The sequence below is a fragment of the Mustelus asterias genome, chromosome 23, assembly GCF_964213995.1.
Source record: "Mustelus asterias chromosome 23, sMusAst1.hap1.1, whole genome shotgun sequence".
In the NCBI taxonomy this organism is placed as follows: Eukaryota; Metazoa; Chordata; class Chondrichthyes; order Carcharhiniformes; family Triakidae; genus Mustelus; species Mustelus asterias.
In genome coordinates, this window is record NC_135823.1 from 9,840,823 (window position 1) to 9,912,911 (window position 72,089).

Sequence of the window (72,089 nt, forward strand, 5' to 3'; positions counted from 1 at the left end):
CCTATCCAATCCAATCGAATCCACTCCACTCCAATCCAATCCCATCCCATCCCATCCAATCCAAACCAATCCAATCCAATCCAGTCCAGTCCAGTCCAGTCCAGTCCAGTCCAGTCCAGTCCAATGCAAGGAACGGGATCCAATCCAATCCAATCCAATGCAATCCGATCCAATCCAATTCTATCCAATCCAATCAATTCCAATCCTAGGAACAGCATCCAATCTATTCCAATCCAATCAAATCCAAGGAACGGAATTCAATCCAATCCAATCCAATCCAGTCCAATGAAACCCAATGCAATCAAAGCAACGGCATCCAATCAATTCCAATCCAATCCAAACCAAACCAATCCAATCCAACCCAATACAATCCAATCCAATGAACGGCATCCAATCCAATCCAATCCAATCCAATCGGAGCCAATCCAATCCAAGGAACGGCATCCAATCCAATCCAATGCAATGCAATCCAGTCCAATCCAATCCGATCCAATCCAATCTAATCCAATCCAATCTAAGGCACGACATTCAATCCAATTCAATCCAATCCAGTCCAATCCAATCCAATCCAATCCAATCCAATCCAATGAACGGCATGCAATCCAATCCAATGCAATCCAAACCGATCCAATCCAATCCAAGGAACGCCGTCCAATCCAATCCAATCCAATCCGATCCAATCCAATCCAATCCATTCCACGAAACGGCATCCAATCCAATCCAATCAAATCCAATCCAAGGATCGGCATCCAAACCAATCCAATCCAATCCAATCCACTCCATCCAATCCCATCCAATCCAAACCAGTCCAATCCAATCCAGTCCAGTCCAATGCAATCCGATCCAATCCAATTCTATCCAATCCAATCAATTCCAATCCTAGGAACGGCATCCAATCCATTCCAATCCAATCCAATCCAAGGAACGGCATTCAATCCAATCCAATCCAATCCAGTCCAATGAAACTCAATGCAATCAAAGGAACGGCATCCAATCGAATCCAATCCAATCCAATCCAATCCGAACCAATCCAATCCAATCCAACCCAATACAATACAATCCAATGAACGACATCCAATCCAATCCAATGCAATGCAATCCAGTCCAATCCAATCCGATCCGATCCAATCCAATCTAATCGAATCCAATCTAAGGAACGACACTCAATTCAATCCAATCCAATCCAATCCAGTCCAATCCAATCCAGTCCAATCCAACGAACGGCATCCACCCCAATCCAATCCAATCCAATCCAGTCCAATCCAATCCAATCCAATCCAATGAACGGCATGCAATCCAATCCAATGCAATCCAAACCTATCCAATCCAATCCAAGGAACGCCGTCCAATCCAATCCAATCCAATCCGATCCAATCCATTCCAATCCATTCCAAGAAACGGCATCCAATCCAATCCAATCCAAGGATCGGCATCCAAACCAATCAAATCCAATCCACTCCATCCAATCCCATCCAATCCAAACCAGTCCAATCCAAACCAGTCCAGTCCAATGCAATCCGATCCAATACAATTCTATCCAATCCAATCAATTCCAATCCTAGGAACGGCATCCAATCCAATCCAATCCAATCCAATCCAAGGAACGGCATTCAGTCCAATCTAATCCAATCCAGTCCAATGAAACTCAATGCAACCAAAGGAACGGCATCCAATCGAATCCAATCCAATCCAATCCAATACGAACCAATCCAATCCAATCCAACCCAATACAATCCAATCCAATGAACGACATCCAATCCAATCCAATGCAATGCAATCCAGTCCAATCCAATCCGATCCAATCCAATCTAATCCAATCCAATCTAAGGAACGACATTCAATCCAATCCAATCCAATCCAATCTAGTCCAATCCAATCCAATCCAATCCAATCCAATCCAGTCCAATGAAACTCAATGCAATCAAAGGAACGGCATCCAATCGAATCCAATCCAATCCAATCCGAACCAATCCAATCCAACCCAATACAATACAATCCAATGAACGACATCCAATCCAATCCAATGCAATGCAATCCAGTCCAATCCAATCCGATCCAATCCAATCTAATCCAATCCAATCTAATGAACGACATTCAATCCAATCCAATCCAATCCAATCCAGTCCAATCCAATCCAATCCAATCCAATCCAACGAACGGCATCCACCCCAATCCAATCCAATCCAATCAAATCCTATCCAGTCCAATCCAATCCAATCCAATCCAATCCGATTTAATCCAATCCAATCCAATCCAAGAAACGGCATCCAATCCAATCCAATCCAATGCAATGCAATCCAATCCAATCCAATCTAATCCAAGAAACGGCATCCAATCCAATCCAATTCAATCCAAGTAGCGGCATCCAATCCAATCCAATCCAGGAAACGGCATTAAACCAATCCAATCCAATCCAACTAACGGCATCCAGTCCCAATCCAATCCAATCCAATCCAATCCAATCCAATCCAATCCAAGAAACGGCATCCAATCCAATCCAATCCAATGCAATGCAATCCAATCCAATCCAACTAATCCAAGAAACGGCATCCAATCCAATCCAATCCAATGCAATGCAATCCAATCCAATCCAATCCGATCCAATCCAATCCAATCCAATCCAATCCAATCTAAGGAACGGCATTCAATCCAATCCAATCCAATCCAATCCAAGGAACGGCATTAAATCCAATCCAATCCAATCCAATCCAATGAACGGCATGCAATCCAATCCAATGCAATCCAATCCTATCCAATCCAATCCAAGGATCGCCATCCAATCCAATCCAATGGAATCCAAACCGATCCAATCCAATCCAATCCAATCCAATGCAAGGAACGGCATCAAATCCACTCCAATCCAATCTAATTCAATACAATCCAATCCAATACAACCCAATTCAAGGAAAGGCATCCAATCCAATCCAATCCAATGCAATCCATTCCAATCCAATCCAATCCAATGCAATCTAAGGAACGGCTTCCAATCCAATCCAATCCAATCCAAGTCACGGCATCCAATCCAATCCAATCCAATCCAATTCAAGGAACGGCAGTAAACCAATCCATTCCAATCCAATCCAATCCAACGAACGGAATCAAGCCCAATCCAATCCAATCCAATCTAATCCTATCCAATCCAATCTAAGGAACGCCATCCAATCCAATCCAATCCAATCCAATCCAAGCCAATCCAATCCAAGGAACGGCATGAAACCAATCCAATCCAATCCAATCCAATCCAACGAACGGTATCCAGCCCAATCCAATCCAATCCAATCTAATACAAGGAACGGCATGAAACCAATCCAATCCAATCCAATCCAACAAACGGGATCCAGCCCAATCCAATCCAATCTAATCCTATCCAACCCAATCCAAGGAAAGCCATCCAATCCAATCCAATCGAACGTAATCCGATTCAATCCAATCCAATCCAATCCAATCCAATCCAAGAAACGGCATCCAATCCAATGCAATCCAATCCAATGCAATGCCATCCAATCCAATCCAATCCATTCCAATCCAAGGAACGGCATCCAATCCAATCCAATCCAATCCAATCCAAGGCAAGCCAAGCCAAGCCAAGCCAATCCAGTCCAATCTGAGGAACGGCATCCAATCGATTCCAATCCAATCCTATTCAATCCAATCCAAGGAACGGCATCCAATCCACTCCAATCCAATCCAATCCAATCCAAGAAACGGCATCCAATCCAATCCAATCCAATCCAATCCAAGGATCGGCATCCAATCCACTCCAATCCAATCCACTCCAATCCAAACCAATGCAAACCAATCCAATCCAATCCAAGGAACGGCATGAAATCCATTCCAATGCAATCCAATCCAATCCAATACAATACAATACAATACAAACCAGTCGAAGGAACGGCATTCAATCCAATCCAATCCAATCCAATCAAATCCAATCCATCCAATGAACGGCATGCCATCCAAAGCAATGCAACCCAATCCAATCCAATTCAATCCAAGTAACGGCATCCAATCGAATCCAATCCAAGGATCGGCATTAAACCAAACCAATCCAATCCAATCCAACGAACGGCATCCTCCCCAATCCAATCCAATCCAAGTCACGGCATCCAATCCAATCCAATCCAATCCAATTCAAGGAACGGCAGTAAACCAATCCATTCCAATCCAATCCAATCCAACGAACGGAATCAAGCCCAATCCAATCCAATCCAATCTAATCCTATCCAATCCAATCTAAGGAACGCCATCCAATCCAATCCAATCCAATCCAATCCAATCCAATCCAAGCCAATCCAATCCAAGGAACGGCATGAAACCAATCCAATCCAATCCAATCCAATCCAACGAACGGTATCCAGCCCAATCCAATCCAATCCAATCTAATCCAAGGAACGGCATGAAACCAATCCAATCCAATCCAACAAACGGCATCCAGCCCAATCCAATCCAATCCAATCTAATCCTATCCAACCCAATCCAAGGAACGCCATCCAATCCAATCCAATCGAACCCAATCCGATTCAATCCAATCCAATCCAACCAATCCAAGAAACAGCATCCAATCCAATGCAATCCAATCCAATGCAATGCCATCCAATCCAATCCAATCCATTCCAATCCAAGGAACGGCATCCAATCCAATCCAATCCAATCCAATCCAAGGCAAGCCAAGCCAAGCCAAGCCAAGCCAATCCTGTCCAATCTGAGGAACGGCATCCAATCGATTCCAATCCAATCCTATTCAATCCAATCCAAGGAACGGCATCCAATCCACTCCAATCCAATCCAATCCAATCCAAGAAACGGCATCCAATCCAATCCAATCCAATCCAATCCAATCCAAGGATCGGCATCCAATCCACTCCAATCCAATCCAATCCAATCCAAACCAATGCAAACCAATCCAATCCAATCCAAGGAACGGCATGAAATCCATTCCAATGCAATCCTCTCCAATCCAATACAATACAATACAATACAATACAAACCAGTCGAAGGAACGGCATTCAATCCAATCCAATCCAATCCAATCAAATCCAATCCATCCAATGAACGGCATGCCATCCAAACCAATGCAACCCAATCCAATCCAATTCAATCCAAGTAACGGCATCCAATCGAATCCAATCCAAGGATCGGCATTAAACCAAACCAATCCAATCCAATCCAACGAACGGCATCCTCCCCAATCCAATCCAATCCAATCTAATCCTATCCAATCCAATCCAAGGAACGCCATCCAATCCATTCCAATCCAATCCGATCCAATCCAATCCAATCCAATCCAAGAAACGGCATCCAATCCAATCCAATCCAAGGATCGGCATCCAATCCTATCCAATCCAATCGAATCCACTCCACTCCAATCCAATCCCATCCCATCCCATCCAATCCAAACCAATCCAATCCAATCCAGTCCAGTCCAGTCCAGTCCAGTCCAGTCCAATGCAAGGAACGGGATCCAATCCAATCCAATCCAATGCAATCCGATCCAATCCAATTCTATCCAATCCAATCAATTCCAATCCTAGGAACAGCATCCAATCTATTCCAATCCAATCAAATCCAAGGAACGGAATTCAATCCAATCCAATCCAATCCAGTCCAATGAAACCCAATGCAATCAAAGCAACGGCATCCAATCAATTCCAATCCAATCCAAACCAAACCAATCCAATCCAACCCAATACAATCCAATCCAATGAACGGCATCCAATCCAATCCAATCCAATCCAATCGGAGCCAATCCAATCCAAGGAACGGCATCCAATCCAATCCAATGCAATGCAATCCAGTCCAATCCAATCCGATCCAATCCAATCTAATCCAATCCAATCTAAGGCACGACATTCAATCCAATCCAATCCAATCCAGTCCAATCCAATCCAATCCAATCCAATCCAATCCAATGAACGGCATGCAATCCAATCCAATGCAATCCAAACCGATCCAATCCAATCCAAGGAACGCCGTCCAATCCAATCCAATCCAATCCGATCCAATCCAATCCAATCCATTCCACGAAACGGCATCCAATCCAATCCAATCAAATCCAATCCAAGGATCGGCATCCAAACCAATCCAATCCAATCCAATCCACTCCATCCAATCCCATCCAATCCAAACCAGTCCAATCCAATCCAGTCCAGTCCAATGCAATCCGATCCAATCCAATTCTATCCAATCCAATCAATTCCAATCCTAGGAACGGCATCCAATCCAATCCAATCCAATCCAAGGAACGGCAGTCAATCCAATCCAATCCAATCCAGTCCAATGAAACTCAATGCAATCAAAGGAACGGCATCCAATCGAATCCAATCCAATCCAATCCAATCCGAACCAATCCAATCCAATCCAACCCAATACAATACAATCCAATGAACGACATCCAATCCAATCCAATGCAATGCAATCCAGTCCAATCCAATCCGATCCGATCCAATCCAATCTAATCGAATCCAATCTAAGGAACGACACTCAATTCAATCCAATCCAATCCAATCCAGTCCAATCCAATCCAGTCCAATCCAACGAACGGCATCCACCCCAATCCAATCCAATCCAATCCAGTCCAATCCAATCCAATCCAATCCAATGAACGGCATGCAATCCAATCCAATGCAATCCAAACCCATCCAATCCAATCCAAGGAACGCCGTCCAATCCAATCCAATTCAATCCGATCCAATCCATTCCAATCCATTCCAAGAAACGGCATCCAATCCAATCCAATCCAAGGATCGGCATCCAAACCAATCAAATCCAATCCACTCCATCCAATCCCATCCAATCCAAACCAGTCCAATCCAAACCAGTCCAGTCCAATGCAATCCGATCCAATACAATTCTATCCAATCCAATCAATTCCAATCCTAGGAACGGCATCCAATCCAATCCAATCCAATCCAATCCAAGGAACGGCATTCAATCCAATCTAATCCAATCCAGTCCAATGAAACTCAATGCAACCAAAGGAACGGCATCCAATCGAATCCAATCCAATCCAATCCAATACGAACCAATCCAATCCAATCCAACCCAATACAATCCAATCCAATGAACGACATCCAATCCAATCCAATGCAATGCAATCCAGTCCAATCCAATCCGATCCAATCCAATCTAATCCAATTCAATCTAAGGAACGACATTCAATCCAATCCAATCCAATCCAATCTAGTCCAATCCAATCCAATCCAATCCAATCCAGTCCAATGAAACTCAATGCAATCAAAGGAACGGCATCCAATCGAATCCAATCCAATCCAATCCGAACCAATCCAATCCAACCCAATACAATACAATCCAATGAACGACATCCAATCCAATCCAATGCAATGCAATCCAGTCCAATCCAATCCGATCCAATCCAATCTAATCCAATCCAATCTAATGAACGACATTCAATCCAATCCAATCCAATCCAGTCCAATCCAATCCAATCCAATCCAATCCAACGAACGGCATCCACCCCAATCCAATCCAATCCAATCAAATCCTATCCAGTCCAATCCAATCCAATCCAATCCAATCCGATTTAATCCAATCCAATCCAATCCAAGAAACGGCATCCAATCCAATCCAATCCAATGCAATGCAATCCAATCCAATCCAATCTAATCCAAGAAACGGCATCCAATCCAATCCAATTCAATCCAAGTAGCGGCATCCAATCCAATCCAATCCAGGAAACGGCATTAAACCAATCCAATCCAATCCAACTAACGGCATCCAGTCCCAATCCAATCCAATCCAATCCAATCCAATCCAATCCAATCCAAGAAACGGCATCCAATCCAATCCAATCCAATGCAATGCAATCCAATCCAATCCAATCTAATCCAAGAAACGGCATCCAATCCAATCCAATCCAATGCAATGCAATCCAATCCAATCCAATCCGATCCAATCCAATCCAATCCAATCCAATCCAATCTAAGGAACGGCATTCAATCCAATCCAATCCAATCCAATCCAAGGAACGGCATTAAATCCAATCCAATCCAATCCAATCCAATGAACGGCATGCAATCCAATCCAATGCAATCCAATCCTATCCAATCCAATCCAAGGATCGCCATCCAATCCAATCCAATGGAATCCAAACCGATCCAATCCAATCCAATCCAATCCAATGCAAGGAACGGCATCAAATCCACTCCAATCCAATCTAATTCAATACAATCCAATCCAATACAACCCAATTCAAGGAAAGGCATCCAATCCAATCCAATCCAATGCAATCCATTCCAATCCAATCCAATCCAATGCAATCTAAGGAACGGCTTCCAATCCAATCCAATCCAATCCAAGTCACGGCATCCAATCCAATCCAATCCAATCCAATTCAAGGAACGGCAGTAAACCAATCCATTCCAATCCAATCCAATCCAACGAACGGAATCAAGCCCAATCCAATCCAATCCAATCTAATCCTATCCAATCCAATCTAAGGAACGCCATCCAATCCAATCCAATCCAATCCAAGCCAATCCAATCCAAGGAACGGCATGAAACCAATCCAATCCAATCCAATCCAATCCAACGAACGGTATCCAGCCCAATCCAATCCAATCCAATCTAATACAAGGAACGGCATGAAACCAATCCAATCCAATCCAATCCAACAAACGGCATCCAGCCCAATCCAATCCAATCTAATCCTATCCAACCCAATCCAAGGAAAGCCATCCAATCCAATCCAATCGAACGTAATCCGATTCAATCCAATCCAATCCAATCCAATCCAAGAAACGGCATCCAATCCAATGCAATCCAATCCAATGCAATGCCATCCAATCCAATCCAATCCATTCCAATCCAAGGAACGGCATCCAATCCAATCCAATCCAATCCAATCCAAGGCAAGCCAAGCCAAGCCAAGCCAAGCCAATCCAGTCCAATCTGAGGAACGGCATCCAATCGATTCCAATCCAATCCTATTCAATCCAATCCAAGGAAAGGCATCCAATCCACTCCAATCCAATCCAATCCAATCCAAGAAACGGCATCCAATCCAATCCAATCCAATCCAATCCAAGGATCGGCATCCAATCCACTCCAATCCAATCCACTCCAATCCAAACCAATGCAAACCAATCCAATCCAATCCAAGGAACGGCATGAAATCCATTCCAATGCAATCCAATCCAATCCAATACAATACAATACAATACAAACCAGTCGAAGGAACGGCATTCAATCCAATCCAATCCAATCCAATCAAATCCAATCCATCCAATGAACGGCATGCCATCCAAAGCAATGCAACCCAATCCAATCCAATTCAATCCAAGTAACGGCATCCAATCGAATCCAATCCAAGGATCGGCATTAAACCAAACCAATCCAATCCAATCCAACGAACGGCATCCTCCCCAATCCAATCCAATCCAATCTAATCCTATCCAATCCAATCCAAGGAACGCCATCCAATCCATTCCAATCCAATCCGATCCAATCCGATGCAATCCAATCCAAGAAACGGCATCCAATCCAATCCAATCCAAGTATCGTCATCCAATCCTATCCAATCCAATCGAATCCACTCCACTCCAATCCAATCCCATCCCATCCAATCCAAACCAATCCAATCCAATCCAGTCCAGTCCAGTCCAGTCCAGTCCAATGCAAGGAACGGGATCCAATCCAATCCAATCCAATGCAATCCGATCCAATCCAATTCTATCCAATCCAATCAATTCCAATCCTAGGAACAGCATCCAATCTATTCCAATCCAATCAAATCCAAGGAACGGAATTCAATCCAATCTAATCCAATCCAGTCCAATGAAACCCAATGCAATCAAAGCAACGGCATCCAATCAATTCCAATCCAATCCAAACCAAACCAATCCAATCCAACGCAATACAATCCAATCCAATGAACGGCATCCAATCCAATCCAATCCAATCCAATCGGAGCCAATCCAATCCAAGGAACGGCATCCAATCCAATCCAATGCAATGCAATCCAGTCCAATCCAATCCGATCCAATCCAATCTAATCCAATCCAATCTAAGGCACGACATTCAATCCAATCCAATCCAATCCAGTCCAATCCAATCCAATCCAATCCAATGAACGGCATGCAATCCAATCCAATGCAATCCAAACCTATCCAATCCAATCCAAGGAACGCCGTTCAATCCAATCCAATCCAATGCGATCCGATCCAATCCAATCCATTCCACGAAACGGCATCCAATCCAATCCAATCCAATCCAAGGATCGGCATCCAAACCAATCCAATCCAATCCAATCCACTCCATCCAATCCCATCCAATCCAAACCAGTCCAATCCAATCCAGTCCAGTCCAATGCAATCCGATCCAATCCAATTCTATCCAATCCAATCAATTCCAATCCTAGGAACGGCATCCAATCCAAACCAATCCAATCCAAGGAACGGCATTCAATCCAATCCAATCCAATCCAGTCCAATGAAACTCAGTGCAATCAAAGGAACGGCATCCAATCGAATCCAATCCAATCCAATCCAATCCGAACCAATCCAATCCAATCCAACCCAATACAATCCAATCCAATGAACGACATCCAATCCAATCCAATGCAATGCAATCCAGTCCAATCCAATCCGATCCAATCCAATCTAATCCAATCCAATCTAAGGAACGACACTCAATCCAATCCAATCCAATCCAGTCCAATCCAATCCAATCCAATCCAACGAACGGCATCCACCCCAATTCATTCCAATCCAATCAAATCCTATCCAGTCCAATCCAATCCAATCCAATCCGATTCAATCCAATCCAATCCAAGAAACGGCATCCAATCCAATCCAATCCAAAGCAATGCAATCCAATCCAATCCAATCCAATCCAAGAAACGGCATCCAATCCAATACAATGCAATGCAATCCAATCCAATCCAATCCGATCCAATCCAATCCAATCCAATCCAATCTAAGGAACGGCATTCAATCCAATCCAATCCAATCCAAGGAACGGCATCAAATCCAATCCAATCCAATCCAATCCAATCCAATGAACGGCATGCAATCCAATCCAATCCTATCCAATCCATGGATCGCCATCCAATCCAATCCAATGGAATCCAAACCGATCCAATCCAATCCAATCCAATCCAAGGAACGGCATCAAATCCACTCCAATCCAATCAAATTCAATACAATCCAATCCAATACAACCCAATTCAAGGAACGGCATCCACTCCAATCCAATCCAATGCAATCCATTCCAATCCAATCCAATCCAATGCAATCTAAGGAACGGCTTCCAATCCAATCCAATCCAATCCAAGTCACGGCATCCAATCCAATCCACTCCAATCCAATTCAAGGAACGGCAGTAAACCAATCCATTCCAATCCAATCCAATCCAACGAACGGAATCAAGCCCAATCGAATCCAATCCAATCTCATTCTATCCAGTCCAATCTAAGGAACGCCATCCAATCCAATCCAATCCAATGCAATCCGATCCAATCCAATCCAATCCAATCAATTCCAATCCTAGGAACGGCATCCAATCTCATCCAATCCAATCCAATCCAATCCAATTCAATCCAATCCAAGAAACGGCATCCAATCCAATCCAATGCAATGCCATCCAATACAATCCAATCCGATCCAATCCAATACAATACAATCCTATCGAAGGAACGTCATTCAATCCAATCCAATCCAATCCAAGGAACGGCATCCAAACCAATCCAATCCAATCCAATCCAATCCAATCCAAGCCAAGCCAAGCCAAGCCAAGCCAATCCAATCCAATCTGAGGAACGGAATCCAATCTAATCCAATCCTATCCAATCCAATCCAAGGAACGGCATCCAATCCACTCCAATCCAATTCAATCCAATCCAAACCAATCCAGGCCAATCCAATCCAATGCAAGGAACGGCATGAAATCCATTCCAATGCAATCCAATCCAATACAATACAATACAACACAATCCAGTCGAAGGAACGGCATTCAATCCAATCCAATCCAATCCAATCAAATCCAATCCATCCAATGAACGGCATGCCATCCAATCCAATGCAATCCAATCCAATCCAATTCAATCCAAGTAGCGGCATCCAATCCAATCCAATCCAGGAAACGGCATTAAACCAATCCAATCCAATCCAATCCAATCCAACTAACGGCATCCAGTCCCAATCCAATCCAATCCAATCCAATCCAATCAAATCCAATCCAATCCAAGAAACGGCATCCAATCCATAGAACATAGAACATAGAACATTACAGCGCAGAACAGGCCCTTCGGCCCACGATGTTGCACCGACCAGTTAAAAAAAAACTGTGACCCTCCAACCTAAACCAATTTCTTTTCGTCCATGAACCTATCTACGGATCTCTTAAACGCCCCCAAACTAGGCGCATTTACTACTGATGCTGGCAGGGCATTCCAATCCCTCACCACCCTCTGGGTAAAGAACCTACCCCTGACATCGGTTCTATAACTACCCCCCTCAATTTAAAGCCATGCCCCCTCGTGCTGGATTTCTCCATCAGAGGAAAAAGGCTATCACTATCCACCCTATCTAAACCTCTAATCATCTTATATGTTTCAATAAGATCCCCTCTTAGCCGCCGCCTTTCCAGCGAAAACAATCCCAAATCCCTCAGCCTCTCCTCATAGGATCTCCCCTCCATACCAGGCAACATCCTGGTAAACCTCCTCTGCACCCTCTCCAAAGCCTCCACATCCTTCCTGTAATGTGGGGACCAGAACTGCACACAGTACTCCAAGTGCGGCCGCACCAGAGTTGTGTACAGTTGCAACATAACGCTACGACTCCTAAATTCAATCCCCCTACCAATAAACGCCAAGACACCATATGCCTTCTTAACAACCTTATCTACTTGATTCCCAACTTTCAGGGATCTATGCACACATACACCTAGATCCCTCTGCTCCTCCACACTATTCAAAGTCCTCCCGTTAGCCCTATACTCAACACATCTGTTATTCCTACCAAAGTGAATTACCTCACACTTCTCCGCATTAAACTCCATCCGCCACCTCTCGGCCCAACTTTGCAACCTGTCTAAGCCTTCCTGCAAACTACGACACCCTTCCTCACTGTCTACCACACCACCGACTTTGGTGTCATCAGCAAATTTGCTAATCCACCCAACTATACCCTCATCCAGATCATTAATAAATATTACAAACAGCAGTGGCCCCAAAACAGATCCCTGAGGTACACCACTTGTAACCGCACTCCATGATGAATATTTACTATCAACCACCACCCTCTGTTTCCTATCCGCTAGCCAATTCCTGATCCAATTTCCTAGATCACCCCCAATCCCATACATCTGCATTTTCTGCAGAAGCCTACCATGGTGAACCTTATCAAACGCCTTACTAAAATCCATATATACCACGTCCACTGCCTTGCCCCCATCCACCTCCTTGGTCACTTTCTCAAAAAACTCAATAAGGTTAGTAAGGCACGACCTACCTGCCACAAAACCATGCTGACTATCACCTATCAATTCATTACTCTCCAAATAACTATAAATCCTATCCCTTATAATTTTTTCCAACATCTTGCCGACAACAGAAGTGAGACTCACCGGTCTATAATTCCCGGGGAAGTCTCTGTTCCCCTTCTTAAACAATGGGACAACATTCGCTAACCTCCAATCTTCTGGTACTATACCAGAGGCCAACGACGACCTGAAGATCAGAGCCAGAGGCTCTGCAATCACTTCTCTTGCCTCCCAGAGAATCCTTGGATAAATCCCATCCGGACCAGGGGATTTATCTATTTTCAGACCCTCCAGAATATCCTGCACATCCTCCTTATCAACTGTAATACTGTCTATTCTACTCCCTTGCAACCCAGTGTCCTCCTCAGCTATATTCATGTCCCCTTGCGTGAACACCGAAGAGAAATATTGGTTCAATGCTTCACCAATCTCCTCCGGTTCCACACATAACTTCCCTCTGCCATCTATAACTGGCCCTAAACTTGCCCTAACCAACCTTCTGTTCTTGACATACCTATAGAACGCCTTAGGATTCTCTTTAACCCTATCCGCCAAAGTCTTCTCATGTCCCCTTTTAGCCCTTCTAAGCTCGCTCTTCAACTCCCTCTTAGCCAATCTAAAGCTTTCTAGTGCACTACCCGAGTGCTCACGTCTCATCCGAACATAAGCCTCCGTTTTCTTTTTAACCAACAAAGAAACTTTTTTGGTGCACCACGGTTCCCTAGCCCTACCAATTCCTCCTTGCCTGACAGGGACATACCTATCACAGACTCGCAGTAGCTGCTCCTTGAAAAAACTCCACATGTCGGACGTTCCCAGTCCCTGTAATCTCCTAGTCCAACCTATGTTTCCTAATTCTCTCCTAATAGCCTCATAATTACCCTTCCCCCAGCTAAAACCATTGGCCCGAGGTTCATGCCTATCCCTATCCAATCCAATCCAATCCAATGATCGGCATCCAAACCAATCCAATCCAATCCAATCCACTCCACTCCAATCCAATCCCATCCAATCCAAACCAATCCAATCCAATCGAGTCCAGTCCAGTCCAGTCCAATCCAAGGAACGGGATCCAATCCAATCCAATCCAATGCAATCCGATCCAATCCAATTCTATCCAATCCAATCAATTCCAATCCTAGGAACGGCATCCAATCCAATCCAATCCAATCTAAGGAACGACATTCAATCCAATCCAATCCAATCAAATCCAGTCCAATCCAATCCAATCCAATCCAATGAACGGCATGCAATGCAATCCAATGCAATCCAATCCTATCCAATCCAATCCAAGTAACGCCATCCAATCCAATCCAATCCGATCCAATCCAACCCAATCCAATCCAATCCAATCCAAGAAACGGGATACAATCCAATCCAATCCAATCCAAGGATCGGCATCCAAACCAATGCAATCCAATCCAATCCACTCCATCCAATCCCATCCAATCCAAACCAGTCCAATCCAATCCAGTCCAGTCCAATCCAAGGAACGGGATCCAATCCAATCCAATCCAATACAATCCGATCCAATCCAATTCTATCCAATCCAATCAATTCCAGTCCTAGGAACGGCATCCAATCCAATGCAATCCAATCCAATCCAATCCAAGGAACGGCATTCAATCCAATCCAATCCAATCCAGTTCAATGAAACTCAATGCAATCAAAGGAACGGCATCCAATCGAATCCAATCCAACCCAATCCAAACCGAACCAATCCAATCCAATCCAACCCAATACAATCCAGTCCAATGAACGGCATCCAATCCAATCCAATGCAATCCAATCCAGTCCAGTCCAATTCAAGGAACGGCAGTAACCCAATCCATTCCAATCCAATCCAATCCAACGAACGGAATCAAGCCCAATCCAATCCAATCCAATCTAATCCTATCCAATCCAATCTAAGGAACGCCATCCAATCCAGTCCAGTCCAATGCAATCCGATCCAATCCAATTCTATCCAATCCAATCAATTCCAATCCTAGGAACGGCATCCAATCCAATCCAATCCAATCCAAGGAACGGCATTCAATCCAATCCAATCCAATCCAGTCCAATGAAACTCAGTGCAATCAAAGGAACGGCATCCAATCGAATCCAATCCAATCCAATCCAATCCGAACCAATCCAATCCAATCCAACCCAATACAATCCAATCCAATGAACGACATCCAATCCAATCCAATGCAATGCAATCCAGTCCAATCCAATCCGATCCAATCCAATCTAATCCAATCCAATCTAAGGAACGACACTCAATCCAATCCAATCCAATCCAGTCCAATCCAATCCAATCCAATCCAACGAACGGCATCCACCCCAATCCATTCCAATCCAATCAAATCCTATCCAGTCCAATGCAATCCAATCCAATCCGATTCCATCCAATCCAATCCAATCCAATCCAAGAAACGGCATCCAATCCAATCCAATCCAATGCAATGCAATCCAATCCAATCCAATCCAATCCAAGAAACGGCATCCAATCCAATCCAATGCAATGCAATCCAATCCAATCCAATCCAGTCCAATCCAATCCAATCCAATCCAACGAACGGCATCCACCCCAATCCAATCCAATCCAATCAAATCCTATCCAGTCCAATCCAATCCAATCCGATTCAATCCAATCCAATCCAATCCAAGAAACGGCATCCAATCCAATCCAATCCAATGCAATGCAATCCAATCCAATCCAATCTAATCCAAGAAACGGCATCCAATCCAATCCAATGCAATGCAATCCAATCCAATCCAATCCGATCCAATCCAATCCAATCCAATCCAATCTAAGGAACGGCATTCAATCCAATCCAATCCAATCCAATCCAAGGAACGGCATTAAATCCAATCCAATCCAATCCAATGAACGGCATGCAATCCAATCCAATGCAATCCAATCCTATCCAATCCAATCCAAGGATCGCCATCCAATCCAATCCAATGGAATCCAAACGGATCCAATCCAATCCAATCCAATCCAATGCAAGGAACGGCATCAAATCCACTCCAATCCAATCTAATTCAATACAATCCAATCCAATACAACCCAATTCAAGGAAAGGCATCCAATCCAATCCAATCCAATGCAATCCATTCCAATCCAATCCAATCCAATGCAATCTAAGGAACGGCTTCCAATCCAATCCAATCCAATCCAAGTCACGGCATCCAATCCAATCCAATCCAATCCAATTCAAGGAACGGCAGTAAACCAATCCATTCCAATCCAATCCAATCCAACGAACGGAATCAAGCCCAATCCAATCCAATCCAATCTAATCCTATCCAATCCAATCTAAGGAACGCCATCCAATCCAATCCAATCCAATCCAAGCCAATCCAATCCAAGGAACGGCATGAAACCAATCCAATCCAATCCAATCCAATCCAATCCAACGAACGGTATCCAGCCCAATCCAATCCAATCCAATCTAATCCAAGGAACGGCATGAAACCAATCCAATCCAATCCAATCCAACAAACGGCATCCAGCCCAATCCAATCCAATCCAATCTAATCCTATCCAACCCAATCCAAGGAACGCCATCCAATCCAATCAAATCGAACCCAATCCGATTCAATCCAATCCAATCCAATCCAATCCAAGAAACGGCATCCAATCCAATGCAATCCAATCCAATGCAATGCCATCCAATCCAATCCAATCCAATCCCTTCCAATCCAAGGAACGGCATCCAATCCAATCCAATCCAATCCAATCCAAGGCAAGCCAAGCCAAGCCAAGCCAAGCCAATCCTGTCCAATCTGAGGAACGGCATCCAATCGATTCCAATCCAATCCTATTCAATCCAATCCAAGGAACGGCATCCAATCCACTCCAATCCAATCCAATCCAATCCAAGAAACGGCATCCAATCCAATCCAATCCAATCCAATCCAAGGATCGGCATCCAATCCACTCCAATCCAATCCAATCCAATCCAAACCAATGCAAACCAATCCAATCCAATCCAAGGAACGGCATGAAATCCATTCCAATGCAATCCTATCCAATCCAATACAATACAATACAATACAATACAAACCAGTCGAAGGAACGGCATTCAATCCAATCCAATCCAATCCAATCAAATCCAATCCATCCAATGAACGGCATGCCATCCAAACCAATGCAACCCAATCCAATCCAATTCAATCCAAGTAACGGCATCCAATCGAATCCAATCCAAGGATCGGCATTAAACCAAACCAATCCAATCCAATCCAACGAACGGCATCCTCCCCAATCCAATCCAATCCAATCTAATCCTATCCAATCCAATCCAAGGAACGCCATCCAATCCATTCCAATCCAATCCGATCCAATCCAATCCAATCCAATCCAAGAAACGGCATCCAATCCAATCCAATCCAATCCAAGGATCGGCATCCAATCCTATCCAATCCAATCGAATCCACTCCACTCCAATCCAATCCCATCCCATCCAATCCAAACCAATCCAATCCAATCCAGTCCAGTCCAGTCCAGTCCAGTCCAATGCAAGGAACGGGATCCAATCCAATCCAATCCAATGCAATCCGATCCAATCCAATTCTATCCAATCCAATCAATTCCAATCCTAGGAACAGCATCCAATCTATTCCAATCCAATCAAATCCAAGGAACGGAATTCAATCCAATCCAATCCAGTCCAATGAAACCCAATGCAATCAAAGCAACGGCATCCAATCAATTCCAATCCAATCCAAACCAAACCAATCCAATCCAACCCAATACAATCCAATCCAATGAACGGCATCCAATCCAATCCAATCCAATCGGAGCCAATCCAATCCAAGGAACGGCATCCAATCCAATCCAATGCAATGCAATCCAGTCCAATCCAATCCGATCCAATCCAATCTAATCCAATCCAATCTAAGGCACGACATTCAATCCAATCCAATCCAATCCAGTCCAATCCAATCCAATCCAATCCAATGAACGGCATGCAATCCAATCCAATGCAATCCAAACTGATCCAATCCAATCCAAGGAACGCCGTCCAATCCAATCCAATCCAATCCGATCCAATCCAATCCAATCCATTCCACGAAACGGCATCCAATCCAATCCAATCCAAGGATCGGCATCCAAACCAATCCAATCCAATCCAATCCACTCCATCCAATCCCATCCAATCCAAACCAGTCCAATCCAATCCAGTCCAGTCCAATGCAATCCGATCCAATCCAATTCTATCCAATCCAATCAATTCCAATCCTAGGAACGGCATCCAATCCAATCCAATCCAATCCAATCCAAGGAACGGCATTCAATCCAATCCAATCCAATCCAGTCCAATGAAACTCAATGCAATCAAAGGAACGGCATCCAATCGAATCCAATCCAATCCAATCCAATCCGAACCAATCCAATCCAATCCAACCCAATACAATACAATCCAATGAACGACATCCAATCCAATCCAATGCAATGCAATCCAGTCCAATCCAATCCGATCCGATCCGATCCGATCCGATCCAATCCAATCTAATCGAATCCAATCTAAGGAACGACACTCAATTCAATCCAATCCAATCCAATCCAGTCCAATCCAATCCAGTCCAATCCAACGAACGGCATCCACCCCAATCCAATCCAATCCAATCCAGTCCAATCCAATCCAATCCAATCCAATGAACGGCATGCAATCCAATCCAATGCAATCCAAACCTATCCAATCCAATCCAAGGAACGCCGTCCAATCCAATCCAATCCAATCCGATCCAATCCGATCCAATCCATTCCAAGAAACGGCATCCAATCCAATCCAATCCAAGGATCGGCATCCAAACCAATCAAATCCAATCCACTCCATCCAGTCCCATCCAATCCAAACCAGTCCAATCCAAACCAGTCCAGTCCAATGCAATCCGATCCAATACAATTCTATCCAATCCAATCAATTCCAATCCTAGGAACGGCATCCAATCCAATCCAATCCAATCCAATCCAAGGAACGGCATTCAATCCAATCTAATCCAATCCAGTCCAATGAAACTCAATGCAATCAAAGGAACGGCATCCAATCGAATCCAATCCAATCCAATCCAATACGAACCAATCCAATCCAATCCAACCCAATACAATCCAATCCAATGAACGACATCCAATCCAATCCAATGCAATGCAATCCAGTCCAATCCAATCCGATCCAATCCAATCTAATCCAATCCAATCTAAGGAACGACATTCAATCCAATCCAATCCAATCCAATCCAGTCCAATCCAATCCAATCCAATCCAATCCAATCCAATCCAGTCCAATGAAACTCAATGCAATCAAAGGAACGGCATCCAATCGAATCCAATCCAATCCAATCCGAACCAATCCAATCCAACCCAATACAATACCATCCAATGAACGACATCCAATCCAATCCAATGCAATGCAATCCAGTCCAATCCAATCCGATCCAATCCAATCTAATCCAATCCAATCTAATGAACGACATTCAATCCAATCCAATCCAATCCAATCCAGTCCAATCCAATCCAATCCAATCCAATCCAACGAACGGCATCCACCCCAATCCAATCCAATCCAATCAAATCCTATCCAGTCCAATCCAATCCAATCCAATCCGATTCAATCCAATCCAATCCAATCCAAGAAACGGCATCCAATCCAATCCAATCCAATGCAATGCAATCCAATCCAATCCAATCTAATCCAAGAAACGGCATCCAATCCAATCCAATTCAATCCAAGTAGCGGCATCCAATCCAATCCAATCCAGGAAACGGCATTAAACCAATCCAATCCAATCCAATCCAACTAACGGCATTCAGTCCCAATCCAATCCAATCCAATCCAATCCAATCCAATCCAAGAAACGGCATCCAATCCAATCCAATCCAATGCAATGCAATCCAATCCAATCCAATCTAATCCAAGAAACGGCATCCAATCCAATCCAATGCAATGCAATCCAATCCAATCCAATCCGATCCAATCCAATCCAATCCAATCCAATCTAAGGAACGGCATTCAATCCAATCCAATCCAATCCAATCCAAGGAACGGCATTAAATCCAATCCAATCCAATCCAATCCAATCCAATGAACGGCATGCAATCCAATCCAATGCAATCCAATCCTATCCAATCCAATCCAAGGATCGCCATCCAATCCAATCCAATGGAATCCAAACCGATCCAATCCAATCCAATCCAATCCAATGCAAGGAACGGCATCAAATCCACTCCAATCCAATCTAATTCAATACAATCCAATCCAATACAACCCAATTCAAGGAAAGGCTTCCAATCCAATCCAATCCAATCCAAGTCACGGCATCCAATCCAATCCAATCCAATCCAATTCAAGGAACGGCAGTAAACCAATCCATTCCAATCCAATCCAATCCAACGAACGGAATCAAGCCCAATCCAATCCAATCCAATCTAATCCTATCCAATCCAATCTAAGGAACGCCATCCAATCCAATCCAATCCAATCCAATCCAAGCCAATCCAATCCAAGGAACGGCATGAAACCAATCCAATCCAATCCAATCCAATCCAACGAACGGTATCCAGCCCAATCCAATCCAATCCAATCTAATCCAAGGAACGGCATGAAACCAATCCAATCCAATCCAATCCAACAAACGGCATCCAGCCCAATCCAATCCAATCCAATCTAATCCTATCCAACCCAATCCAAGGAAAGCCATCCAATCCAATCCAATCGAACGTAATCCGATTCAATCCAATCCAATCCAATCCAATCCAAGAAACGGCATCCAATCCAATGCAATCCAATCCAATGCAATGCCATCCAATCCAATCCAATCCATTCCAATCCAAGGAACGGCATCCAATCCAATCCAATCCAATCCAATCCAAGGCAAGCCAAGCCAAGCCAATCCAGTCCAATCTGAGGAACGGCATCCAATCGATTCCAATCCAATCCTATTCAATCCAATCCAAGGAACGGCATCCAATCCACTCCAATCCAATCCAATCCAATCCAAGGAACGGCATCCAATCCACTCCAATCCAATCCAATCCAATCCAAGGATCGGCATCCAAACCAATGCAATCCAATCCAATCCACTCCATCCAATCCCATCCAATCCAAACCAGTCCAATCCAATCCAGTCCAGTCCAATCCAAGGAACGGGATCCAATCCAATCCAATCCAATACAATCCGATCCAATCCAATTCTATCCAATCCAATCAATTCCAGTCCTAGGAACGGCATCCAATCCAATGCAATCCAATCCAATCCAATCCAAGGAACGGCATTCAATCCAATCCAATCCAATCCAGTTCAATGAAACTCAATGCAATCAAAGGATTGCAAAGGATCAATCCAATCGAATCCAATCCAACCCAATCCAAACCGAACCAATCCAATCCAATCCAACCCAATACAATCCAGTCCAATGAACGGCATCCAATCCAATCCAATGCAATGCAATCCAGTCCAATCCAATTCAAGGAACGGCAGTAACCCAATCCATTCCAATCCAATCCAATCCAACGAACGGAATCAAGCCCAATCCAATCCAATCCAATCTAATCCTATCCAATCCAATCTAAGGAACGCCATCCAATCCAGTCCAGTCCAATGCAATCCGATCCAATCCAATTCTATCCAATCCAATCAATTCCAATCCTAGGAATGGCATCCAATCCAATCCAATCCAATCCAAGGAACGGCATTCAATCCAATCCAATCCAATCCAGTCCAGTCCAATGCAATCCGATCCAATCCAATTCTATCCAATCCAATCAATTCCAATCCTAGGAACGGCATCCAATCCAATCCAATCCAATCCAAGGAACGGCATTCAATCCAATCCAATCCAATCCAGTCCAATGAAACTCAGTGCAATCAAAGGAACGGCATCCAATCGAATCCAATCCAATCCAATCCAATCCGAACCAATCCAATCCAATCCAACCCAATACAATCCAATCCAATGAACGACATCCAATCCAATCCAATGCAATGCAATCCAGTCCAATCCAATCCGATCCAATCCAATCTAATCCAATCCAATCTAAGGAACGACACTCAATCCAATCCAATCCAATCCAGTCCAATCCAATCCAATCCAATCCAACGAACGGCATCCACCCCAATCCATTCCAATCCAATCAAATCCTATCCAGTCAATTCCAATCCAATCCAATCCGATTCCATCCAATCCAATCCAATCCAATCCAAGAAACGGCATCCAATCCAATCCAATCCAATGCAATGCAATCCAATCCAATCCAATCCAATCCAAGAAACGGCATCCAATCCAATCCAATGCAATGCAATCCAATCCAATCCAATCCGATCCAATCCAATCCAATCCAATCCAATCCAATCAATTCCAATCCTAGGAACGGCATCCAATCCAATCCAATCCAATCCAATCCAATCCAATCCAAGGAACGGCATTCAATCCAATCTAATCCAATCCAGTCCAATGAAACTCAATGCAATCAAAGGAACGGCATCCAATCGAATCCAATCCAATCCAATCCAATCCGAACCAATCCAATCCAATCCAACCCAATACAATCCAATCCAATGAACGACATCCAATCCAATCCAATGCAATGCATTCCAGTCCAATCCAATCAGATCCAATCCAATCGAATCCAATCCAATCTAAGGAACGACATTCAATCCAATCCAATCCAATCCAGTCCAATCCAATCCAATCCAATCCAATCCAATCCAGTCCAATGAAACTCAATGCAATCAAAGGAACGGCATCCAATCGAATCCAATCCAATCCAATTCAATCCGAACCAATCCAATCCAACCCAATACAATACAATCCAATGAACGACATCCAATCCAATCCAATGCAATGCAATCCAGTCCAATCCAATCCGATCCAATCCAATCTAATCCAATCCAATCTAATGAACGACATTCAATCCAATCCAATCCAATCCAGTCCAATCCAATCCAATCCAATCCAACGAACGGCATCCACCCCAATCCAATCCAATCCAATCAAATCCTATCCAGTCCAATCCAATCCAATCCGATTCAATCCAATCCAATCCAATCCAAGAAACGGCATCCAATCCAATCCAATCCAATGCAATGCAATCCAATCCAATCCAATCTAATCCAAGAAACGGCATCCAATCCAATCCAATGCAATGCAATCCAATCCAATCCAATCCGATCCAATCCAATCCAATCCAATCCAATCTAAGGAACGGCATTCAATCCAATCCAATCCAATCCAATCCAAGGAACGGCATTAAATCCAATCCAATCCAATCCAATCCAATGAACGGCATGCAATCCAATCCAATGCAATCCAATCCTATCCAATCCAATCCAAGGATCGCCATCCAATCCAATCCAATGGAATCCAAACCGATCCAATCCAATCCAATCCAATCCAATGCAAGGAACGGCATCAAATCCACTCCAATCCAATCTAATTCAATACAATCCAATTCAATACAACCCAATTCAAGGAAAGGCATCCAATCCAATCCAATCCAATGCAATCCATTCCAATCCAATCCAATCCAATGCAATCTAAGGAACGGCTTCCAATCCAATCCAATCCAATCCAAGTCACGGCATCCAATCCAATCCAATCCAATCCAATTCAAGGAACGGCAGTAAACCAATCCATTCCAATCCAATCCAATCCAACGAACGGAATCAAGCCCAATCCAATCCAATCCAATCTAATCCTATCCAATCCAATCTAAGGAACGCCATCCAATCCAATCCAATCCAAGCCAATCCAATCCAAGGAACGGCATGAAACCAATCCAATCCAATCCAATCCAATCCAATCCAACGAACGGTATCCAGCCCAATCCAATCCAATCTAATCCAAGGAACGGCATGAAACCAATCCAATCCAATCCAATCCAACAAACGGCATCCAGCCCAATCCAATCCAATCCAATCTAATCCTATCCAACCCAATCCAAGGAACGCCATCCAATCCAATCCAATCGAACCCAATCCGATTCAATCCAATCCAATCCAATCCAATCCAAGAAACGGCATCCAATCCAATGCAATCCAATCCAATGCAATGCCATCCAATCCAATCCAATCCAATCCATTCCAATCCAAGGAACGGCATCCAATCCAATCCAATCCAATCCAATCCAAGGCAAGCCAAGCCAAGCCAAGCCAAGCCAATCCTGTCCAATCTGAGGAACGGCATCCAATCGATTCCAATCCAATCCTATTCAATCCAATCCAAGGAACGGCATCCAATCCACTCCAATCCAATCCAATCCAATCCAAGAAACGGCATCCAATCCAATCCAATCCAATCCAATCCAATCCAAGGATCGGCATCCAATCCACTCCAATCCAATCCAATCCAATCCAAACCAATGCAAACCAATCCAATCCAATCCAAGGAACGGCATGAAATCCATTCCAATGCAATCCTATCCAATCCAATACAATACAATACAATACAATACAAACCAGTCGAAGGAACGGCATTCAATCCAATCCAATCCAATCCAATCAAATCCAATCCATCCAATGAACGGCATGCCATCCAAACCAATGCAACCCAATCCAATCCAATTCAATCCAAGTAACGGCATCCAATCGAATCCAATCCAAGGATCGGCATTAAACCAAACCAATCCAATCCAATCCAACGAACGGCATCCTCCCCAATCCAATCCAATCCAATCTAATCCTATCCAATCCAATCCAAGGAACGCCATCCAATCCATTCCAATCCAATCCGATCCAATCCAATCCAATCCAATCCATGAAACGGCATCCAATCCAATCCAATCCAATCCAAGGATCGGCATCCAATCCTATCCAATCCAATCGAATCCACTCCACTCCAATCCAATCCCATCCCATCCAATCCAAACCAATCCAATCCAATCCAGTCCAGTCCAGTCCAGTCCAGTCCAATGCAAGGAACGGGATCCAATCCAATCCAATCCAATGCAATCCGATCCAATCCAATTCTATCCAATCCAATCAATTCCAATCCTAGGAACAGCATCCAATCTATTCCAATCCAATCAAATCCAAGGAACGGAATTCAATCCAATCCAATCCAGTCCAATGAAACCCAATGCAATCAAAGCAACGGCATCCAATCAATTCCAATCCAATCCAAACCAAACCAATCCAATCCAACCCAATACAATCCAATCCAATGAACGGCATCCAATCCAATCCAATCCAATCGGAGCCAATCCAATCCAAGGAACGGCATCCAATCCAATCCAATGCAATGCAATCCAGTCCAATCCAATCCGATCCAATCCAATCTAATCCAATCCAATCTAAGGCACGACATTCAATCCAATCCAATCCAATCCAGTCCAATCCAATCCAATCCAATCCAATGAACGGCATGCAATCCAATCCAATGCAATCCAAACTGATCCAATCCAATCCAAGGAACGCCGTCCAATCCAATCCAATCCAATCCGATCCAATCCAATCCAATCCATTCCACGAAACGGCATCCAATCCAATCCAATCCAAGGATCGGCATCCAAACCAATCCAATCCAATCCAATCCACTCCATCCAATCCAATCCAGTCCAGTCCAATGCAATCCGATCCAATCCAATTCTATCCAATCCAATCAATTCCAATCCTAGGAACGGCATCCAATCCAATCCAATCCAATCCAATCCAAGGAACGGCATTCAATCCAATCCAATCCAATCCAGTCCAATGAAACTCAATGCAATCAAAGGAACGGCATCCAATCGAATCCAATCCAATCCAATCCAATCCGAACCAATCCAATCCAATCCAACCCAATACAATACAATCCAATGAACGACATCCAATCCAATCCAATGCAATGCAATCCAGTCCAATCCAATCCGATCCGATCCGATCCGATCCGATCCAATCCAATCTAATCGAATCCAATCTAAGGAACGACACTCAATTCAATCCAATCCAATCCAATCCAGTCCAATCCAATCCAGTCCAATCCAACGAACGGCATCCACCCCAATCCAATCCAATCCAATCCAGTCCAATCCAATCCAATCCAATCCAATGAACGGCATGCAATCCAATCCAATGCAATCCAAACCTATCCAATCCAATCCAAGGAACGCCGTCCAATCCAATCCAATCCAATCCGATCCAATCCGATCCAATCCATTCCAAGAAACGGCATCCAATCCAATCCAATCCAAGGATCGGCATCCAAACCAATCAAATCCAATCCACTCCATCCAGTCCCATCCAATCCAAACCAGTCCAATCCAAACCAGTCCAGTCCAATGCAATCCGATCCAATACAATTCTATCCAATCCAATCAATTCCAATCCTAGGAACGGCATCCAATCCAATCCAATCCAATCCAATCCAATCCAATCCAAGGAACGGCATTCAATCCAATCTAATCCAATCCAGTCCAATGAAACTCAATGCAATCAAAGGAACGGCATCCAATCGAATCCAATCCAATCCAATCCAATACGAACCAATCCAATCCAATCCAACCCAATACAATCCAATCCAATGAACGACATCCAATCCAATCCAATGCAATGCAATCCAGTCCAATCCAATCCGATCCAATCCAATCTAATCCAATCCAATCTAAGGAACGACATTCAATCCAATCCAATCCAATCCAATCCAGTCCAATCCAATCCAATCCAATCCAATCCAATCCAGTCCAATGAAACTCAATGCAATCAAAGGAACGGCATCCAATCGAATCCAATCCAATCCAATCCGAGCCAATCCAATCCAACCCAATACAATACAATCCAATGAACGACATCCAATCCAATCCAATGCAATGCAATCCAGTCCAATCCAATCCGATCCAATCCAATCTAATCCAATCCAATCTAATGAACGACATTCAATCCAATCCAATCCAATCCAATCCAGTCCAATCCAATCCAATCCAATCCAATCCAACGAACGGCATCCACCCCAATCCAATCCAATCCAATCAAATCCTATCCAGTCCAATCCAATCCAATCCAATCCGATTCAATCCAATCCAATCCAATCCAAGAAACGGCATCCAATCCAATCCAATCCAATGCAATGCAATCCAATCCAATCCAATCTAATCCAAGAAACGGCATCCAATCCAATCCAATTCAATCCAAGTAGCGGCATCCAATCCAATTCAATCCAGGAAACGGCATTAAACCAATCCAATCCAATCCAATCCAACTAACGGCATCCAGTCCCAATCCAATCCAATCCAATCCAATCCAATCCAATCCAAGAAACGGCATCCAATCCAATCCAATCCAATGCAATGCAATCCAATCCAATCCAATCTAATCCAAGAAACGGCATCCAATCCAATCCAATCCAATGCAATGCAATCCAATCCAATCCAATCCGATCCAATCCAATCCAATCCAATCCAATCCAATCCAATCTAAGGAACGGCATTCAATCCAATCCAATCCAATCCAATCCAAGGAACGGCATTAAATCCAATCCAATCCAATCCAATCCAATCCAATGAACGGCATGCAATCCAATCCAATGCAATCCAATCCTATCCAATCCAATCCAAGGATCGCCATCCAATCCAATCCAATGGAATCCAAACCGATCCAATCCAATCCAATCCAATCCAATCCAATCGCCATCCAATCCAATCCAATGGAATCCAAACCGATCCAATCCAATCCAATCCAATCCAATGCAAGGAACGGCATCAAATCCACTCCAATCCAATCTAATTCAATACAATTCAATCCAATACAACCCAATTCAAGGAAAGGCTTCCAATCCAATCCAATCCAATCCAAGTCACGGCATCCAATCCAATCCAATCCAATCCAATTCAAGGAACGGCAGTAAACCAATCCATTCCAATCCAATCCAATCCAACGAACGGAATCAAGCCCAATCCAATCCAATCCAATCTAATCCTATCCAATCGAATCTAAGGAACGCCATCCAATCCAATCCAATCCAATCCAATCCAAGCCAATCCAATCCAAGGAACGGCATGAAACCAATCCAATCCAATCCAATCCAATCCAACGAACGGTATCCAGCCCAATCCAATCCAATCCAATGTAATCCAAGGAACGGCATGAAACCAATCCAATCCAATCCAATCCAACAAACGGCATCCAGCCCAATCCAATCCAATCCAATCTAATCCTATCCAACCCAATCCAAGGAAAGCCATCCAATCCAATCCAATCGAACGTAATCCGATTCAATCCAATCCAATCCAATCCAATCCAAGAAACGGCATCCAATCCAATGCAATCCAATCCAATGCAATGCCATCCAATCCAATCCAATCCATTCCAATCCAAGGAACGGCATCCAATCCAATCCAATCCAATCCAATCCAAGGCAAGCCAAGCCAAGCCAATCCAGTCCAATCTGAGGAACGGCATCCAATCGATTCCAATCCAATCCTATTCAATCCAATCCAAGGAACGGCATCCAATCCACTCCAATCCAATCCAATACAATCCAAGGAACGGCATCCAATCCACTCCAATCCAATCCAATCCAATCCAAGGATCGGCATCCAAACCAATGCAATCCAATCCAATCCACTCCATCCAATCCCATCCAATCCAAACCAGTCCAATCCAATCCAGTCCAGTCCAATCCAAGGAACGGGATCCAATCCAATCCAATCCAATACAATCCGATCCAATCCAATTCTATCCAATCCAATCAATTCCAGTCCTAGGAACGGCATCCAATCCAATGCAATCCAATCCAATCCAATCCAAGGAACGGCATTCAATCCAATCCAATCCAATCCAGTTCAATGAAACTCAATGCAATCAAAGGATTGCAAAGGATCAATCCAATCGAATCCAATCCAACCCAATCCAAACCGAACCAATCCAATCCAATCCAACCCAATACAATCCAGTCCAATGAACGGCATCCAATCCAATCCAATGCAATGCAATCCAGTCCAATCCAATTCAAGGAACGGCAGTAACCCAATCCATTCCAATCCAATCCAATCCAACGAACGGAATCAAGCCCAATCCAATCCAATCCAATCTAATCCTATCCAATCCAATCTAAGGAACGCCATCCAATCCAGTCCAGTCCAATGCAATCCGATCCAATCCAATTCTATCCAATCCAATCAATTCCAATCCTAGGAATGGCATCCAATCCAATCCAATCCAATCCAAGGAACGGCATTCAATCCAATCCAATCCAATCCAGTCCAGTCCAATGCAATCCGATCCAATCCAATTCTATCCAATCCAATCAATTCCAATCCTAGGAACGGCATCCAATCCAATCCAATCCAATCCAAGGAACGGCATTCAATCCAATCCAATCCAATCCAGTCCAATGAAACTCAGTGCAATCAAAGGAACGGCATCCAATCGAATCCAATCCAATCCAATCCAATCCGAACCAATCCAATCCAATCCAACCCAATACAATCCAATCCAATGAACGACATCCAATCCAATCCAATGCAATGCAATCCAGTCCAATCCAATCCGATCCAATCCAATCTAATCTAATCCAATCCAATCTAAGGAACGACACTCAATCCAATCCAATCCAATCCAGTCCAATCCAATCCAATCCAATCCAACGAACGGCATCCACCCCAATCCATTCCAATCCAATCAAATCCTATCCAGTCAATTCCAATCCAATCCAATCCGATTCCATCCAATCCAATCCAATCCAATCCAAGAAACGGCATCCAATCCAATCCAATCCAATGCAATGCAATCCAATCCAATCCAATCCAATCCAAGAAACGGCATCCAATCCAATCCAATGCAATGCAATCCAATCCAATCCAATCCGATCCAATCCAATCCAATCCAATCCAATCCAATCAATTCCAATCCTAGGAACGGCATCCAATCCAATCCAATCCAATCCAATCCAATCCAATCCAATCCAAGGAACGGCATTCAATCCAATCTAATCCAATCCAGTCCAATGAAACTCAATGCAATCAAAGGAACGGCATCCAATCGAATCCAATCCAATCCAATCCGAACCAATCCAATCCAATCCAACCCAATACAATCCAATCCAATGAACGACATCCAATCCAATCCAATGCAATGCAATCCAGTCCAATCCAATCAGATCCAATCCAATCGAATCCAATCCAATCTAAGGAACGACATTCAATCCAATCCAATCCAATCCAGTCCAATCCAATCCAATCCAATCCAATCCAGTCCAATGAAACTCAATGCAATCAAAGGAACGGCATCCAATCGAATCCAATCCAATCCAATTCAATCCGAACCAATCCAATCCAACCCAATACAATACAATCCAATGAACGACATCCAATCCAATCCAATGCAATGCAATCCAGTCCAATCCAATCCGATCCAATCCAATCTAATCCAATCCAATCTAATGAACGACATTCAATCCAATCCAATCCAATCCAATCCAGTCCAATCCAATCCAATCCAATCCAACGAACGGCATCCACCCCAATCCAATCCAATCCAATCAAATCCTATCCAGTCCAATCCAATCCAATCCGATTCAATCCAATCCAATCCAATCCAAGAAACGGCATCCAATCCAATCCAATCCAATGCAATGCAATCCAATCCAATCCAATCTAATCCAAGAAACGGCATCCAATCCAATCCAATGCAATGCAATCCAATCCAATCCAATCCGATCCAATCCAATCCAATCCAATCCAATCTAAGGAACGGCATTCAATCCAATCCAATCCAATCCAATCCAAGGAACGGCATTAAATCCAATCCAATCCAATGAACGGCATGCAATCCAATCCAATGCAATCCAATCCTATCCAATCCAATCCAAGGATCGCCATCCAATCCAATCCAATGGAATCCAAACCGATCCAATCCAATCCAATCCAATCCAATGCAAGGAAGGGCATCAAATCCACTCCAATCCAATCTAATTCAATACAATCCAATCCAATACAACCCAATTCAAGGAAAGGCATCCAATCCAATCCAATCCAAGGCAATCCATTCCAATCCAATCCAATCCAATGCAATCTAAGGAACGGCTTCCAATCCAATTCAATCCAATCCAAGTCACGGCATCCAATCCAATCCAATCCAATCCAATTCAAGGAACGGCAGTAAACCAATCCATTCCAATACAATCCAATCCAACGAACGGAATCAAGCCCAATCCAATCCAATCCAATCTAATCCTATCCAATCCAATCTAAGGAACGCCATCCAATCCAATCCAATCCAATCCAATCCAAGCCAATCCAATCCAAGGAACGGCATGAAACCAATCCAATCCAATCCAATCCAATCCAACGAACGGTATCCAGCCCAATCCAATCCAATCCAATCTAATCCAAGGAACGGCATGAAACCAATCCAATCCAATCCAACAAACGGCATCCAGCCCAATCCAATCCAATCCAATCTAATCCTATCCAGCCCAATCCAAGGAACGCCATCCAATCCAATCCAATCGAACCCAATCCGATTCAATCCAATCCAATCCAATCCAATCCAAGAAACGGCATCCAATCCAATGCAATCCAATCCAATGCAATGCCATCCAATCCAATCCAATCCATTCCAATCCAAGGAACGGCATCCAATCCAATCCAATCCAATCCAATCCAAGGCAAGCCAAGCCAAGCCAAGCCAAGCCAATCCTGTCCAATCTGAGGAACGGCATCCAATCGATTCCAATCCAATCCTATTCAATCCAATCCAAGGAACGGCATCCAATCCACTCCAATCCAATCCAATCCAATCCAAGAAACGGCATCCAATCCAATCCAATCCAATCCAATCCAATCCAAGGATCGGCATCCAATCCACTCCAATCCAATCCAATCCAATCCAAACCAATGCAAACCAATCCAATCCAATCCAAGGAACGGCATGAAATCCATTCCAATGCAATCCTATCCAATCCAATACAATACAATACAATACAATACAAACCAGTCGAAGGAACGGCATTCAATCCAATCCAATCCAATCCAATCAAATCCAATCCATCCAATGAACGGCATGCCATCCAAACCAATGCAACCCAATCCAATCCAATTCAATCCAAGTAACGGCATCCAATCGAATCCAATCCAAGGATCGGCATTAAACCAAACCAATCCAATCCAATCCAACGAACGGCATCCTCCCCAATCCAATCCAATCCAATCTAATCCTATCCAATCCAATCCAAGGAACGCCATCCAATCCATTCCAATCCAATCCGATCCAATCCAATCCAATCCAATCCAAGAAACGGCATCCAATCCAATCCAATCCAAGGATCGGCATCCAATCCTATCCAATCCAATCGAATCCACTCCACTCCAATCCAATCCCATCCCATCCCATCCAATCCAAACCAATCCAATCCAATCCAGTCCAGTCCAGTCCAGTCCAGTCCAGTCCAGTCCAATGCAAGGAACGGGATCCAATCCAATCCAATCCAATGCAATCCGATCCAATCCAATTCTATCCAATCCAATCAATTCCAATCCTAGGAACAGCATCCAATCTATTCCAATCCAATCAAATCCAAGGAACGGAATTCAATCCAATCCAATCCAATCCAGTCCAATGAAACCCAATGCAATCAAAGCAACGGCATCCAATCAATTCCAATCCAATCCAAACCAAACCAATCCAATCCAACCCAATACAATCCAATCCAATGAACGGCATCCAATCCAATCCAATCCAATCCAATCGGAGCCAATCCAATCCAAGGAACGGCATCCAATCCAATCCAATGCAATGCAATCCAGTCCAATCCAATCCGATCCAATCCAATCCAATCCAATCTAATCCTATCCAATCCAATCTAAGGAACGCCATCCAATCCAGTCCAGTCCAATGCAATCCGATCCAATCCAATTCTATCCAATCCAATCAATTCCAATCCTAGGAATGGCATCCAATCCAATCCAATCCAATCCAAGGAACGGCATTCAATCCAATCCAATCCAATCCAGTCCAGTCCAATGCAATCCGATCCAATCCAATTCTATCCAATCCAATCAATTCCAATCCTAGGAACGGCATCCAATCCAATCCAATCCAATCCAAGGAACGGCATTCAATCCAATCCAATCCAATCCAGTCCAATGAAACTCAGTGCAATCAAAGGAACGGCATCCAATCGAATCCAATCCAATCCAATCCAATCCGAACCAATCCAATCCAATCCAACCCAATACAATCCAATCCAATGAACGACATCCAATCCAATCCAATGCAATGCAATCCAGTCCAATCCAATCCGATCCAATCCAATCTAATCCAATCCAATCTAAGGAACGACACTCAATCCAATCCAATCCAATCCAGTCCAATCCAATCCAATCCAATCCAACGAACGGCATCCACCCCAATCCATTCCAATCCAATCAAATCCTATCCAGTCAATTCCAATCCAATCCAATCCGATTCCATCCAATCCAATCCAATCCAATCCAAGAAACGGCATCCAATCCAATCCAATCCAATGCAATGCAATCCAATCCAATCCAATCCAATCCAAGAAACGGCATCCAATCCAATCCAATGCAATGCAATCCAATCCAATCCAATCCGATCCAATCCAATCCAATCCAATCCAATCCAATCAATTCCAATCCTAGGAACGGCATCCAATCCAATCCAATCCAATCCAATCCAATCCAATCCAAGGAACGGCATTCAATCCAATCTAATCCAATCCAGTCCAATGAAACTCAATGCAATCAAAGGAACGGCATCCAATCGAATCCAATCCAATCCAATCCGAACCAATCCAATCCAATCCAACCCAATACAATCCAATCCAATGAACGACATCCAATCCAATCCAATGCAATGCAATCCAGTCCAATCCAATCAGATCCAATCCAATCGAATCCAATCCAATCTAAGGAACGACATTCAATCCAATCCAATCCAATCCAGTCCAATCCAATCCAATCCAATCCAATCCAGTCCAATGAAACTCAATGCAATCAAAGGAACGGCATCCAATCGAATCCAATCCAATCCAATTCAATCCGAACCAATCCAATCCAACCCAATACAATACAATCCAATGAACGACATCCAATCCAATCCAATGCAATGCAATCCAGTCCAATCCAATCCGATCCAATCCAATCTAATCCAATCCAATCTAATGAACGACATTCAATCCAATCCAATCCAATCCAATCCAGTCCAATCCAATCCAATCCAATCCAACGAACGGCATCCACCCCAATCCAATCCAATCCAATCAAATCCTATCCAGTCCAATCCAATCCAATCCGATTCAATCCAATCCAATCCAATCCAAGAAACGGCATCCAATCCAATCCAATCCAATGCAATGCAATCCAATCCAATCCAATCTAATCCAAGAAACGGCATCCAATCCAATCCAATGCAATGCAATCCAATCCAATCCAATCCGATCCAATCCAATCCAATCCAATCCAATCTAAGGAACGGCATTCAATCCAATCCAATCCAATCCAATCCAAGGAACGGCATTAAATCCAATCCAATCCAATGAACGGCATGCAATCCAATCCAATGCAATCCAATCCTATCCAATCCAATCCAAGGATCGCCATCCAATCCAATCCAATGGAATCCAAACCGATCCAATCCAATCCAATCCAATCCAATGCAAGGAAGGGCATCAAATCCACTCCAATCCAATCTAATTCAATACAATCCAATCCAATACAACCCAATTCAAGGAAAGGCATCCAATCCAATCCAATCCAAGGCAATCCATTCCAATCCAATCCAATCCAATGCAATCTAAGGAACGGCTTCCAATCCAATTCAATCCAATCCAAGTCACGGCATCCAATCCAATCCAATCCAATCCAATTCAAGGAACGGCAGTAAACCAATCCATTCCAATACAATCCAATCCAACGAACGGAATCAAGCCCAATCCAATCCAATCCAATCTAATCCTATCCAATCCAATCTAAGGAACGCCATCCAATCCAATCCAATCCAATCCAATCCAAGCCAATCCAATCCAAGGAACGGCATGAAACCAATCCAATCCAATCCAATCCAATCCAACGAACGGTATCCAGCCCAATCCAATCCAATCCAATCTAATCCAAGGAACGGCATGAAACCAATCCAATCCAATCCAACAAACGGCATCCAGCCCAATCCAATCCAATCCAATCTAATCCTATCCAGCCCAATCCAAGGAACGCCATCCAATCCAATCCAATCGAACCCAATCCGATTCAATCCAATCCAATCCAATCCAATCCAAGAAACGGCATCCAATCCAATGCAATCCAATCCAATGCAATGCCATCCAATCCAATCCAATCCATTCCAATCCAAGGAACGGCATCCAATCCAATCCAATCCAATCCAATCCAAGGCAAGCCAAGCCAAGCCAAGCCAAGCCAATCCTGTCCAATCTGAGGAACGGCATCCAATCGATTCCAATCCAATCCTATTCAATCCAATCCAAGGAACGGCATCCAATCCACTCCAATCCAATCCAATCCAATCCAAGAAACGGCATCCAATCCAATCCAATCCAATCCAATCCAATCCAAGGATCGGCATCCAATCCACTCCAATCCAATCCAATCCAATCCAAACCAATGCAAACCAATCCAATCCAATCCAAGGAACGGCATGAAATCCATTCCAATGCAATCCTATCCAATCCAATACAATACAATACAATACAATACAAACCAGTCGAAGGAACGGCATTCAATCCAATCCAATCCAATCCAATCAAATCCAATCCATCCAATGAACGGCATGCCATCCAAACCAATGCAACCCAATCCAATCCAATTCAATCCAAGTAACGGCATCCAATCGAATCCAATCCAAGGATCGGCATTAAACCAAACCAATCCAATCCAATCCAACGAACGGCATCCTCCCCAATCCAATCCAATCCAATCTAATCCTATCCAATCCAATCCAAGGAACGCCATCCAATCCATTCCAATCCAATCCGATCCAATCCAATCCAATCCAATCCAAGAAACGGCATCCAATCCAATCCAATCCAAGGATCGGCATCCAATCCTATCCAATCCAATCGAATCCACTCCACTCCAATCCAATCCCATCCCATCCCATCCAATCCAAACCAATCCAATCCAATCCAGTCCAGTCCAGTCCAGTCCAGTCCAGTCCAGTCCAATGCAAGGAACGGGATCCAATCCAATCCAATCCAATGCAATCCGATCCAATCCAATTCTATCCAATCCAATCAATTCCAATCCTAGGAACAGCATCCAATCTATTCCAATCCAATCAAATCCAAGGAACGGAATTCAATCCAATCCAATCCAATCCAGTCCAATGAAACCCAATGCAATCAAAGCAACGGCATCCAATCAATTCCAATCCAATCCAAACCAAACCAATCCAATCCAACCCAATACAATCCAATCCAATGAACGGCATCCAATCCAATCCAATCCAATCCAATCGGAGCCAATCCAATCCAAGGAACGGCATCCAATCCAATCCAATGCAATGCAATCCAGTCCAATCCAATCCGATCCAATCCAATCTAATCCAATCCAATCTAAGGCACGACATTCAATCCAATTCAATCCAATCCAGTCCAATCCAATCCAATCCAATCCAATCCAATCCAATGAACGGCATGCAATCCAATCCAATGCAATCCAAACCGATCCAATCCAATCCAAGGAACGCCGTCCAATCCAATCCAATCCAATCCGATCCAATCCAATCCAATCCATTCCACGAAACGGCATCCAATCCAATCCAATCAAATCCAATCCAAGGATCGGCATCCAAACCAATCCAATCCAATCCAATCCACTCCATCCAATCCCATCCAATCCAAACCAGTCCAATCCAATCCAGTCCAGTCCAATGCAATCCGATCCAATCCAATTCTATCCAATCCAATCAATTCCAATCCTAGGAACGGCATCCAATCCATTCCAATCCAATCCAATCCAAGGAACGGCATTCAATCCAATCCAATCCAATCCAGTCCAATGAAACTCAATGCAATCAAAGGAACGGCATCCAATCGAATCCAATCCAATCCAATCCAATCCGAACCAATCCAATCCAATCCAACCCAATACAATACAATCCAATGAACGACATCCAATCCAATCCAATGCAATGCAATCCAGTCCAATCCAATCCGATCCGATCCAATCCAATCTAATCGAATCCAATCTAAGGAACGACACTCAATTCAATCCAATCCAATCCAATCCAGTCCAATCCAATCCAGTCCAATCCAACGAACGGCATCCACCCCAATCCAATCCAATCCAATCCAGTCCAATCCAATCCAATCCAATCCAATGAACGGCATGCAATCCAATCCAATGCAATCCAAACCTATCCAATCCAATCCAAGGAACGCCGTCCAATCCAATCCAATCCAATCCGATCCAATCCATTCCAATCCATTCCAAGAAACGGCATCCAATCCAATCCAATCCAAGGATCGGCATCCAAACCAATCAAATCCAATCCACTCCATCCAATCCCATCCAATCCAAACCAGTCCAATCCAAACCAGTCCAGTCCAATGCAATCCGATCCAATACAATTCTATCCAATCCAATCAATTCCAATCCTAGGAACGGCATCCAATCCAATCCAATCCAATCCAATCCAAGGAACGGCATTCAGTCCAATCTAATCCAATCCAGTCCAATGAAACTCAATGCAACCAAAGGAACGGCATCCAATCGAATCCAATCCAATCCAATCCAATACGAACCAATCCAATCCAATCCAACCCAATACAATCCAATCCAATGAACGACATCCAATCCAATCCAATGCAATGCAATCCAGTCCAATCCAATCCGATCCAATCCAATCTAATCCAATCCAATCTAAGGAACGACATTCAATCCAATCCAATCCAATCCAATCTAGTCCAATCCAATCCAATCCAATCCAATCCAGTCCAATGAAACTCAATGCAATCAAAGGAACGGCATCCAATCGAATCCAATCCAATCCAATCCGAACCAATCCAATCCAACCCAATACAATACAATCCAATGAACGACATCCAATCCAATCCAATGCAATGCAATCCAGTCCAATCCAATCCGATCCAATCCAATCTAATCCAATCCAATCTAATGAACGACATTCAATCCAATCCAATCCAATCCAATCCAGTCCAATCCAATCCAATCCAATCCAATCCAACGAACGGCATCCACCCCAATCCAATCCAATCCAATCAAATCCTATCCAGTCCAATCCAATCCAATCCAATCCAATCCGATTTAATCCAATCCAATCCAATCCAAGAAACGGCATCCAATCCAATCCAATCCAATGCAATGCAATCCAATCCAATCCAATCTAATCCAAGAAACGGCATCCAATCCAATCCAATTCAATCCAAGTAGCGGCATCCAATCCAATCCAATCCAGGAAACGGCATTAAACCAATCCAATCCAATCCAACTAACGGCATCCAGTCCCAATCCAATCCAATCCAATCCAATCCAATCCAATCCAATCCAAGAAACGGCATCCAATCCAATCCAATCCAATGCAATGCAATCCAATCCAATCCAACTAATCCAAGAAACGGCATCCAATCCAATCCAATCCAATGCAATGCAATCCAATCCAATCCAATCCGATCCAATCCAATCCAATCCAATCCAATCCAATCTAAGGAACGGCATTCAATCCAATCCAATCCAATCCAATCCAAGGAACGGCATTAAATCCAATCCAATCCAATCCAATCCAATGAACGGCATGCAATCCAATCCAATGCAATCCAATCCTATCCAATCCAATCCAAGGATCGCCATCCAATCCAATCCAATGGAATCCAAACCGATCCAATCCAATCCAATCCAATCCAATGCAAGGAACGGCATCAAATCCACTCCAATCCAATCTAATTCAATACAATCCAATCCAATACAACCCAATTCAAGGAAAGGCATCCAATCCAATCCAATCCAATGCAATCCATTCCAATCCAATCCAATCCAATGCAATCTAAGGAACGGCTTCCAATCCAATCCAATCCAATCCAAGTCACGGCATCCAATCCAATCCAATCCAATCCAATTCAAGGAACGGCAGTAAACCAATCCATTCCAATCCAATCCAATCCAACGAACGGAATCAAGCCCAATCCAATCCAATCCAATCTAATCCTATCCAATCCAATCTAAGGAACGCCATCCAATCCAATCCAATCCAATCCAATCCAAGCCAATCCAATCCAAGGAACGGCATGAAACCAATCCAATCCAATCCAATCCAATCCAACGAACGGTATCCAGCCCAATCCAATCCAATCCAATCTAATACAAGGAACGGCATGAAACCAATCCAATCCAATCCAATCCAACAAACGGGATCCAGCCCAATCCAATCCAATCTAATCCTATCCAACCCAATCCAAGGAAAGCCATCCAATCCAATCCAATCGAACGTAATCCGATTCAATCCAATCCAATCCAATCCAATCCAATCCAAGAAACGGCATCCAATCCAATGCAATCCAATCCAATGCAATGCCATCCAATCCAATCCAATCCATTCCAATCCAAGGAACGGCATCCAATCCAATCCAATCCAATCCAATCCAAGGCAAGCCAAGCCAAGCCAAGCCAATCCAGTCCAATCTGAGGAACGGCATCCAATCGATTCCAATCCAATCCTATTCAATCCAATCCAAGGAACGGCATCCAATCCACTCCAATCCAATCCAATCCAATCCAAGAAACGGCATCCAATCCAATCCAATCCAATCCAATCCAAGGATCGGCATCCAATCCACTCCAATCCAATCCACTCCAATCCAAACCAATGCAAACCAATCCAATCCAATCCAAGGAACGGCATGAAATCCATTCCAATGCAATCCAATCCAATCCAATACAATACAATACAATACAAACCAGTCGAAGGAACGGCATTCAATCCAATCCAATCCAATCCAATCAAATCCAATCCATCCAATGAACGGCATGCCATCCAAAGCAATGCAACCCAATCCAATCCAATTCAATCCAAGTAACGGCATCCAATCGAATCCAATCCAAGGATCGGCATTAAACCAAACCAATCCAATCCAATCCAACGAACGGCATCCTCCCCAATCCAATCCAATCCAAGTCACGGCATCCAATCCAATCCAATCCAATCCAATTCAAGGAACGGCAGTAAACCAATCCATTCCAATCCAATCCAATCCAACGAACGGAATCAAGCCCAATCCAATCCAATCCAATCTAATCCTATCCAATCCAATCTAAGGAACGCCATCCAATCCAATCCAATCCAATCCAATCCAATCCAATCCAAGCCAATCCAATCCAAGGAACGGCATGAAACCAATCCAATCCAATCCAATCCAATCCAACGAACGGTATCCAGCCCAATCCAATCCAATCCAATCTAATCCAAGGAACGGCATGAAACCAATCCAATCCAATCCAACAAACGGCATCCAGCCCAATCCAATCCAATCCAATCTAATCCTATCCAACCCAATCCAAGGAACGCCATCCAATCCAATCCAATCGAACCCAATCCGATTCAATCCAATCCAATCCAACCAATCCAAGAAACAGCATCCAATCCAATGCAATCCAATCCAATGCAATGCCATCCAATCCAATCCAATCCATTCCAATCCAAGGAACGGCATCCAATCCAATCCAATCCAATCCAATCCAAGGCAAGCCAAGCCAAGCCAAGCCAAGCCAATCCTGTCCAATCTGAGGAACGGCATCCAATCGATTCCAATCCAATCCTATTCAATCCAATCCAAGGAACGGCATCCAATCCACTCCAATCCAATCCAATCCAATCCAAGAAACGGCATCCAATCCAATCCAATCCAATCCAATCCAATCCAAGGATCGGCATCCAATCCACTCCAATCCAATCCAATCCAATCCAAACCAATGCAAACCAATCCAATCCAATCCAAGGAACGGCATGAAATCCATTCCAATGCAATCCTCTCCAATCCAATACAATACAATACAATACAATACAAACCAGTCGAAGGAACGGCATTCAATCCAATCCAATCCAATCCAATCAAATCCAATCCATCCAATGAACGGCATGCCATCCAAACCAATGCAACCCAATCCAATCCAATTCAATCCAAGTAACGGCATCCAATCGAATCCAATCCAAGGATCGGCATTAAACCAAACCAATCCAATCCAATCCAACGAACGGCATCCTCCCCAATCCAATCCAATCCAATCTAATCCTATCCAATCCAATCCAAGGAACGCCATCCAATCCATTCCAATCCAATCCGATCCAATCCAATCCAATCCAATCCAAGAAACGGCATCCAATCCAATCCAATCCAAGGATCGGCATCCAATCCTATCCAATCCAATCGAATCCACTCCACTCCAATCCAATCCCATCCCATCCCATCCAATCCAAACCAATCCAATCCAATCCAGTCCAGTCCAGTCCAGTCCAGTCCAGTCCAATGCAAGGAACGGGATCCAATCCAATCCAATCCAATGCAATCCGATCCAATCCAATTCTATCCAATCCAATCAATTCCAATCCTAGGAACAGCATCCAATCTATTCCAATCCAATCAAATCCAAGGAACGGAATTCAATCCAATCCAATCCAATCCAGTCCAATGAAACCCAATGCAATCAAAGCAACGGCATCCAATCAATTCCAATCCAATCCAAACCAAACCAATCCAATCCAACGCAATACAATCCAATCCAATGAACGGCATCCAATCCAATCCAATCCAATCCAATCGGAGCCAATCCAATCCAAGGAACGGCATCCAATCCAATCCAATGCAATGCAATCCAGTCCAATCCAATCCGATCCAATCCAATCTAATCCAATCCAATCTAAGGCACGACATTCAATCCAATCCAATCCAATCCAGTCCAATCCAATCCAATCCAATCCAATCCAATCCAATGAACGGCATGCAATCCAATCCAATGCAATCCAAACCGATCCAATCCAATCCAAGGAACGCCGTCCAATCCAATCCAATCCAATCCGATCCAATCCAATCCAATCCATTCCACGAAACGGCATCCAATCCAATCCAATCAAATCCAATCCAAGGATCGGCATCCAAACCAATCCAATCCAATCCAATCCACTCCATCCAATCCCATCCAATCCAAACCAGTCCAATCCAATCCAGTCCAGTCCAATGCAATCCGATCCAATCCAATTCTATCCAATCCAATCAATTCCAATCCTAGGAACGGCATCCAATCCAATCCAATCCAATCCAAGGAACGGCAGTCAATCCAATCCAATCCAATCCAGTCCAATGAAACTCAATGCAATCAAAGGAACGGCATCCAATCGAATCCAATCCAATCCAATCCAATCCGAACCAATCCAATCCAATCCAACCCAATACAATACAATCCAATGAACGACATCCAATCCAATCCAATGCAATGCAATCCAGTCCAATCCAATCCGATCCGATCCAATCCAATCTAATCGAATCCAATCTAAGGAACGACACTCAATTCAATCCAATCCAATCCAATCCAGTCCAATCCAATCCAGTCCAATCCAACGAACGGCATCCACCCCAATCCAATCCAATCCAATCCAGTCCAATCCAATCCAATCCAATCCAATGAACGGCATGCAATCCAATCCAATGCAATCCAAACCCATCCAATCCAATCCAAGGAACGCCGTCCAATCCAATCCAATTCAATCCGATCCAATCCATTCCAATCCATTCCAAGAAACGGCATCCAATCCAATCCAATCCAAGGATCGGCATCCAAACCAATCAAATCCAATCCACTCCATCCAATCCCATCCAATCCAAACCAGTCCAATCCAAACCAGTCCAGTCCAATGCAATCCGATCCAATACAATTCTATCCAATCCAATCAATTCCAATCCTAGGAACGGCATCCAATCCAATCCAATCCAATCCAATCCAAGGAACGGCATTCAATCCAATCTAATCCAATCCAGTCCAATGAAACTCAATGCAACCAAAGGAACGGCATCCAATCGAATCCAATCCAATCCAATCCAATACGAACCAATCCAATCCAATCCAACCCAATACAATCCAATCCAATGAACGACATCCAATCCAATCCAATGCAATGCAATCCAGTCCAATCCAATCCGATCCAATCCAATCTAATCCAATTCAATCTAAGGAACGACATTCAATCCAATCCAATCCAATCCAATCTAGTCCAATCCAATCCAATCCAATCCAATCCAGTCCAATGAAACTCAATGCAATCAAAGGAACGGCATCCAATCGAATCCAATCCAATCCAATCCGAACCAATCCAATCCAACCCAATACAATACAATCCAATGAACGACATCCAATCCAATCCAATGCAATGCAATCCAGTCCAATCCAATCCGATCCAATCCAATCTAATCCAATCCAATCTAATGAACGACATTCAATCCAATCCAATCCAATCCAGTCCAATCCAATCCAATCCAATCCAATCCAACGAACGGCATCCACCCCAATCCAATCCAATCCAATCAAATCCTATCCAGTCCAATCCAATCCAATCCAATCCAATCCGATTTAATCCAATCCAATCCAATCCAAGAAACGGCATCCAATCCAATCCAATCCAATGCAATGCAATCCAATCCAATCCAATCTAATCCAAGAAACGGCATCCAATCCAATCCAATTCAATCCAAGTAGCGGCATCCAATCCAATCCAATCCAGGAAACGGCATTAAACCAATCCAATCCAATCCAACTAACGGCATCCAGTCCCAATCCAATCCAATCCAATCCAATCCAATCCAATCCAATCCAAGAAACGGCATCCAATCCAATCCAATCCAATGCAATGCAATCCAATCCAATCCAATCTAATCCAAGAAACGGCATCCAATCCAATCCAATCCAATGCAATGCAATCCAATCCAATCCAATCCGATCCAATCCAATCCAATCCAATCCAATCCAATCTAAGGAACGGCATTCAATCCAATCCAATCCAATCCAATCCAAGGAACGGCATTAAATCCAATCCAATCCAATCCAATCCAATGAACGGCATGCAATCCAATCCAATGCAATCCAATCCTATCCAATCCAATCCAAGGATCGCCATCCAATCCAATCCAATGGAATCCAAACCGATCCAATCCAATCCAATCCAATCCAATGCAAGGAACGGCATCAAATCCACTCCAATCCAATCTAATTCAATACAATCCAATCCAATACAACCCAATTCAAGGAAAGGCATCCAATCCAATCCAATCCAATGCAATCCATTCCAATCCAATCCAATCCAATGCAATCTAAGGAACGGCTTCCAATCCAATCCAATCCAATCCAAGTCACGGCATCCAATCCAATCCAATCCAATCCAATTCAAGGAACGGCAGTAAACCAATCCATTCCAATCCAATCCAATCCAACGAACGGAATCAAGCCCAATCCAATCCAATCCAATCTAATCCTATCCAATCCAATCTAAGGAACGCCATCCAATCCAATCCAATCCAATCCAAGCCAATCCAATCCAAGGAACGGCATGAAACCAATCCAATCCAATCCAATCCAATCCAACGAACGGTATCCAGCCCAATCCAATCCAATCCAATCTAATACAAGGAACGGCATGAAACCAATCCAATCCAATCCAATCCAACAAACGGCATCCAGCCCAATCCAATCCAATCTAATCCTATCCAACCCAATCCAAGGAAAGCCATCCAATCCAATCCAATCGAACGTAATCCGATTCAATCCAATCCAATCCAATCCAATCCAAGAAACGGCATCCAATCCAATGCAATCCAATCCAATGCAATGCCATCCAATCCAATCCAATCCATTCCAATCCAAGGAACGGCATCCAATCCAATCCAATCCAATCCAATCCAAGGCAAGCCAAGCCAAGCCAAGCCAAGCCAATCCAGTCCAATCTGAGGAACGGCATCCAATCGATTCCAATCCAATCCTATTCAATCCAATCCAAGGAACGGCATCCAATCCACTCCAATCCAATCCAATCCAATCCAAGAAACGGCATCCAATCCAATCCAATCCAATCCAATCCAAGGATCGGCATCCAATCCACTCCAATCCAATCCACTCCAATCCAAACCAATGCAAACCAATCCAATCCAATCCAAGGAACGGCATGAAATCCATTCCAATGCAATCCAATCCAATCCAATACAATACAATACAATACAAACCAGTCGAAGGAACGGCATTCAATCCAATCCAATCCAATCCAATCAAATCCAATCCATCCAATGAACGGCATGCCATCCAAAGCAATGCAACCCAATCCAATCCAATTCAATCCAAGTAACGGCATCCAATCGAATCCAATCCAAGGATCGGCATTAAACCAAACCAATCCAATCCAATCCAACGAACGGCATCCTCCCCAATCCAATCCAATCCAATCTAATCCTATCCAATCCAATCCAAGGAACGCCATCCAATCCATTCCAATCCAATCCGATCCAATCCGATGCAATCCAATCCAAGAAACGGCATCCAATCCAATCCAATCCAAGGATCGTCATCCAATCCTATCCAATCCAATCGAATCCACTCCACTCCAATCCAATCCCATCCCATCCAATCCAAACCAATCCAATCCAATCCAGTCCAGTCCAGTCCAGTCCAGTCCAATGCAAGGAACGGGATCCAATCCAATCCAATCCAATGCAATCCGATCCAATCCAATTCTATCCAATCCAATCAATTCCAATCCTAGGAACAGCATCCAATCTATTCCAATCCAATCAAATCCAAGGAACGGAATTCAATCCAATCTAATCCAATCCAGTCCAATGAAACCCAATGCAATCAAAGCAACGGCATCCAATCAATTCCAATCCAATCCAAACCAAACCAATCCAATCCAACGCAATACAATCCAATCCAATGAACGGCATCCAATCCAATCCAATCCAATCCAATCGGAGCCAATCCAATCCAAGGAACGGCATCCAATCCAATCCAATGCAATGCAATCCAGTCCAATCCAATCCGATCCAATCCAATCTAATCCAATCCAATCTAAGGCACGACATTCAATCCAATCCAATCCAATCCAGTCCAATCCAATCCAATCCAATCCAATGAACGGCATGCAATCCAATCCAATGCAATCCAAACCTATCCAATCCAATCCAAGGAACGCCGTTCAATCCAATCCAATCCAATGCGATCCGATCCAATCCAATCCATTCCACGAAACGGCATCCAATCCAATCCAATCCAATCCAAGGATCGGCATCCAAACCAATCCAATCCAATCCAATCCACTCCATCCAATCCCATCCAATCCAAACCAGTCCAATCCAATCCAGTCCAGTCCAATGCAATCCGATCCAATCCAATTCTATCCAATCCAATCAATTCCAATCCTAGGAACGGCATCCAATCCAAACCAATCCAATCCAAGGAACGGCATTCAATCCAATCCAATCCAATCCAGTCCAATGAAACTCAGTGCAATCAAAGGAACGGCATCCAATCGAATCCAATCCAATCCAATCCAATCCGAACCAATCCAATCCAATCCAACCCAATACAATCCAATCCAATGAACGACATCCAATCCAATCCAATGCAATGCAATCCAGTCCAATCCAATCCGATCCAATCCAATCTAATCCAATCCAATCTAAGGAACGACACTCAATCCAATCCAATCCAATCCAGTCCAATCCAATCCAATCCAATCCAACGAACGGCATCCACCCCAATTCATTCCAATCCAATCAAATCCTATCCAGTCCAATCCAATCCAATCCAATCCGATTCAATCCAATCCAATCCAAGAAACGGCATCCAATCCAATCCAATCCAAAGCAATGCAATCCAATCCAATCCAATCCAATCCAAGAAACGGCATCCAATCCAATACAATGCAATGCAATCCAATCCAATCCAATCCGATCCAATCCAATCCAATCCAATCCAATCTAAGGAACGGCATTCAATCCAATCCAATCCAATCCAAGGAACGGCATCAAATCCAATCCAATCCAATCCAATCCAATCCAATGAACGGCATGCAATCCAATCCAATCCTATCCAATCCATGGATCGCCATCCAATCCAATCCAATGGAATCCAAACCGATCCAATCCAATCCAATCCAATCCAAGGAACGGCATCAAATCCACTCCAATCCAATCAAATTCAATACAATCCAATCCAATACAACCCAATTCAAGGAACGGCATCCACTCCAATCCAATCCAATGCAATCCATTCCAATCCAATCCAATCCAATGCAATCTAAGGAACGGCTTCCAATCCAATCCAATCCAATCCAAGTCACGGCATCCAATCCAATCCACTCCAATCCAATTCAAGGAACGGCAGTAAACCAATCCATTCCAATCCAATCCAATCCAACGAACGGAATCAAGCCCAATCGAATCCAATCCAATCTCATTCTATCCAGTCCAATCTAAGGAACGCCATCCAATCCAATCCAATCCAATGCAATCCGATCCAATCCAATCCAATCCAATCAATTCCAATCCTAGGAACGGCATCCAATCTCATCCAATCCAATCCAATCCAATCCAATCCAATTCAATCCAATCCAAGAAACGGCATCCAATCCAATCCAATGCAATGCCATCCAATACAATCCAATCCGATCCAATCCAATACAATACAATCCTATCGAAGGAACGTCATTCAATCCAATCCAATCCAATCCAAGGAACGGCATCCAAACCAATCCAATCCAATCCAATCCAATCCAATCCAAGCCAAGCCAAGCCAAGCCAAGCCAATCCAATCCAATCTGAGGAACGGAATCCAATCTAATCCAATCCTATCCAATCCAATCCAAGGAACGGCATCCAATCCACTCCAATCCAATTCAATCCAATCCAAACCAATCCAGGCCAATCCAATCCAATGCAAGGAACGGCATGAAATCCATTCCAATGCAATCCAATCCAATACAATACAATACAACACAATCCAGTCGAAGGAACGGCATTCAATCCAATCCAATCCAATCCAATCAAATCCAATCCATCCAATGAACGGCATGCCATCCAATCCAATGCAATCCAATCCAATCCAATTCAATCCAAGTAGCGGCATCCAATCCAATCCAATCCAGGAAACGGCATTAAACCAATCCAATCCAATCCAATCCAATCCAACTAACGGCATCCAGTCCCAATCCAATCCAATCCAATCCAATCCAATCAAATCCAATCCAATCCAAGAAACGGCATCCAATCCATAGAACATAGAACATAGAACATTACAGCGCAGAACAGGCCCTTCGGCCCACGATGTTGCACCGACCAGTTAAAAAAAAACTGTGACCCTCCAACCTAAACCAATTTCTTTTCGTCCATGAACCTATCTACGGATCTCTTAAACGCCCCCAAACTAGGCGCATTTACTACTGATGCTGGCAGGGCATTCCAATCCCTCACCACCCTCTGGGTAAAGAACCTACCCCTGACATCGGTTCTATAACTACCCCCCTCAATTTAAAGCCATGCCCCCTCGTGCTGGATTTCTCCATCAGAGGAAAAAGGCTATCACTATCCACCCTATCTAAACCTCTAATCATCTTATATGTTTCAATAAGATCCCCTCTTAGCCGCCGCCTTTCCAGCGAAAACAATCCCAAATCCCTCAGCCTCTCCTCATAGGATCTCCCCTCCATACCAGGCAACATCCTGGTAAACCTCCTCTGCACCCTCTCCAAAGCCTCCACATCCTTCCTGTAATGTGGGGACCAGAACTGCACACAGTACTCCAAGTGCGGCCGCACCAGAGTTGTGTACAGTTGCAACATAACGCTACGACTCCTAAATTCAATCCCCCTACCAATAAACGCCAAGACACCATATGCCTTCTTAACAACCTTATCTACTTGATTCCCAACTTTCAGGGATCTATGCACACATACACCTAGATCCCTCTGCTCCTCCACACTATTCAAAGTCCTCCCGTTAGCCCTATACTCAACACATCTGTTATTCCTACCAAAGTGAATTACCTCACACTTCTCCGCATTAAACTCCATCCGCCACCTCTCGGCCCAACTTTGCAACCTGTCTAAGCCTTCCTGCAAACTACGACACCCTTCCTCACTGTCTACCACACCACCGACTTTGGTGTCATCAGCAAATTTGCTAATCCACCCAACTATACCCTCATCCAGATCATTAATAAATATTACAAACAGCAGTGGCCCCAAAACAGATCCCTGAGGTACACCACTTGTAACCGCACTCCATGATGAATATTTACTATCAACCACCACCCTCTGTTTCCTATCCGCTAGCCAATTCCTGATCCAATTTCCTAGATCACCCCCAATCCCATACATCTGCATTTTCTGCAGAAGCCTACCATGGTGAACCTTATCAAACGCCTTACTAAAATCCATATATACCACGTCCACTGCCTTGCCCCCATCCACCTCCTTGGTCACTTTCTCAAAAAACTCAATAAGGTTAGTAAGGCACGACCTACCTGCCACAAAACCATGCTGACTATCACCTATCAATTCATTACTCTCCAAATAACTATAAATCCTATCCCTTATAATTTTTTCCAACATCTTGCCGACAACAGAAGTGAGACTCACCGGTCTATAATTCCCGGGGAAGTCTCTGTTCCCCTTCTTAAACAATGGGACAACATTCGCTAACCTCCAATCTTCTGGTACTATACCAGAGGCCAACGACGACCTGAAGATCAGAGCCAGAGGCTCTGCAATCACTTCTCTTGCCTCCCAGAGAATCCTTGGATAAATCCCATCCGGACCAGGGGATTTATCTATTTTCAGACCCTCCAGAATATCCTGCACATCCTCCTTATCAACTGTAATACTGTCTATTCTACTCCCTTGCAACCCAGTGTCCTCCTCAGCTATATTCATGTCCCCTTGCGTGAACACCGAAGAGAAATATTGGTTCAATGCTTCACCAATCTCCTCCGGTTCCACACATAACTTCCCTCTGCCATCTATAACTGGCCCTAAACTTGCCCTAACCAACCTTCTGTTCTTGACATACCTATAGAACGCCTTAGGATTCTCTTTAACCCTATCCGCCAAAGTCTTCTCATGTCCCCTTTTAGCCCTTCTAAGCTCGCTCTTCAACTCCCTCTTAGCCAATCTAAAGCTTTCTAGTGCACTACCCGAGTGCTCACGTCTCATCCGAACATAAGCCTCCGTTTTCTTTTTAACCAACAAAGAAACTTTTTTGGTGCACCACGGTTCCCTAGCCCTACCAATTCCTCCTTGCCTGACAGGGACATACCTATCACAGACTCGCAGTAGCTGCTCCTTGAAAAAACTCCACATGTCGGACGTTCCCAGTCCCTGTAATCTCCTAGTCCAACCTATGTTTCCTAATTCTCTCCTAATAGCCTCATAATTACCCTTCCCCCAGCTAAAACCATTGGCCCGAGGTTCATGCCTATCCCTATCCAATCCAATCCAATCCAATGATCGGCATCCAAACCAATCCAATCCAATCCAATCCACTCCACTCCAATCCAATCCCATCCAATCCAAACCAATCCAATCCAATCGAGTCCAGTCCAGTCCAGTCCAATCCAAGGAACGGGATCCAATCCAATCCAATCCAATGCAATCCGATCCAATCCAATTCTATCCAATCCAATCAATTCCAATCCTAGGAACGGCATCCAATCCAATCCAATCCAATCTAAGGAACGACATTCAATCCAATCCAATCCAATCAAATCCAGTCCAATCCAATCCAATCCAATCCAATGAACGGCATGCAATGCAATCCAATGCAATCCAATCCTATCCAATCCAATCCAAGTAACGCCATCCAATCCAATCCAATCCGATCCAATCCAACCCAATCCAATCCAATCCAATCCAAGAAACGGGATACAATCCAATCCAATCCAATCCAAGGATCGGCATCCAAACCAATGCAATCCAATCCAATCCACTCCATCCAATCCCATCCAATCCAAACCAGTCCAATCCAATCCAGTCCAGTCCAATCCAAGGAACGGGATCCAATCCAATCCAATCCAATACAATCCGATCCAATCCAATTCTATCCAATCCAATCAATTCCAGTCCTAGGAACGGCATCCAATCCAATGCAATCCAATCCAATCCAATCCAAGGAACGGCATTCAATCCAATCCAATCCAATCCAGTTCAATGAAACTCAATGCAATCAAAGGAACGGCATCCAATCGAATCCAATCCAACCCAATCCAAACCGAACCAATCCAATCCAATCCAACCCAATACAATCCAGTCCAATGAACGGCATCCAATCCAATCCAATGCAATCCAATCCAGTCCAGTCCAATTCAAGGAACGGCAGTAACCCAATCCATTCCAATCCAATCCAATCCAACGAACGGAATCAAGCCCAATCCAATCCAATCCAATCTAATCCTATCCAATCCAATCTAAGGAACGCCATCCAATCCAGTCCAGTCCAATGCAATCCGATCCAATCCAATTCTATCCAATCCAATCAATTCCAATCCTAGGAACGGCATCCAATCCAATCCAATCCAATCCAAGGAACGGCATTCAATCCAATCCAATCCAATCCAGTCCAATGAAACTCAGTGCAATCAAAGGAACGGCATCCAATCGAATCCAATCCAATCCAATCCAATCCGAACCAATCCAATCCAATCCAACCCAATACAATCCAATCCAATGAACGACATCCAATCCAATCCAATGCAATGCAATCCAGTCCAATCCAATCCGATCCAATCCAATCTAATCCAATCCAATCTAAGGAACGACACTCAATCCAATCCAATCCAATCCAGTCCAATCCAATCCAATCCAATCCAACGAACGGCATCCACCCCAATCCATTCCAATCCAATCAAATCCTATCCAGTCCAATGCAATCCAATCCAATCCGATTCCATCCAATCCAATCCAATCCAATCCAAGAAACGGCATCCAATCCAATCCAATCCAATGCAATGCAATCCAATCCAATCCAATCCAATCCAAGAAACGGCATCCAATCCAATCCAATGCAATGCAATCCAATCCAATCCAATCCGATCCAATCCAATCCAATCCAATCCAATCCAATCCAATCTAAGGAACGGCATCCAATCCAATCCAATCCAATGCAATGCAATCCAATCCAATCCAATCCAATCCAAGAAACGGCATTCAATCCAATCCAATCCAATCCAGTCCAATGAAACTCAGTGCAATCAAAGGAACGGCATCCAATCGAATCCAATCCAATCCAATCCAATCCGAACCAATCCAATCCAATCCAACCCAATACAATCCAATCCAATGAACGACATCCAATCCAATCCAATGCAATGCAATCCAGTCCAATCCAATCCGATCCAATCCAATCTAATCCAATCCAATCTAAGGAACGACACTCAATCCAATCCAATCCAATCCAGTCCAATCCAATCCAATCCAATCCAACGAACGGCATCCACCCCAATCCAATCCGATCCAATCCAATCCAATCCAATCCAATCCAATCTAAGGAACGGCATTCAATCCAATCCAGTCCAATCCAAGGAACGGCATCAAATCCAATCCAATCCAATCGAATCCAATGAACGGCATGCAATCCAATCCAATCCTATCCAATCCATGGATCGCCATCCAATCCAATCCAATGGAATCCAAACCGATCCAATCCAATCCAATCCAATCCAAGGAACGGCATCAAATCCACTCCAATCCAATCAAATTCAATACAATCCAATCCAATACAACCCAATTCAAGGAACGGCATCCAATCCAATCCAATCCAATGCAATCCATTCCAATCCAATCCAATCCAATGCAATCTAAGGAACGGCTTCCAATCCAATCCAATCCAAGTCACGGCATCCAATCCAATCCAATCCAATCCAATTCAAGGAACGGCAGTAAACCAATCCATTCCAATCCAATCCAATCCAACGAACGGAATCAAGCCCAATCGAATCCAATCCAATCTCATTCTATCCAGTCCAATCTAAGGAACGCCATCCAATCCAATCCAATCCAATGCAATCCGATCCAATCCAATCCAATCCAATCAATTCCAATCCTAGGAACGGCATCCAATCTCATCCAATCCAATCCAATCCAATCCAATTCAATCCAATCCAAGAAACGGCATCCAATCCAATCCAATGCAATGCCATCCAATACAATCCAATCCGATCCAATCCAATACAATACAATCCTATCGAAGGAACGTCATTCAATCCAATCCAATCCAATCCAAGGAACGGCATCCAATCCAATCCAATCCAATCCAATCCAAGCCAGGCCAAGCCAAGCCAAGCCAATCCAATCCAATCTGAGGAACGGAATCCAATCTAATCCAATCCTATCCAATCCAATCCAAGGAACGGCATCCAATCCACTCCAATCCAATTCAATCCAATCCAAACCAATCCAGGCCAATCCAATCCAATCCAAGGAACGGCATGAAATCCATTCCAATGCAATCCAATCCAATACAATACAATACAACACAATCCAGTCGAAGGAACGGCATTCAATCCAATCCAATCCAATCCAATCAAATCCAATCCATCCAATGAACGGCATGCCATCCAATCCAATGCAATCCAATCCAATCCAATCCAATTCAATCCAAGTAGCGGCATCCAATCCAATCCAATCCAAGAAACGGCATTAAACCAATCTAATCCAATCCAATCCAATCCAACTAACGGCATCCAGCCCAATCCAATCCAATCCAATCCAATCCAATCAAATCCAATCCAAGAAACGGCATCCAATCCAATCCAATACAATCCAATGATCGGCATCCAAACCAATCCAATCCAATCCAATCCACTCCACTCCAATCCAATCCCATCCAATCCAAACCAATCCAATCCAATCGAGTCCAGTCCAGTCCAGTCCAATCCAAGGAACGGGATCCAATCCAATCCAATCCAATGCAATCCGATCCAATCCAATTCTATCCAATCCAATCAATTCCAATCCGAGGAACGGCATCCAATCCAATCCAATCCAATCTGAGGAACGACATTCAATCCAATCCAATCCAATCCAATCCAGTCCAATCCAATCCAATCCAATACAATGAACGGCATGCAATGCAATCCAATGCAATCCAATGCAATCCAGTCCAATCCAATTCTAGGAACGGCAGTAACCCAATCCATTCCAATCCAATCCAATCCAACGAACGGAATCAAGCCCAATCCAATCCAATCTAATCCTATCCAATCCAATCTAAGGAACGCCATCCAATCCAATCCAATCCAATGCAATCCGATCCAATCCAATCCGATTCCATCCAATCCAATCCAATCCAATCCAAGAAACGGCATCCAATCCAATCCAATCCAATGCAATGCAATCCAATCCAATCCAATCCAATACAAGAAACGGCATCCAATCCAATCCAATGCAATGCAATCCAATCCAATCCAATCCGATCCAATCCAATCCAATCCAATCCAATCCAATCCAATCCAATCTAAGGAACGGCATCCAATCCAATCCAATCCAATGCAATGCAATCCAATCCAATCCAATCCAATCCAAGAAACGGCATTCAATCCAATCCAATCCAATCCAGTCCAATCCGAACCAATCCAATCCAATCCAACCCAATACAATCCAATCCAATGAACGACATCCAATCCAATCCAATGCAATGCAATCCAGTCCAATCCAATCCGATCCAATCCAATCTAATGCAATCCAATCTAAGGAACGACACTCAATCCAATCCAATCCAATCCAGTCCAATCCAATCCAATCCAATCCAACGAACGGCATCCACCCCAATCCATTCCAATCCAATCAAATCCTATCCAGTCCAATCCAATCCAATCCAATCCAATCCAATCCGATTCCATCCAATCCAATCCAATCCAATCCAAGAAACGGCATCCAATCCAATCCAATCCAATGCAATGCAATCCAATCCAATCCAATCCAATCCAAGAAACGGCATCCAATCCAATCCAATGCAATGCAATCCAATCCAATCCAATCCGATCCAATCCAATCCAATCCAATCCAATCCAATCCAATCCAATCTAAGGAACGGCATTCAATCCAATCCAATCCAATCCAAGGAACGGCATCAAATCCAATCCAATCCAATCGAATCCAATGAACGGCATGCAATCCAATCCAATCCTATCCAATCCATGGATCGCCATCCAATCCAATCCAATGATATCCAAACCGATCCAATCCAATCCAATCCAATCCAAGGAACGGCATCAAATCCACTCCAATCCAATCAAATTCAATACAATCCAATCCAATACAACCCAATTCAAGGAACGGCATCCAATCCAATCCAATTCAATGCAATCCATTCCAATCCAATCCAATCCAATGCAATCTAAGGAACGGCTTCCAATCCAATCCAATCCAATCCAAGTCACGGCATCCAATCCAATCCAATCCAATCCAATTCAAGGAACGGCAGTAAACCAATCCATTCCAATCCAATCCAATCCAACGAACGGAATCAAGCCCAATCGAATCCAATCCAATCTCATTCTATCCAGTCCAATCTAAGGAACGCCATCCAATCCAATCCAATCCAATGCAATCCGATCCAATCCAATCCAATCCAATCAATTCCAATCCTAGGAACGGCATCCAATCTCATCCAATCCAATCCAATCCAATCCAATCCAATCCAATTCAATCCAATCCAAGAAACGGCATCCAATCCAATCCAATGCAATGCCATCCAATACAATCCAATCCGATCCAATCCAATACAATACAATCCTATCGAAGGAACGTCATTCAATCCAATCCAATCCAATCCAAGGAACGGCATCCAATCCAATCCAATCCAATCCAATCCAAGCCAGGCCAAGCCAAGCCAAGCCAATCCAATCCAATCTGAGGAACGGAATCCAATCTAATCCAATCCTATCCAATCCAATCCAAGGAACGGCATCCAATCCACTCCAATCCAATTCAATCCAATCCAAACCAATCCAGGCCAATCCAATCCAATCCAAGGAACGGCATGAAATCCATTCCAATGCAATCCAATCCAATACAATACAATACAACACAATCCAGTCGAAGGAACGGCATTCAATCCAATCCAATCCAATCCAATCAAATCCAATCCATCCAATGAACGGCATGCCATCCAATCCAATGCAATCCAATCCAATCCAATCTAATTCAATCCAAGTAGCGGCATCCAATCCAATCCAATCCAAGAAACGGCATTAAACCAATCTAATCCAATCCAATCCAATCCAACTAACGGCATCCAGCCCAATCCAATCCAATCCAATCCAATCCAATCAAATCCAATCCAAGAAACGGCATCCAATCCAATCCAATCCAATCCAATGATCGGCATCCAAACCAATCCAATCCAATCCAATCCACTCCACTCCAATCCAATCCCATCCAATCCAAACCAATCCAATCCAATCGAGTCCAGTCCAGTCCAGTCCAATCCAAGGAACGGGATCCAATCCAATCCAATCCAATGCAATCCGATCCAATCCAATTCTATCCAATCCAATCAATTCCAATCCTAGGAACGGCATCCAATCCAATCCAATCCAATCTAAGGAACGACATTCAATCCAATCCAATCCAATCCAATCCAGTCCAATCCAATCCAATCCAATCCATTGAACGGCATGCAATGCAATCCAATGCAATCCAATGCAATCCAGTCCAATCCAATTCTAGGAACGGCAGTAACCCAATCCATTCCAATCCAATCCAATCCAACGAACGGAATCAAGCCCAATCCAATCCAATCTAATCCTATCCAATCCAATCTAAGGAACGCCATCCAATCCAATCCAATCCAATGCAATCCGATCCAATCCAATCCAATCCAATCAATTCCAATTCAAGAAACGGCATCCAATCCAATCCAATCCAATGCAATCCGATCCAATCCAATTCTATCCAATCCAATCAATTCGAATCCTAGGAACGGCATCCAATCCAATCCAATCCAATCTAAGGAACGACATTCAATCCAATCCAATCCAATCCAATCCAGTCCATTCCAATCCAATCCAATCCAATGAACGGCATGCAATGCAATCCAATGCAATCCAATCCTATCCAAACCAATCCAAGTAACGCCATCCAATCCAATCCAATCCGATCCAATCCAACCCAATCCAATCCAATCCAATCCAATCCAATTCAAGAAACGGGATACAATCCAATCCAATCCAATCCAAGGATCGGCATCCAAACCAATCCAATCCAATCCAATCCACTCCATCCAATCCCATCCAATCCAAACCAGTCCAATCCAATCCAGTCCAGTCCAATCCAAGGAACGGGATCCAAACCAATCCAATCCAATGCAATCCGATCCAATCCAATTCTATCCAATCCAATCAATTCCAGTCCTAGGAACGGCATCCAATCCAATGCAATCCAATCCAATCCAATCCAAGGAACGGCATTCAATCCAATCCAATCCAATCCAGTTCAATGAAACTCAATGCAATCAAAGGAACGGCATCCAATCGAATCCAATCCAACCCAATCCAAACCGAACCAATCCAATCCAATCCAACCCAATACAATCCAGTCCAATGAACGGCATCCAATCCAATCCAATGCAATGCAATCCAGTCCAATCCAATTCAAGGAACGGCAGTAACCCAATCCATTCCAATCCAATCCAGTCCAACGAACGGAATCAAGCCCAATCCAATCCAATCCAATCTAATCCTATCCAATCCAATCTAAGGAACGCCATCCAATCCAATCCAATCCAATGCAATCCGATCCAATCCAATCCAATCCAATCAATTCCAATCCAAGAAACGGCATCCAATCCAATCCAATCCAATGCAATGCCATCCAATCCAATCCAATCCGATCCAATCCAATACAATACAATCCAATCGAAGGAACGTCATTCAATCCAATCCAATCCAATCCAAGGAACGGCATCCAATCCAATCCAATCCAATCCAATCCAGTCCAATCCAATCCAATCCAATCCATTGAACGGCATGCAATGCAATCCAATGCAATCCAATGCAATCCAGTCCAATCCAATTCTAGGAACGGCAGTAACCCAATCCATTCCAATCCAATCCAATCCAACGAACGGAATCAAGCCCAATCCAATCCAATCTAATCCTATCCAATCCAATCTAAGGAACGCCATCCAATCCAATCCAATCCAATGCAATCCGATCCAATCCAATCCAATCCAATCAATTCCAATCCAAGAAACGGCATCCAATCCAATCCAATCCAATGCAATCCGATCCAATCCAATTCTATCCAATCCAATCAATTCCAATCCTAGGAACGGCATCCAATCCAATCCAATCCAATCTAAGGAACGACATTCAATCCAATCCAATCCAATCCAATCCAGTCCAGTCCAATCCAATCCAATCCAATCCAATGAACGGCATGCAATGCAATCCAATGCAATCCAATCCTATCCAAACCAATCCAAGTAACGCCATCCAATCCAATCCAATCCGATCCAATCCAACCCAATCCAATCCAATCCAATTCAAGAAACGGGATACAATCCAATCCAATCCAATCCAAGGATCGGCATCCAAACCAATCCAATCCAATCCAATCCACTTCATCCAATCCCATCCAATCCAAACCAGTCCAATCCAATCCAGTCCAGTCCAATCCAAGGAACGGGATCCAAACCAATCCAATCCAATGCAATCCGATCCAATCCAATTCTATCCAATCCAATCAATTCCAGTCCTAGGAACGGCATCCAATCCAATGCAATCCAATCCAATCCAATCCAAGGAACGGCATTCAATCCAATCCAATCCAATCCAGTTCAATGAAACTCAATGCAATCAAAGGAACGGCATCCAATCGAATCCAATCCAACCCAATCCAAACCGAACCAATCCAATCCAATCCAACCCAATACAATCCAATCCAATGAACGGCATCCAATCCAATCCAATGCAATGCAATCCAGTCCAATCCAATTCAAGGAACGGCAGTAACCCAATCCATTCCAATCCAATCCAGTCCAACGAACGGAATCAAGCCCAATCCAATCCAATCCAATCTAATCCTATCCAATCCAATCTAAGGAACGCCATCCAATCCAATCCAATCCAATGCAATCCGATCCAATCCAATCCAATCCAATCAATTCCAATCCAAGAAACGGCATCCAATCCAATCCAATCCAATGCAATGCCATCCAATCCAATCCAATCCGATCCAATCCAATACAATACAATCCAATCGAAGGAACGTCATTCAATCCAATCCAATCCAATCCAAGGAACGGCATCCAATCCAATCCAATCCAATCCAATCCAATCCAATCCAAGCCAAGCCAAGCCAATCCAATCCAATCTGAGGAACGGAATTCAATCTAACCCAATCCTATCCAATCCAATCCAAGGAACGGCATCCGATCCACTCCAATCCAATTCAATCCAATCCAAACCAATCCAAGCCAATCCAGTCCAATCCAAGGAACGGCATGAAATCCATTCCAATGCAATCCAATCCAATACAATCCAATAAAATCCAATCCAGTCGAAGGAACGGCATTCAATCCAATCCAATCCAATCAAATCCAATCCATCCAATGAACGGCATGCCATCCAATCCAATGCAATCCAATCCAATCCAATCCAATTCAATCCAAGCAGCGGCATCCAATCCAATCCAATCCAAGGAACGGCATTAAACCAATCCAATCCAATCCAATCCAATCCAACGAACGGCATCCAGCCCAATCCAATGCAATCCAATCTAATCCTATCCAATCCAATCCAAGGAACGCCATCCAATCCATTCCAATCAAATCCGATCCAATGCAATCCAATCAAATCCAATCCAAGAAACGGCATCCAATCCAATCCAATCCAATGCAATGATCGGCATCCAAAGCAATCCAATCCAATCCAATCCACTCTACTCCAATCCAATCCCATCCAATCCAAACCAATCCAATCCAATCCAGTCCAGTCCAGTCCAGTCCAGTCCAGTCCAATCCAAGGAACGGGATCCAATCCAATCCAATCCAATGCAATCCGATCCAATCCAATTCTATCCAATCCAATCAATTCCAATCCTAGGAACGGCATCCAATCCAATCCAATCCAATCTAAGGAACGACATTCAATCCAATCCAATCCAGTCCAATCCAATCCAATCCAATCCAAAGAACGGCATGCAATCCAATCCAATGCAATCCAATCCGATCCAATTCAATCCAAGGAACGCCATCCAATCCAATCCAATCCAATCCGATCCAATCCAACCCAATCCAATCCAATCCAATCCATGAAACGGCATCCAATCCAATCCAATGATCGGCATCCAAACCAATCCAATCCAATCCAATCCACTCCACTCCAATCCAATCCCATCCAATCCAAACCAATCCAATCCAATCCAGTCCAGTCCAGTCCAGTCCAATCCAAGGAACGGGATCCAATCCAATCCAATCCAATGCAATCCGATCCAATCCAATTCTATCCAATCCAATCAATTCCAATCCTAGGAACGGCATCCAATACAATCCAATCCAATCTAAGGAACGATATTCAATCCAATCCAATCCAATCCAGTCCGATCCAATCCAATCCCATCCAATGAACGGCATGCAATCCAATCCAATGCAATCCAATCCTATCCAATCCAATCCAAGTAACGCCATCCAATCCAATCCAATCCCATCCGATCCAATCCAACCCAATCCAATCCAATCCAATCCAAGAAACGGGATACAATCCAATCCAAGGATCGGCATCCAAACCAATCCAATCCAATCCACTCCATCCAATCCCATCCAATCCAAACCAGTCCAATCCAATCCAGTCCAGTCCAATCCAAGGAACGGGATCCAATCCAATCCAATCCAATGCAATCCGATCCAATCCAATTCTATCCAATCCAATCAATTCCAGTCCTAGGAACGGCATCCAATCCAATCCAATCCAATCCAATCCAAGGAACGGCATTCAATCCAATCCAATCCAATCCAGTTCAATGAATCTCAATGCAATCAAAGGAACGGCATCCAATCGAATCCAATCCAATCCAATCCAAACCGAACCAATCCAATCCAATCCAACCCAATACAATCCAATCAAATGAACGGCATCCAATCCAATCCAATGCAATGCAATCCAGTCCAATCCAATTCAAGGAACGGCAGTAAACCAATCCATTCCAATCCAATCCAATCCAACGAACGAAATCAAGCCCAATCCAATCCAATCCAATCTAATCCTATCCAATCCAATCTAAGGAACGCCATCCAATCCAATCCAATCCAATGCAATCCGATCCAATCCAATCCAATCCAATCAATTCCAATCCTAGGAACCCCATCCAATCAAATCCAATCCAATCCAATCCAAGAAACGGCATCCAGTCCAATCCAATCCAATGCAATGCCATCCAATCCAAACCAATCCGATCAAATCCAATACAATACAATCCTATCGAAGGAACGTCATTCAATCCAATCCAATCCAATCCAAGGAACGGCATCCAATCCAATCCAATCCAATCCAATCCAATCCAAGCCAAGCCAAGCCAAGCCAATCCAATCCAATCTGAGGAACGGAATCCAATCTAATCCAATCCTATCCAATCCAATCCAAGGAACGGCATCCAATCCACTCCAATCCAATTCAATCCAATCCAAACCAATGCAAGCCAATCCAATCCAATCCAAGGAAACAGCATGAAATACATTCCAATGCAATCCAATCCAATCCAATCCAATCTAATCCTATCCAATCCAATATAAGGAACGCCATCCAATCCAATCCAATCCAATGCAATCCGATCCAATCCAATCCAATCCAATCAATTCCAATCCTAGGAACGGCATCCAATCTAATCCAATCCAATCCAATCCAATCCAAGAAACGGCATCCAATCCAATCCAATCCAATGCAATGCCATCCGATCCAATCCAATCCGATCCAATCCAATACAATACAATCCTATCGAAGGAACGTCATTCAATCCAATCCAATCCAATCCAAGGAACGGCATCCAATCCAATCCAATCCAATCCCACCCAATCCAATCCAATCCAATCCAATGCAATCCGATCCAATCCAATTCTATCCAATCCAATCAATTCCAATCCTAGGAACGGCATCCAATCCAATCCAATCCAATCTAAGGAACGACATTCAATCCAATCCAATCCAATCCAATCCAGTCCATTCCATTCCAATCCAATCCAAAGAACGGCATGCAATCCAATCCAATGCAATCCAATCCTATCCAATCCAATCCAAGGAACGCCATCCAATCCAATCCAATCCAATCCGATCCAATCCAACCCAATCCAATCCAATCCAAGAAACGGCATCCAATCCAATCCAATCCAATCCAAGGATCGGCATCCAAACCAATCCAATCCAATCCACTCCATCCAATCCCATCCAATCCAAACCAGTCCAATCCAATCCAGTCCAGTCCAATCCAAGGAACGGGATCCAATCCAATCCAATCCAATGCAATCCGATCCAATCCAATTCTATCCAATCCAATCAATTCCAATCCTAGGAACGGCATCCAATCCAACTCAATCCAATCCAATCCAATCCAAGGAACGGCATTCAATCCAATCCAATCCAATCCAGTCCAATGAAACTCAATGCAATCAAAGGAACGGCATCCAATCGAATCCAATCCAATCCAATCCAATCCGAACCAATCGACTCCAATCCAACCCAATACAATCCAATCCAATGAACGGCATCCAATCCAATCCAATGCAATCCAGTCCAATCCAATTCAAGGAACGGCAGTAAACCAATCCATTCCAGTCCAATCCAATCCAACGAACGGAATCAAGCCCAATCCAATCCAATCCAATCTAATCCTATCCAATCCAATCTAAGGAACGCCATCCAATCCAATCCAATCCAATGCAATCCGATCCAATCCAATCCAATCCAATCCAATCAATTCCAATCCAAGGAACGGCATCCAATCTAATCGAATCCAATCCAATCCAATCCAATCAAATCCAATCCAAGAAACGGCATCCAATCCAATCCAATCCAATGCAATGCCATCCAATCCAATCCAATCCGATCCAATCCAATACAAGGAACGGCATGAAATCCATTCCAATGCAATCCAATCCAATAGAATTCAATACAATACAATCCAGCCGAAGGAACGGCATTCAATCCAATCCAATCCAATCCAATCAAATCCAATCCATCCAATAAACGGCATGCCATCCAATCCAATGCAATCCAATACAATCCAATCCGATTCAATCCAATCCAATCCAATCCAAGAAACGGCATCCAATCCAATCCAATCCAATGCAATGCAATCCAATCCAATCCAATCCAATCCAATCCAAGAAACGGCATCCAATCCAATCCAATCCAATGCAATGCAATCCAATCCAATCCACTCCGATCCAATCCAATCCAATCCAATCCAATCTAAGGAACGGCATTCAATCCAATCCAATCCAATCCACGGAACGGCATCAAATCCAATCCAATCCAATCCAATCCAATCCAATGAACGGCATGCAATCCAATCCAATGCAATCCAATCCTATCCAATACAATGTAAGGATCGCCATCCAGTCCAATCCAATGGAATCCAAACCGATCCAATCCAATCTAATCCAATCCAATCCAAGGAACGGCATCAAATCCACTCCAATACAATCAAATTCAATACAATCCAATCCAATCCAATACAACCCAATTCAAGGAACGGCATCCAATCCAATCCAATTCAATGCAATCCATTCCAATCCATTCCAATCCAATTCAATCTAAGGAACGGCATCCAATCCAATCCAATCCAATCCAAGTCACGGCATCCAATCCAATCCAATCCAATCCAATTCAAGGAACGGCAGTAAACCAATCCATTCCAATCCAATACAAAGAACGGAATCAAGCCCAATCCAATCCAATCTAATCCTATCCAATCCAATCTAAGGAACGCCATCCAATCCAATCCAATGCAATCCGATCCAATCCAATCCAATCCAATCCAATCAATTCCAATCCTAGGAACGGCATCCAATCTAATCGAATCCAATCCAATCCAATCCAATCCAATCCAAGAAACGGCATCCAAACCAATCCAATCCAATGCAATGCCATCCAATCCAATGCAATCCGATCCAATCCAATCCAATACAATCCTATCGAAGGAACGTCATTCAATCCAATCCAATCCAATCCAATCCAATCCAATCCAAGCCAAGCCAAGCCAATCCAATCCAATCTGAGGAACGGAATCCAATCTAATCCAATCCTATCCAATCCAATCCAAGGAACGGCATCCAATCCACTCCAATCCAATTCAATCCAATTCAAACCAATCCAATCCACTCCAATCCAAGTCACGGCATCCAATCCAATCCAATCCAATCCAAGTCACGGCATCCAATCCAATCCAATCCAATCCAATTCAAGGAACGGCGGTAAACCAATCCATTCCAATCCAATCCAATCCAACGAACGGAATCAAGCCCAATCCAATCCAATCCAATCTAATCCTATCCAATCCAATCTAAGAAACGCCAGCCAATCCAATCCAATCCAATCCAATCAAATCCACTCCATCCAATGAACGGCATGCCATCCAATCCAATGCAATCCAATCCAATCCAATCCAATTCAATCCAAGTAGCGGCATCCAATCCAATCCAATCCAAGGAACGGCATTAAACCAATCCAATCCAATCCAATCCAATCCAACTAACGGCATCCAGCCCAATCCAATCCAATCCAATCTAATCCTATCCAATCCAATCCAGGGAACGCCATCCAATCCATTCCAATCCAATCCGATCCAATCCAATCCAATCAAATACAATCCAGGAACCGGCATCCAATCCAATCCAATCCAATGATCGGCATCCAAACCAATCCCATCCAATCCAATCCACTCCACTCCAATCCAATCCCATCCATTCCAAACCAATCCAATCCAATCCAGTCCAGTACAGTCCAGTCCAGTCCAATCCAAGGAACGGGATCCAATCCAATGCAATCCGATCCAATCCAATTCTATCCAATCCAATCAATTCCAATCCTAGGAACGGCATCCAATCCAATTCAATCCAATCCAATCCAATCCAAGGAACGGCATTCAATCCAATCCAATCCAATCCAGTCCAATGAAACTCAATGCAATCAAAGGAACGGCATCCAATCGAATCCAATCCAATCCAATCCAATCCGAACGAATCCACTCCAATCCAACCCAATACAATCCAATCCAATGAACGGCATCCAATCCAATCCAATGCAATGCAATCCAGTCCAATCCAATTCAAGGAACGGCAGTAAACCAATCCATTCCAATCCAATCCAATCCAACGAACGGAATCAAGCCCAATCCAATCCAATCCAATCTAATCCAATCCAATCCAATCTAATCCTATCCAATCCAATCTAAGGAACGCCATCCAATCCAATCCAATCCAATGCAATCCGATCCAATCCAATCCAATCCAATCAATTCCAATCCTAGGAACGGCATCCAATCTAATCGAATCCAATCCAATCCAATCCAATCAAATCCAATCCAAGAAACGGCATCCAATCCAATCCAATCCAATGCAATGCCATCCAATCCAATCCGATCCGATCCAATCCAATACAATACAATCAATTCGAAGGAACGTCATTCAATCCAATCCAATCCAATCCAAGGAACGGCATCCAATCCAATCCAATCCAATCCAAGCCAAGCCAAGCCAAGCCAAGCCAATCCAATCCAATCTGAGGAACGGAATCCAATCTAATCCAATCCTATCCAACCCAATCCAAGGAACGGCATCCAATCCACTCCAATCCAATTCAATCCAATCCAAACCAATCCAAGCCAATCCAATCCAATCCAAGGAACGGCATGAAATCCATTCCAATGCAATCCAATCCAATACAATCCAATACAATACAATCCAGCCGAAGGAACGGCATTCAATTCAATCCAATCCAATCCAATCCAATCAAATCCAATCCATCCAATAAACGGCATGCCATCCAATCCAATGCAATCCAATCCAATCCAATCCGATTCAATCCAATCCAATCCAATCCAAGAAACGGCATCCAATCCAATCCAATCCAATGCAATGCAATCCAATCCAATCCAAGAAACGGCATCCAATCCAATCCAATCCAATGCAATGCAATCCAATCCAATCCACTCCGATCCAATCCAATCCAATCCAATCCAATCCAATCTAAGGAACGGCATTCAATCCAATCCAATCCAATCCAAGGAACGGCATCAAATCCAATCCAATCCAATCCAATCCAATCCAATAAACGGCATGCAATCCAATCCAATGCAATCCAATCCTATCCCATCCAATCCAAGGATCGCCATCCAATCCAATCCAATGGAATCCAAACCGACCCAATCCAATCTAATCCAATCCAATCCAAGGAACGGCATCAAATCCACTCCAATACAATCAAATTCAATACATTCCAATCCAATCCAATACAACCCAATTCAAGGAACGGCATCCAATCCAATCCAATTCAATGCAATCCATTCCAATCCATTCCAATCCAATGCAATCTAAGGAACGGCATCCAATCCAATCCAATCCAATCCAAGTCACGGCATCCAATCCAATCCAATCCAATCCAATTCAAGGAACGGCAGTAAACCAATCCATTCCAATCCAATCCAAAGAACGGAATCAAGCCCAACCCAATCCAATCCAATCTAATCCTATCCAATCCAATCAAAGGAACGCCATCCAATCCAATCCAATCCAATGCAATCCGATCCAATCCAATCCAATCAATTCCAATCCTAGGAACGGCATCCAATCTAATCGAATCCAATCCAATCCAATCCAATCCAATCCAAGAAACGGCATCCAATCCAATCCAATCCAATGCAATGCCATCCAATCCAATGCAATCCGATCCAATCCAATCAAATACAATCCTATCGAAGGAACGTCATTCAATCCAATCCAATCCAATCCAATCCAATCCAATCCAATCCAATCCAAGCCAAGCCAATCCAATCCAATCTGAGGAACGGAATCCAATCTAATCCAATCCGATCCAATCCAATCCAAGGAACGGCATCCAATCCACTCCAATCCAATTCAATCCAATCCAAACCAATCCAATCCACTCCAATCCAAGTCACGGCATCCAATCCAATCCAATCCAATCCAATCCAATCCAATCCAAGTCACGGCATCCAATCCAATCCAATCCAATCCAATTCAAGGAACGGCGGTAAACCAATCCATTCCAATCCAATCCAATCCAACGAACGGAATCAAGCCCAATCCAATCCAATCCAATCTAATCCTATCCAATCCAATCTAAGAACCGCCAGCCAAGCCAATCCAATCCAATCCAATCAAATCCAATCCATCCAATGAACGGCATGCCATCCAATCCAATGCAATCCAATCCAATCCAATTCAATCCAATCCAAGTAGCGGCATCCAATCCAATCCAATCCAAGGAACGGCATTAAACCAATCCAATCCAATCCGATCTAATCCTATCCAATCCAATCCAGGGAACGCCATCCAATCCATTCCAATCCAATCCGATCCAATCCAATCCAATCCAATCAAATCCAATCCAGGAACCGGCATCAAATCCAATCCAATCCAATCCAATCCAATGATCGGCATCCAAACCAATCCCATCCAATCCAATCCACTCCACTCCAATCCACTCCCATCCATTCCAAACCAATCCAATCCAATCCAGTCCAGTCCAGTCCAGTCCAGTCCAATCCAAGGAACGGGATCCAATCCAATCCAATCCAATCCATTCCAATCCTAGGAACGGCATCCAATCTAATTCAATCCAATCCAATCCAAGAAACGGCATCCAATCCAATCCAATCCAATGCAATGCCATCCAATCCAATCCAATCCGATCCAATCCAATACAATACAATCCTATCGAAGGAACGTCATTCAATCCAATCCAATCCAATCCAAGGAACGGCATCCAATCCAATGCAATCCAATCCAGTCCAATCCAATGAACGGCATGCCATCCAATCCAAGCCAAGCCAAGCCAAGCCAAGCCAATCCAATTCAATCAGAGGAACGGAATCCAATCTCATCCAATCCTATCAAATCCAATCCAAGTAACGGCATCCAATCCACTCCAATCCAATTCAATCCAATCCAAACCAATCCAAGCCAATCCAATCCAATCCAAGGAACGGCATGAAATCCATTCCAATGCAATCCAATCCAATACAATGCAATACAATACAATCCAGTCGAAGGAACGGCATTCAATCCAATCCAATCCAAGCCAATCAAATCCAATCCATCCAATGAACGGCATGCCATCCAATCCAGTGCAATCCAATCCAATCCAATCCAATTCAATCCAAGTAGCGGCATCCAATCCAATCCAATCCAAGGAACGGCATAAAACCAATCCAATCCAATCCAATCCAATCCAACGAACGGCATCCAGCCCAATCCAATCCAATCCAATCTAATCCTATCCAATCCAATCCAAGGAACGCCATCCAATCCATTCCAATCCAATCCGATCCAATCCAATCCAATCAAATCCAATCCAAGAAACGGCATCCAATCCAATCCAATCCAATCCAATGATCGGCATCCAAAGCAATCCAATCCAATCCAATCCACTCCACTCCAATCCAATCCCATTCAATCCAAACCAATCCAATCTAATCCAGTCCAGTCCTGTCCAGTCCAGTCCAATCCAAGGAACGGGATCCAATCCAATCCAATCCAATGCAATCCGATCCAATCCAATTCTATCCAATCCAATCAATTCCAATCCTAGGAACGGCATCCAATCCAATCCAATCCAATCGAAGGAACGACATTCAATCCAATCCAATCCAATCCAATCCAGTCCATTCCAATCCAATCCAATCCAAAGAACGGCATGCAATCCAATCCAATGCAATCCAATCCTATCCAATCCAATCCAAGGAACGCCATCCAATCCAATCCAATCCAATCCGATCCAATCCAAACCAATCCAATCCAATCCAATCCATGAAACGGCATCCAATCCAATCCAATCCAATCCAATGATCGGCATCCAAACCAATCCAATCCAATCCAATCGACTCCACTCCAATCCAATCCCATCCAATGCAAACCAATCCAATCCAATCGAGTCCAGTCCAGTCCAGTCCAATCCAAGGAACGGGATCCAATCCAATCCAATCCAATGCAATCCGATCCAATCCAATTCTATCCAATCCAATCAATTCCAATCCTAGGAACGGCATCCAATCCAATCCAATCCAATCTAAGGAACGACATTCAATCCAATCCAATCCAATCCAATCCAGTCCAATCCAATCCAATCCAAAACAAAGAACGGCATGCAATCCAATCCAATGCAATCCAATCCTATCCAATCCAATCCAAGGAACGCCATCCAATCCAATCCAGTCCAATCCGATCCAATCCAACCCAATCCAATCCAATCCAATACAATCCAATCCAAGAAACGGGATACAATCCAATCCAATCCAATCCAAGGATCGGCATCCAAACCAATCCAATCCAATCCAATCCACTCCTTCCAATCCCATCCAATCCAAACCAGTCCAATCCAATCCAGTCCAGTCCAATCCAAGGAACGGGAGCCAATCCAATCCAATCCAATGCAATCCGATCCAATCCAATTCTATCCAATCCAATCAATTCCAGTCCTAGGAACGGCATCCAATCCAATGCAATCCAATCCAATCCAATCCAAGGAACGGCATTCAATCCAATCCAATCCAATCCAGTTCAATGAAACTCAATGCAATCAAAGGAACGGCATCCAATCGAATCCAATCCAATCCAATCCAAACCGAACCAATCCAATCCAACCCAATACAATCCAATCCAATCCAATGAACGGCATCCAAACCAATCCAATCCAATCCAATCCACTCCACTCCAATCCAATCCCATCCAATCCTAACCAATCCAATCCAATCGAGTCCAGTCCAGTCCAGTCCAATCCAAGGAAGGGGATCCAATCCAATCCAATCCAATGCAATCCGATCCAATCCAATTCTATCCAATCCAATCAATTCCAATCCTAGGAACGGCATCCAATCCAATCCAATCCAATCTAAGGAACGACATTCAATCCAATCCAATCCAATCCAGTCCAATCCAAACCAATCCCATCCAATGAACGGCATGCAATCCAATCCAATGCAATCCAATCCTATCCAATCCAATCCAAGTAACGCCACCCAATCCAATCCAATCCAATCCGATCCAATCCAACCCAATCCAATCCAATCCAATCCAATCCAAGAAACGGGATACAATCCAATCCAATCCAATCCAAGGATCGGCATCCAAACCAATCCAATCCAATCCACTCCATCCAATCCCATCCAATCCAAACCAGTCCAATCCAATCCAGTCCAGTCCAATCCAAGGAACGGGATCCAATCCAATCCAATCCAATGCAATCCGATCCAATCCAATTCTATCCAATCGAATCAATTCCAGTCCTAGGAACGGCATCCAATCCAATGCAATCCAATCCAATCCAATCCAAGGAACGGCATTCAATCCAATCCAATCCAATCCAGTTCAATGAAACTCAATGCAATCAAAGGAACGGCATCCAATCGAATCCAATCCATTCCAATCCAAACCGAACCAATCCAATCCAATCCAACCCAATACAATCCAATCCAATGAACGGCATCCAATCCAATCCAATCCAATCCAATCCAGTCCAATCCAAACCAATCCCATCCAATGAACGGCATGCAATCCAATCCAATGCAATCCAATCCTATCCAATCCAATCCAAGTAACGCCACCCAATCCAATCCAATCCAATCCGATCCAATCCAACCCAATCCAATCCAATCCAATCCAATCCAAGAAACGGGACACAATCCAATCCAATCCAATCCAAGGATCGGCATCCAAACCAATCCAATCCAATCCAATCCACTCCATCCAATCCCATCCAATCCAAACCAGTCCAATCCAATCCAGTCCAGTCCAATCCAAGGAACGGGATCCAATCCAATCCAATCCAATGCAATCCGATCCAATCCAATTCTATCCAATCGAATCAATTCCAGTCCTAGGAACGGCATCCAATCCAATGCAATCCAATCCAATCCAATCCAAGGAACGGCATTCAATCCAATCCAATCCAATCCAGTTCAATGAAACTCAATGCAATCAAAGGAACGGCATCCAATCGAATCCAATCCATTCCAATCCAAACCGAACCAATCCAATCCAATCCAACCCAATACAATCCAATCCAATGAACGGCATCCAATCCAATCCAATGCAATGCAATCCAGTCCAATCCAATTCAAGGAACGGCAGTAAACCAATCCATTCCAATCCAATCCAATCCAACGAACGGAATCAAGCCCAATCCAATCCAATCCAATCTAATCGTATCCAATCCAATCTAAGGAACGCCATCCAATCCAATCCAATCCAATGCAATCCGATCCAATCCAATCCAATCCAATCAATTCCAATCCAAGAAACGGCATCCAATCCAATCCAATCCAATGCAATGCCATCCAATCCAATCCAATCCGATCCAATCCAATACAATACAATCCTATCGAAGGAACGTCATTCAATCCAATCCAATCCAATCCAAGGAACGGCATCCAATCCAATC